The sequence below is a fragment of the Bidens hawaiensis genome, unplaced genomic scaffold (assembly GCF_021521415.1).
Source record: "Bidens hawaiensis isolate Kalapana, Puna unplaced genomic scaffold, B.hawaiensis_p1.1 tig00006534_1, whole genome shotgun sequence".
In the NCBI taxonomy this organism is placed as follows: Eukaryota; Viridiplantae; Streptophyta; class Magnoliopsida; order Asterales; family Asteraceae; genus Bidens; species Bidens hawaiensis.
In genome coordinates, this window is record NW_027491439.1 from 242,661 (window position 1) to 312,328 (window position 69,668).

The window sequence follows — 69,668 nt, forward strand, 5'->3', positions numbered from 1 at the left end:
CATTGTTTGAGGAATAAAGTTTTAAACTTTTTCTAACCTATCTTTGTTTGAATTTTAGATATGATGTCAAGTTGAACAATGCTATCCTTGCTGAAGAAAAGCATTTGCCTATGTAAGTGTTCTACCTCAATCCTTCACATTGACAACATTATCTATAACATTATAGAATTTATTGGTATTTTGGTGATCTTATTTTGGTTTGGCTTCTTTTAGGTATGATGAAATGGCTTCTAAATACACTGTAGAGTACATTGCTGGAGGTGCTACTCAGAACTCTATCCGAGTCGCCCAAGTAAGTAGCTGACTAACTGTTTGTTTGAACTTTATGAAAGTGAAAAATACTAATGTACCCCTTCGTTTGTTGTTCTTCAGTGGTTGCTTCAAATTCCTGGAGCAACAAGTTACATAGGCTGTGTTGGAAAGGACAAGTATGGGGAGGAGATGGCAAAGAACTCGCGCAAAGATGGTGTTAATGTACATATCTTCTTTTTTTCTTTCACTTGGATTTTAATTACTTGATAGTTGAAATTATTTTGCTGTTTTTAGGTCCACTATTATGAGGATGATACCGCACCAACTGGTACATGTGCTGTTTGTGTTGTTGGTGGTGAGAGGTTAGTAAATCTCATTTTTTGTGAATTTAATGAAAGGCGCACACAGATAAAGATTATTTATGAAACTAATATTTTCTTGCTTCTTGCCAGGTCACTTATTGCCAATCTTTCTGCTGCTAACTGCTACAAGTCAGAGCACTTGAAGCGTCCTGAGAACTGGGCACTCGGTACTGATTTTTCAGTTTTTAAAGATTATCGTTTGTTCATGCATTGTTCAACTTGCTAAGATTAACTGTTTTTTGACAGTTGAGAAGGCTAAGTACTTCTATATTGCTGGATTTTTCCTTACTGTGTCTCCGGATTCAATCCAGCTTGTAGCTGAGCATGCTGCTGCAACCAACAAGGTAGTTAGTTATAAATATATTAAACCCTCAAATGAATTCTATGTTTATGTTTTATAGTTATGTTGAATTCTAGGTTTCTTATAATCTTTTTGACTACAGGTTTTCACAATGAACCTATCTGCACCATTCATCTGTGAATTCTTCAAGGATGTTCAAGAGAAGGCCCTACCGTGAGTAAATTCTGTTACAGTTGCTTTACCAAGTTTTTTGTCGCCCCTTTGAAATTTGTTATTCATTTTGTATTAACTAATAATGCAGGTATGTGGATTATGTTTTTGGAAATGAAACCGAAGCAAGAACCTTCTCAAAGGTTCATGGTTGGGAGGTAAGAACAGTTTGTTTGAACATGATGTGTATTTAACTATATACAATTAAAGACATTTATATAAATACATTTTTTCGTTTTGCAGACTGATAATGTGGAGGAGATTGCAGTCAAGATCTCTCAATTGCCAAAGGCATCCGGGACCCACAAAAGAATCACCGTGATCACTCAAGGTGCTGACCCTGTTGTGGTTGCTCAGGACGGGAAGGTCACAACATATCCTGTCATCTACTTGCCAAAAGAGAAGCTCGTTGACACCAACGGAGCAGGTTTGTACAGGTTTTTAATATTCAATTATCATTGAACTTTTTCAATGAGAAAATAGAAGAAAATCAATATGCTGATTTTGTATATGTGCAATTTGTATTTCAGGTGATGCATTTGTTGGAGGGTTTTTGTCACAGTTGGTTCTTGAGAAGCCGATTGAGGAATGTGTGAGAGCCGGGTGCTATGCATCCAACGTGATCATCCAAAGACCAGGCTGCACCTACCCAGCGAAGCCAGAGTTTAAATAGATTTGATGATTTCAAAGTTTGAGAGTTTATGTTCCAGTTGAATGTGGTTGAACCAAATTTTCTTGTGCCACTTTCTCTACTGGTTCACTATCAATATTGTTGTGCTATTTTTGCATTGTTATTAGCCTCCCAAACCAAATTAGCTGGTGAAAGTTGAGGTTTACTATACATTTGTGTCAGTTTGATTTCAATTGCGTATGTTTTTGAGGTCTGAGTTATGTTGGTTTTAGTCTCCTTTACATTGATTAATAAATTTTGTGTTAACAAGATTACAATGTGACAAGTTTCTATCAAATCTTTTTGAATGCATCTGTTTTGTACACCATTGAGCTGCAGTAAACGATCAGGAGTCTGTAGCTACAGCCCTCGTAATTGCACCACCATGAGTCAATAACGATAACAAATGACCACCAATCCACCGTCAATAACGATAACACATGACCACCAATCCACCGTCGGTCAACATCTTTCCCACAACCTGTCTGCATAATTACCCTTTGCTACCTTGGTTGCAGTGCCAATAAGTAAACAGAGGCAAACCAATTTCTGGCAATGGCCTATCTCGCAGCAGCTTTAAACGAGTTGAACCTGAGTTTGCCAACCAAAATTACAATTAAATGTTCTATTTTTACCTATCACAACAGCTGTAAACTAGTCGAACCTGAGTTCGCCAACCGAAATCACGATTAAATGTTCTATGATTACCTTCACAAATTCAAAGTAGAAATCTTGTTTTAATACAAGAGAAGTATTATACAAGAGAAGTGTTTTAATAAGATAGAAATTTTGTTTCAATAGCCTTGGATGTTTATTATAAGGGATAATAAACATCCAAGACTATATTAGTCAACAAGTATTTTTTTTAATAATAAAATAATCAATATTTTCTCATTATATAAAAATATAGATATTACATCAACATAGCAGGTAGACGGACAACAAGCTGCGCCTAGACCAATAAAAATATTATATTTATATATCTACAACTTGATCAATGACACTCATAACATTTACTTTCATTATCAATGATAGAAACTTTCATTTATGTCGTTTCGAAACAGTTTAAAACATTATGAATAAGAATGAAATCGAGCAACTATTCATTAGCGCAATAAGTTTTGCCCATGGCAATGAAAGTAAAAGTTAGGAATATCATTATAATCGAACAATCAATCATAATTTGAATTAGTAAAACTACGTAACCCATAAAAAAAAATAAACAATTTTGTCTCAGTTTTGACAAAACAGTAATTAAAATTTTTTATTTTTAAAATAAATCAACTAAAAATAAGAGTTATTTTAAAAATAATATATAAAACAAATAAATAAAAAAACTGATTTACGCTGCTTTCTTTATCTTTTTGAGGAGATAACGAACACAATTGCAAAATGAACAAATCGGGAAACATTTGGCGCACCTTAAGATATATCGTCCCACATCATTCTAACATGCGCCAGATGTCCTGTGGCAGTTAACATAAATAAAGGAGGCATAGTACACGATAACCGACTTCTCTCTCATTCTCTCTCACCGGAGCTCCGGCGGTCAACGTCTTTACATCGGCAGTCAACGACTTCACATCCCACAGGTTCTAATCCTCATTAGTCTCTTCAATTTCATCATTTTTGCCCTAATTTTACAATAACCCCAAATTCTAGGGTTTCAATGCCAATTCACTATTCCTAACTAGTTATTGTATTCTCAATGCTTGTGAATTGTTGATTGTGATAATTAGTGGTTGTAATGAGGGACGTGGAAGTGCCTAGTTGGCTTAAGGAATTGCCATTAGCACCTGTGTATTACCCTACAGATACCGAGTTTGCCGATCCGATAGCTTATATATCCAAAATTGAAAAGGAAGCGAGTAAATTCGGTATATGTAAAGTTATCCCGCCCTTACCGAAACCGACGAAAAAGTATGTTGTTAGTAATTTAAACAAGTCGCTCTCGAAGAGTCCGGAGTTGGGGAGTGATGTGGATATGAATGACGTGAAACGGAATAGTGTGGTGAGTGATGGGGAGGTTCGGGCTGTTTTTACGACGAGGCATCAGGAGTTGGGGTTTAGTAAGGCGTCGGGTCAAGATGTTAATAAGCAAGTGTGGCAGAGTGGGGAGATTTACACGTTGGATCAGTTTGAATCGAAGTCGAAAACGTTTGCGAGGAACCAGTTGGGCGTGGTTAAGGAGGTGTCTCCGTTGGTTGCGGAGTCGATGTTTTGGAAGGCGGCGTGTGAGAAACCGATTTATATTGAGTATGCGAATGATGTTCCGGGGTCGGGGTTTGGTGAACCGGTGGGCCCGTGTAGGTTTTTGCGTAAGCATAGGAGGAGAAAGGGGTTTAGTAGGTACAATAAAGATTGTTCGGATAATAAAGAACAAGTAGATGATGAAAGGAATAAAACCGACAATTGTGATCGTCAGAAAGGTGAATCTGTAAGTTCTTCGGTAGATGTGTTAAAGAAAGATGGTGATAGTTTGTCAGAGAGTGTTGGTGATGTTGAAGGGACATCTGGATGGAAGCTTTCTAACTGTCCATGGAGTTTACAGGTGATTGCACGGTCACCTGGATCGCTTACACGTTTCATGCCAGATGATATTCCGGGTGTTACTTCTCCAATGGTGTATATTGGCATGTTGTTCAGTTGGTTTGCGTGGCATGTTGAAGATCATGAGCTTCACAGCTTAAATTTTCTTCACATGGGGTCTCCTAAAACTTGGTATTCGGTCCCTGGGGATTATGCGTTTACATTTGAGGAAGTGATTCGTTCAAAGGCTTATGGCGGTGGCATGGGTCGGTTAGGTATGGGATATTCTTACCTTCATATAATCATATGTATCTTAATACTTTATTATTACATTGGCAATAGTGAACCCTGCATTTGTCATTTAAACTATATTTTGTTAAACAGCTGCACTGACATTATTGGGAGAAAAGACTACTCTGTTATCGCCTGAAGTTGTTGTTTCATCTGGTATTCCATGTTGCAGGTATGTTATTATTCTTGGTTGAAAATCAATGCTATTATTTCTTGTACCTCATTTTTAGTTATGGACAAAGTTGTCACCTTATAAATGATAACTGTAATAATGTAAAAGGTATAGTGAATTTTTGTTCTTTTATATACAGGTTAGTACAGAACCCTGGTGAATTTGTAGTGACTTTTCCAAGGGCTTACCACATAGGATTTAGCCATGGTAGTATTTGCATCAGTTTCCACTTAAATACTTAATTATGTATATATTTTGGTCTAATATGTACTTTCATGTTTTAATAAGGTTTTAATTGTGGGGAAGCTGCTAATTTTGGGACTCCAAAATGGCTTTCGGTAGCTAAAGAAGCTGCAGTACGCAGAGCTGCCATGAAGTTTCTTCCTATGCTTTCACATCAACAATTGCTTTACCTGCTAACAATGTCATTTATTCCAAGGTAGACTACGTTAATTCATTTAACATGATTATTTTCTAATTAACTCATAGGGAATGATGTAACATTCTTTAAATGTTCAAATGGCAGAGTGCCAAGATCATTGCTCCCTGGGGTACGGAGTTCTCGTTTGAAAGATCGTCAAAAAGAAGAACGTGAGCTTTTGGTTAAGAAGGAATTCATAGATGATATTTTGAAGGAAAATAAACTATTAAGTAATATTCTTCAGAGAAACTCATCTTACCGTGCGGTCCTGTGGGATCTTGAAGCCCTGTCACCATCTGTTATTAAAGAATCAGATGGCACCGATATTGAAAATGCTCAAATTCAAAAAGAAGATTATTATTTGGATCCCGAGACACTTGCTCATATAGAAGATGATGACATGTCGAGTGATTTTCAAATTGATTCTGGGACGTTACCGTGCGTGGCTTGTGGCGTTCTTGGTTACCCGTTTATGTCTGTTATACAACCGTTAGCAAAAGCGGTTGATGATAATACAACGGTCTCGGATAAAGGATGGAATATGTCTAAAGGCTATTCAAGACCCCGGATATTTTGTTTAGAGCATGCTAGTAAAATTGAAAAGCTGTTGGACTATACTGGTGGAGTAAAACTGTTGATAATATGCCATTCAGGTGATTGTTTGATTTCAGGTTTTACTCTTTCTTCAATGATTGGACTTATTGACCTGAGCTTGACTTTTGACTATGTTTTTGTAGATTTTCAGAAAATCAAGGTACAGATTTCAACCATTGCAGAGCAAATTGGTAGCTCGTTCAGTTATAACGAGGTTCAATTAGACGATGCAACACGGGCTGATTTGGACCTGGTAAATCTTGCAATTGACAATGAGCAACAAGAAGATGAAGCTGTAGAAGATTGGACAATCAAATTGAACGTTAATTTTCGCCATTCTGTTAAACTCAGTCCTAAATTATCAACCGACAAGATACATCATGCTTTGTCTTTGACTATAGATGCATTGTTTGCTGACACAACCCCTGTCTCAAATGTTGGTCCGTGTGCAAGGATTTTCAAGTGGCTACCTACAAAATCCCGCTCAAAAAGAAAGTCAAAACATTCAGTCAAGAAATTGGCAAAGCCCATTTCTGTGGAAAAAGATGTGGAGGTCAAAGAGACGTTATCTGAACCTCAAATGCCTAAAAAGGACAGGTGTTTAATTCAGTATTCAAGAAAAATCTTCAAGTCAAAACCGCAAGACCCGGTAACCCATTTCAGCAATAACCCAAATGAGGTTGGGCTTTTGGTTTCTGGTGATTCATCAACTCTTGTAAAACCTAGTACAGATGCTAACATACACACTTCCATGGAAAATGATGGAACCGAAAACAATGATATAAACGAAGAAACCGGTGTGCAAAATGAAAATAGTCTTGTGGTAACTGAAATTGATAGTGTAGAGCAGGGTAGTGATGATGATGGTTCAATGCAAGAAGGGTCTGAATCGACCAAAACGGGTGGGTCCTCTACTGATGAACATGTTACTGATTCAAATGATACAGTAACAAAAAGTGACAACAATACCCTTGTTACAAGCTCAACAACTGGGAGTAAAAGGAAGCGAGAACTGGACTCGCTGCCAAAAGATGAAAAATCCACTTTTGATGGTTTTATAAAAAGCCCGTGTGAAGGATTGAGACCTAGAGGCCGTAAAGAGCTATTTACCAGCACAAAAACGGTCTCAGAAAAACCCGCAAAGAAATCAAAAGTTCCCAATGTCACTGCAAAGCAACCAAAGCGTTCCAATGTTAGAAACCCTGAAAAAAACGCACACAAGTGTGACCTTGAAGGTTGCAAAATGAGTTTTAAGACGGGAAGGGAGCTAAGCTTGCGTAGAAAGAACAAGTGTCCCCATGACGGGTGTGGAAAGAAGTTCAGTTCACACAGATATGCGGTGCTCCATTTACGGGTCCATGAGGATAGCAGGCCCTTAAAATGCACTTGGAAAGGCTGCAAGATGTCATTTAAGTGGGCCTGGGCCCGGACCGAGCATTTACGGGTACACACCGGAGAGAGACCGTATGAATGCAAAGTTGAAGGGTGTGGGCGTACCTTCAGGTTTGTTTCTGACTTTAGCAGGCACAGAAGGAAAACCGGGCATATAAAGTTGTGAAATTGCTTGTTCTAATCGGGGGTAGTTTCGTAAATCCGCAATTGCAAAATATGGTGGCGGGTGTATTGAGAAGGAAGCAGGATTGAAGAATTATGTGTTAGTGTAACCTTTTGTTGGAATTTTATTTCTAAGGTTAGGCGTAAAATGGTAAATTAGGATTCAGTTAAGCTGATGCATTTAGTAGTTGAAGATTCAGATTCTTTTGTTTTGTGTTGTTTTACTGAATTGGTTGTGTACAGTATCATATGCTGCTGATAATTCATCTTGAAAATGATAAGGCTCAGTCTTTGTATCAGTGATGTTTAACCGTCAAAACACAACTCATTTAACATTACAATATTCTCTAAAAATGTTATTGAAGCAATCACAACATTATCAGGCTCCTTGCAAACTAGTATAAAATAAAGAATGTTGTGTTGAAACTCAAAGTCAAAACTGCCCTTTCAGGGTCCACAAAAATTTCTTCTCATCATCACATTACAGTCTCTGCAAAAGTTCTTTCCCATTTAAAAACACAGGTGTTTTCTAAATCTGTAAGAAAGTGTGAAAGTGATGACTTCTCCCCAAGAACCTTCAAAACCACCACTAAAACCCGTTGGCATGCTTCAATCTCTACGGAACAACTCCTGGTTGAATGATCCTTCCATGGCTCCTCAAATGACCTGTTTCAAGAGAATTATTCGTTAAAATGTTTAAACTACGCGAAGCTAAATATTTACAATGGTGAGAATGGTACCATCTCCATAAATTATTATTAGCTTCAGTCGGGCAGTGTATTCTGGATAGCAAAGATGTCAACCTACTTCCTTCAACAGGCAACGCGTCTGATCCAACACGAAAAAAGTTTGAAACTTTTTAAAACATAAGTAACAAAAATGATAATAAATAGTAACAGTCATAAGATAAGCATACCTATGTGTGAGGAATCAGGAAAGAGTAACAAACAAAGTGAACTAACAACAGATGTAAGCACTTGACATTTCTTCCCAAGACACTGGTAAAGATAATAAATAACAGAAGCTAATAATTCTTCTGACCCAAATGGCACCCGCTTTACCGATCATTCTGCTTCTAGAAAAGACTGCAATGTTTCGTTTTCAAGACTATGTTTGAGTCCCATGACCACAGAAGCAGTCAACCACCTTAAAAGCTTTGATACCAATGACTCATTCATTAGTTCATCATCTCCTTTAGCTTTAAGTGCAACTGAGACCATCCAAAGCACAAACTTTTTAAGCTTTTCTTGGTCCTGTAAAACCACACACGAATTCAACATAATTCAAAAAAATAATATTATTAATCTAGAAATAATATGACAAATTACCATGGCGAGTAATGCTGGTTGGGGAGTGCTCATTAGTACAACTTTAAGCCCTACTTCTGCATTACAATTTCCTTCAATGGCTTGTGACAATTCAAATAGACCTTCAACCGAAAAGGTGAAATGTGGTTGAACCACTCTCGTTTTTGTGATATTTCTAATGTCGAAGAAATTAACTCCAAAACTGAATTAACCAAGTGACATTCTTTCACAAGCTCTAAATTTTCGACTAATAGCACATATAAATGACATGAGATTTGTGTCAGTTGCTCCACAGAACGCGCTTCTAACCACTGACTTGTGTTCCTTGACGCGACAACATCGTTTATCATTATACAACACTAGAAATGAAATAATAATAATAATAATAATAATAATAATAATAATAAAGTTGTTACCTCTAGAATTACTGCAAGTTGGTATTTACATCCACTAAAAGTTGCAATAAGAGACGACAGCCATGATATTACACCACATTGTTCGATCAAATATGTAGACGTCTTATCAAATTTCATAGACTTCTTCACAATCTGCGGCACAGAGTGACATCGCAGTATTAGATTTATAAAATAAAATGACGCAGAAAACTGTAATTAATATGATACCTGAAGGATTAACTCCCTTGAGTCATTATCCGAGAGAGGACTACTATAAAAACTAAGTAGTTTTTCTAAAATGGAGCTCCTGACATAAACCAGAGCATCGTCTTCTAAATTTAAACCAGAATACATTAGGCGAAGAATCCATATCCTGTCTGATTTAAAACTAGCTGAATTACTCCAAAAGAATTCATCAAAGAACGATATCGTCTGCAAGAAAATTGAAAAGATATAAAAGTTAGAATATGAGAATTAATTTAAATAAGATAAAAGAAAGTAACAATTGAAAGTATCAACCTTGGTTTTCATAGGTGAGTGCAAAAGAATTTTAGTTATGGATTTGTAATTATCATTTGATGGATCCAATAATGATACTGAAGCCTCAGCAGCAAATAAAGCATGTGCAGAATGGATTCTCTGCCATATCTCTGATATACCGTTTTGCACGTGTGTCAACAATGGCCGAAGTCGGTTGACGTCTTTTCTCTTTTTACTTTTCTGACAAGATAATAACAACAAATCACTTTAACAAAACTATTAAGTAGCGAACAGATATTTGAGACAATTGAACTTGACTAAAATTACTAAACTCATCATCATCATCGTACTCAGTATATCCCACCAATAGCAAAGCTATGGTAGGGTCTGAGGAGGGTAAGATGTAGACAGCCTTACCTCTACCCCATAGGGATAGAGAGGCTGCTTCCGGTGAGACCCCCGGCTCGATAGTAGTTTTGCATCAAGCCTTGGACATAAGACACATAACACTCAACCATCGGGACACCGACCGATTGGTGCATGTACCCTTGTCTTTCGGCTATCAACGCCACCACATGATGCCTGATTAACCTTCCGCCACTTTTAACGTTATTTTCACGAGATTAGTAAAATAACGTCAAAATTAGTGCAATTTCACTTTTGCCCACCCGAGGGTTCACACATATATACATTATATACATTATAGGTTAGTATATTACTAAGCTAACCTCTTCTAATGCCCCCTTCAATACTTCCACCACCTTGTATCCTAACTTTCTGATGTCAACATCAGGTGAGGATAAACTAACAAATGCAACAGCAAGCAGACCTAAATTTGCATACTCAACAGGTTCTATGTATTTCTTTGACAAACCGTGTAATGACATCCGCAAGATGAAAACCGGATCATATACCTGTCAATTGCAACAATGATGTTATAGAGAAGTATCGATGAACACAAGAAGCATATAAAGAACTATCACACACATTTCCTGCATTATCGTCTGAAAGCTTGTTAGACGATAAAGCTTCTGAATTCATATGCCTGTGATAGGGAAAATGAAGAACTGTAGCTGCACATTTTCTCGGGCCAATTGGAAGGTTTTCTCTAAATTGACTTCTGCGGTTTTCATATTTATCCACGTCATCAGAAGAAAAATCTTGTTCCGTCTCGCGTACTTTTCTAACTCTTGTAGCAGCAGTTTCCCACAGAAAATCCATGTCAGCAATATAACTAGAATCCGGCCCATCAATACTGTCAAGTTCTTGTATGATCTTATAAATCTCTAAGTCTTTTTCACTTACAGTAGCCTCATAAGAAGATAGAAGTAAGAACAGCAATTCTTTAACGTTTATCCCAAAATCTTCTTCAAAACCGACACTACCCGACTGAGCCCTGAAATGGCATAGCATTCCAAGCAATTTAATTATTTCCAATTGCTTATCGTATAACTCAGACGCGTGTGATTTGTCCACTTTAACCAAAGTAAGTGATCTTAGAATACTGGACACAGGTCTAAAAATGATCCCAAATTGTAAAGAGCTTGAAGAATTATAGGCAGATTGAACGGTGGGTTCAAATTGAGAATGAGATAACAGCAGCTGAAGAATTTGAATATGCAATGATTTATCTTGTTCTTCAAAAGTTAAAACAATTCTAAGCATGTTGAGTGTTGCAGGATCCTCAAATCTGTGAAGAAGACAAGATTTTGCAAGTTGTTCTAGGTTAATTACCGAATCTGATTTTGTTTCAGAGTTGTTATGCATCTCTGTTATAACTTCAACAATAATCTTCGAAATAAAGCTTTCAAAAAGCCTGAACAATGCACTTTTTGTGCCTTCGACTTCCGGTTGACAATTGACTTTATAGGGAACTTTTTGACAATTAACCGCCATGTGGACACTAATGAATTTATGAATGTTACACTTGTTGAGTATTCTTTGTCAGATACTACTTCCGAAGATGAAAATAGCAACATCTTGCAAACAAGTACCTTTGTGACGGGCTTCATAATAAGGTTCAAAGATTCATCAATGGAGTAATGATCAATCTTAGAAGCCTTACATTCCAAAAGATTATCAGTCCCGGATGGAATAACAGAATCAACTAGCTTCAACCGTTTGCTTTGTTTCACAGCGGGCCCGTTTGACACAAGATGACGCTTCATGACATCAAGTGACTTTCCAAGAAGACTGTTGTTGAAAAAATCAAAAAGCTCTTCAGGAACGGATTTTTGTCAACTTTTATTTGAAATATATCTCTAGAAACAAAAGTCTTCCAATTAGAGAACCCTTCAAATAATATTTTCCAATACAAAGAAGATACGGTTCTAACATGCGTGTCACACTTCTCTCCATATCTTATAAAGATTAAATTCAAGAATGATAAAGCAGTTGGCAAAAGCAAAACCATTAAATCGTCATCAGATTTGCCAACATTCACGATGTCCATAAACGGGTCCGCAAAGAAAGATAAATGGAGGAGATTTGATTCGGTTAAATGAAACAAAATTTGAGCCCTAGTCACGTTCACTCTTTGAAAGTAAACTCATAGGTGTGGTTGCTAATACACGTGACACAGCCATATGATTTAGAAGAGTTTGACTTTGACCACTTGCAATCTTAACAGCTTTCAACAAGCAAAGATCTGCAACAACTATATCATAACGAGAGGCGATTTCAACTACGTGAAAGTACACTTTCTCAAACAGAGAAACATCAACTTCTTGATTGCCAGACAACAAGAAATGTCATTAGGTTAATGAAAAAGTTAAAAAAAAAAAAGGATTTTGGCTTAATCACAATAGCGGATTAGGAGATAATGTCATTATAATTCGTCTTTTCCAATGGCGAATTACTTGCGCCGATGTGAATAGCGGATTAGGAGAAACCAAACGAACAAACTAACCTAACTAACATCAACTAACCTAACTTTGTTTGCTACCACCTTAGTACATATTATACCTATGCGGCGGCTATGCCAAAGTGATAATGCATGCAAAGATCCAGAGCAATGTTGTTGTCCTTCACATGGCAAAGTGATAATGCATGCCAAATTGATAATATGTGTCATACAAAAAGGCTGATAGATTCCTTCACATGCAACTAACAGGGCTGGTCATAAGGTGTGGCCGGGTGGCCGACGGCCATAGGCCCGACACCACGTAGGCCCGAATTTTTTTTAAATTACATTTATTTTTATTAAAACAATTTGTAAAGTTAGTGTATGAACTCAATTACATAACAATTAGTTTGGTCAGTGGCAAAGAGGTATTACTCCTGACCTAAAGGTTGTGAGTTCTACTCTCATTCGAGGCATGTTTAATCATATTTTTTACAAAAGTTTTTTACACAACCCAATTATAACCAAATAAACTCGTATAAAAATTAAATTGTTTAAACCCAACAAAATACTTCTTTTACTTGAGGTCCAAAAAAATTTTCGCTTTCGACCCAAAATTATTTTAGCTTTCTCGGAGCCGGCCCTGACAACTAATATGATAAAGCTTCCTTCATTGTTCACATTCAATGCAAAGCTAATTGTTTGGCCACACAGAAGTTTGTTCACATGCTAATATGAAAGGTTGATGAATGATGTCCACACATTATCTCTCATGCATGCAAAGCTAATAGATTCTTTCACATGCAATGTTGCTGTCCACACAATTCAAATTATTAAAGCTTCCTTCATTGTTCAAAGCCGCAGTTCTTAGTTGTTCCTTCAAGACCTGTGAGCTGTGAGTTGTAAACTAGGTTACGGACATAGAAGATGAACATAAAAAATGTATTTTTCCTAATCCGCTATTGAGAATGGCGAATTAGGTTTTTCAAAAGAAAAAAATTCTCCTAATCCGCTATTAACATGGCATATAAGGTTTTTTCATTAATAAACACCATTTCAAAAAAAAAATTCTAGCGGAAACACGGTAGCTGAATGCTAATTGATTATTTTCAACTAAAACCTAAACTAGTTTTTGCCCGGGCTCCAGTGTATTGACGTGGGTTCGGTTGTTATGGGTTAAATTAATTACAATATCAACACTAATTAAAAAAAGTAATCCGTTGTAGAAAACAGTATGATACTCATATAGTTTATAATAACAAAAAATAACATTTAAAAAACATGAATAAGATAAATTGGTAATGGCAACAATTTTTTTTATTCACAATATTTTAAAGAAGTGTACGGTACGGTATGAAACACAAAAAGTTCATTAGTAAACGTTCAAATCATATCAAATAAGTATTAGTAGTGATATACAATAAAAATATTAGTGGAACTCGTATAGCTTATGATAAAAAAAATTAACATATCTAATAATACAAAAATAAAAAAGATGCATGTTTAGAACAAAGTTTATACTGTCGGTAAAACTCGGGCATTACGACAACAAGTCGATGCGAATTCATTCGGTTACATTCATTACGGTTCATAACTGAATCCAAGAAATGTATAGCTTATGATGCAATGATATATTTAAAACAACGTTTATTTGGTCAGTAAAACTCAAGCGTAGTTGCGGCGAGTCAACACGAATTTGACGGGTCAGTAAGCAGCTCTTAATTGTTTTTATTCTAACAGAGAATAAATAATATAGTTTTACACAAATAAAGTTTATAACAATTGCCTCCCTTGCAACTAAACAAAACGAATGATATTTAAAATTAATTTTACATGTAATGTAGCTGAGGTCCCATAACCGGATAATATAATATAAATTAATATATAACTATGCTATCTTGTTACAACATTCATACCTCTAACTATACCATGAACATGACTCATCTTTTATGAACAATGAGCATGCCAAAGAAAGCTGAAATTCGGCTAGCTACACCGATCATGATGAGTACAAATATACAAAGACCCCAATCATGTACATTGTATCCGAATTTTAAAAGTGCACCACATCGTGTGATCAACCACGCTCCTGAGTACCTGCAATTTGATTAAAGAATATAGCGTCAACATTGGTGGATTCAAATTTGCATATTATTGACTTATATGTTATCAAATGGTTGTACCTGTTTGCATTTGCAATAACAAATGCTTCTAGTGCCCACTTAGGGTAGCACAACTTGGAAACATTCTTCAAAAACTCACTGTCTCCTGTTTGTGTTGAGACGAGAGTCAAAACTACCGGAAGAAGCACTGCAAACTGCATTAAATTTCAATCACATGTGTACAAATGCAAAATACTAGAAGTGACAATTTGACCAATTTTGTTACTCACCAGCTGTGATGGACCAGGATCAAGATATATGGCTAACATGTAGGCTATGCCCGTTACACAGTACACAAGGGAAACCAAAACCGTGTAATTTTCTGCAAAAGATGATCTAGGGTAACTGAAGAAATAGAACATGGACAAATACACAGCTGGCTTTATAGCTGTATTGAAATGGTCAATTGTGTCTTTGGCTAGAAAATTAGCTAAGCTGCTGATGCCAGACGCACGTTCTCTCCAATATTGTAATTTGTCTAAAGAAAATGTTCTCAATGCCGAAATTTTGCATAATAAAGCTGAAAAAGTAAATGCATATTGCATGTTATTGTCCATTATCATCATATATTTAATAGCTCAAAAAGCAGTGGGTTAATGGTTAGTTTGTTAGTTAGTTAGTTACTTACACACTGCAATAATGGAGTAAGTGTAACCAGGTGCCCCAAATGTCTCTTCGTTTGATTTAATAATGGCTCCCAAACACGCCCCGGCAAGTAATAATATGAGATAGTCTACTAATTGTAGCCTAGATTCTCTTAACCTCTGCTTAGCAATCCTGATAAAGTACCAACATCAAAACTATACGACTCATTTTGACCTTTTCACTTTTGACCCGACCCGTATTAATAAGACACGTACCTTCCAAGGAAATATCTATACTGCAAGAGAATTCCAGGTGTCGTACGGTTGGACAAATCTTTAGTTCTTAAGAAATTATGGCGAATCATATCTCTTCTTACTTCAACATTTGACCTTACATCTTGCCAAATTTCACCAGCAAATGAATATTCCTCTGTTGCCCCTTCACCTGCACCCTCATTGTCGTTGACTTCATTACCTGAAAGTTGACCTTCCGGATACATTCTACGCATATCAGGGGGTACAGGATAACCCTTATGAAGCATCCATCTAACAGGAAGTTGTTCATAAGTTACACCCGAACTCGTGTTTGGTTTAATCATACCTTCCAAAACATCTATAAAATAATCTGGTGGGTTAACACGATCCGGAACGTTAATCCCAAGCCCAGAAAAGTATTCTTCAACTTTCCTTACTGGTCCGTGATAAACCGTAAGACCTCCTTTTGCTAAAAGTATTAAATCGTCAAACGTCTGAAACAACGAGTAACTGCAAACAAATGTAAAAAAGATATATAACAATGATCAATATGAATTTACATGAAAACTATATAAATCATATAATTAACTACCTTGGTTGGTGAACAACCATACTAATATTAACTCCTTCAAGTGTTTCCCGCCTAAGTGCTCGAAGAAGTAACTGAGAAGATGAACTATCTAAACCAGATGTAGGTTCGTCTAAGATTAATAATGAAGGTTCCATGACCATTTCCAAACCAACATTGACCCGTTTCCTTTGACCACCAGAGATTCCACGTTTTTCAACGGTTCCAACTAATGAACTTCTAACGGCTTGTAAACCCAAAGACTCTATAACTCTCTCAACAACTAGAACACGGTCTTGTTTAAGCATGCTTGCAGGTAACCTACAAATATTTTTATAAAAATGTCAACAAACTTGTCAGAACTGTTACTTATTGTGTAGTGTATTATTTACATACCTGCATTTTGCACTGAACCAGAGATTCTCCTCAACGGTTAAATTTCCATGAACAATATCATCTTGTGGCACAAAACCGATTATCTTTTTATACGAATGGATCGAGTCGGGTTTCCCGTTTATAAGAACCGAACCGGTTATTCTACACCCGTGTGCTTTTCCCGCCAATGCAGAAAGAAAGGTTGTCTTACCAGCCCCAGATGGGCCCATGACAGCTGTTATACGACCTGGCATTATTTTCCCAGTAACACGTCTTAAAAGATGTTTGTCTTTTCCTTTTAAAGTAAGCGTTAGATCTCGAAAAGAAATCTCGATTTTGGGTCGTTTTCTGGTTTCAGTATTAACAGCCATTGAGATTACTCCTGAGAAAGTAAGGTTTTGATTTTCTTGCATAGCTTTCTCCTTCTCGATTTGACCGTACGCGTAACTAAAGATTTGGCTATGAGTATGGATTTGTTTTTCTTTTTGTATTTTCTTTTTACTATTTGTATCTTTGTTTTCCACAATTTGATCATAACTATAAAGGTCTCCATCTTTGTTTTTAAATGTTTGACTTCTTAGCTCCAATCTGTTTTCTCCAGATGATGAAGTAACCGAACCATCAAAATCCACATCCTCACTACTTTGTAAGATTGAGAGTTCCTCAGTTTGCGGGGCCGCCTTTTTACGGGAAAATGTGCGAGATATTTGAGCGGCGTGTTTCTTAGCAGCGTCTCGTGCCATTTTCCACCTTTCGTGAGCTTTTACTTTCTCTTTTGCACGCCGTGCAGCTGCTTCCCTTGATTTAGCATGCCTTCTTTCGCGAGTTGTAATTATTTGATCAGAGCAGTTGTAGATGATGAGCAGAATAGTAAATATCGCAGCCTAAATACAAAATTAACAGAACGTTATATATTGATAAGACTTTCGAGGATCAAAATGGGAAATACATGTATTATTAGGGTCAAAATAGTTTATGAGGAAAGCTTACTATAAGCATTGCCCCGTATGCATGGATATTTTGAGTTGAACTTCCACGTTCACATGAAGTCAACTTGAAGCATGCTGCAAGTAAAGAGAATACGGTTAGATACTAATTGCGCCATTATATATGCGTTAGAAATACAATATTTTATTTTTAACTGTGACACCACGCAACTCACTTACATTTCTCAGATGTAGATCCCCTTTGACAGTAATTCCCCTTGCTGCAATTTAACTGCTGGATACTTGTTGGACAATATGACCCTGATGAACAAAACATCTCCCCACTGGTTTTTATATCTGCCCATATGTTTGCTCCACCACAAGTATGATTAGGCATTCCAGGTGGCAGTTGGTAAGAATATCTGTATATAAACTTTTAATAAGTTAATTACTCATAATATGTAAAACAGAGAAGAAAAAACAACTCAAACTTACGGTTTACACATGCCACTAGCTCTATCAAGGGTTGCAGTCGGACAGTATGCACCCAATGGGCATGCTATAACAACAATAATATACATAAAAATGTTAAACATACTGTCTTTGATGACTGACATCTAAAGAAGTTGTGAACACTTACGTATCATGCAAGTAAGACCGCTCGGGCAGAAGAAACCCTCACAACAAGGCTGACAGTCCTCAGTTCGGGCAGGTATATTCTTGGAATCTTGCATGTCAATATTCTCATCAGGTGACGTGGCACATGCCCATCCTGGCTCACAACCAGAAACCCTAGATGATGATATATTACAGTTTCTGTTAGGCTTTATGTAATTGCTGCCTGAAAAGAAACCTCCAAAGTAGAACTTTAACTCCGCTGAATTACACACTCGCCGTGTAACATCTCCTGAAAAATTGACATTAACAATATATTACCTAGGCATTAAAATAAGGAGTAATACAAATTATGTCAAATTATTTACAAGAAACTGGAGCTCATACCATTGGTTTTCAGGATGCAAGAGGTCAAGAAGTCCAGATTTGAAGAAAAATTGAAAGCTCGGTCCCACTCGTCTTCCCTAAACAGCATAATCCAATCAAAACTCATCCCAAAATGCAAACCGCAATATACAAATATTCATCTCCTATATTCCAATTAGGGGTGCAAATGAGCTGAGCCACTTGATCTCAGATCGATAAAAAACTGGAAATGAGCTGAGTTTTCTTTTTTTATCTCGAACCTCAAAATAAAGCTTGTTTAGTTATCAAACCCGAGCTCGAGCCTTGTATGGAAAGCTCGTTTAGGCTCGTTGAGCCTTAACGAGCCTTGTGCATATTTAAGGTTGACCTCTTTTGTTTATGTATTAATTTCACACTGCACAACCAAGATCAATCTGAGCTTTGGCTAGTTTAAGGTACTACACGAGCTTCAGCCGAGCTTAGGCTAGTTTAAGGTTCTATCAAAAATATATATAAATAATAAACAAGCCGATCTGAGCTTGAACAACCAACTAACGAGCCGAGCTCCAGCTTTAGAAAAAGAGATCAAAACAAGTCTAGCTAATTTAACCTAACTTCAAATTAGGTACTTCTTCCTAATGCAACACACTATAGCAAATCTAACAACATCTTATTGTTTACTGATTTCATATAATAATCATAATACACAACTTATTAAGTCCATATCAATCGCCTAATAACAATGAATGCATACCGATTTTTAACGCAGAAGGAAGCTCGATTACCGACATCACTATTAAGAATGGTGGAAGTAAGACTGGAGAGATTATTATACACTCGTTGAGTAATGAACGGAAGAAACGCAGTATCGTTGATCTGACCGGCGAATTCGTCGCCGACTACCTGACAGTTTACACACTCCGGCGAATATATAAGCAGCTGCAATACAACGGCAGTAGCTACGGCGGCGAATAGTTTCCGTTTGGTCATAGCAGAGAGCATGAGAGAACGTGCATAAAGTTGATGTATTAATTAGATTATTATTATTATTAGTTTATGTTATGAAGGGTTTGGTCCACTTGCCGGCATTGACACAACTCTCTGTTTGTTTACCGGATTTGGACGTGCTAGAGACTGGTAGTTACGAGATCACCACTTGTTCTCATTTGATTTGTTTTGTTTTGTTTTGTTTCGCTCTGGCGTGGGCTTTGTTTATTGGCTATTGACATAGTCTGTTTGAATATTATATATTTTTCACAAGTCGTCTTTGGAGATTCAATCGTTTACATAGATGGGCAATAACCGAATCGAAAATGGACAAAATCTAGTTAAAGTTTCCTTTGGTTTTTGGTTACCCTTGCTTAACCCAACCGAACCGAATGAAATCGAACTATTCATATTTTGCATATATTTGTAGCTTTATAACTCCACTTCATCATGCATATATACCTCTATTTCATATATTTATAAGCAAAAACTTAAAAATTAACCGAATAAATCAAACCAATTAACCAAAAACTGATTGGTTAATGAAATAGATTTACCGATGACTTAGGTTTCGGTTTTGGTTGAGGCTACTAACCGAACTGAAACATGCACACTTCTAAATTGTTGAGTATAAAATAAATAAAATTAAATTGACAATATAATCAATCCCGTCTCTTAGTTTTCAGTTTTTATTGACACTAGTAGAACAGATAGGTAACTTTAGATACCCTTAAATTTCATCATGGTGTTTTAAACAATTGGCTACATTCTGATTTTTGATTTTGAGAAATAAAAAAGTATATTATTCAATAAGGGCAAACAGAATACGGAGTTACTTTACGCTAGAGTGGATTATCTTTGGTAACAAAAGTGAAATTTATTATATTAAAGCATTCATATCCTATCCACTATAATTTTATAACGTAGAAAATGGTTTAGGGTGTTAAAAGTAGAGGAGAAAGGAAATGTAATGATTTTTCTGCATATATGAAAAGATATTGTTCACCCTTTATAATATTTTAATACTTTTTTTAAAGTGGTTGTGTGTGAATGAGAGATAAAAATTAATAACAAAGATAAAAAAATATGATTTAATTGAAATTGTTAGAAAATATAGTGATTTTTAGTGTAATATTGGATTTGAATGTAATGGAAGGGATGAGAATGCTCTTATGATGGATCGTAGCTTTAAATTATTAAAATCTAAATAGCTAATAAAGTATATTTTTCCAATAATAGTTTTTAAAACATTTTTAGTTTAATAATTAACTATCCAAATATACATTTTATTAAAATATGACGAATTCAATCAAAAAGACACTTGCTGAAAATATAAAAATAAGCAGCTTAAAATTGACTTCTTCATGGCAATTTTGTTTTAGGTGTTGTGTTTTATTGATAATAATAAAAACTTATTTTAATTCTCATTCACATGTTATTCAAGTTTTCAACATTGTATCCAAGCCGGTTGTAACTTGTAAAAATTTTACACAGATAAAATAAAATAAAAAATAGTCAAGATGACAATCAAGCTAGTAAACTTTAATTAATATTTAATATGCCATATTTATAGAACGACAAACAAAATATAATTTTATAAAAAGAATGCTTGAGGAGAGGGCTTCACGTACATGGAGAGTTTGAAATAAAAAATATACTAACAAATTGTTGTAGATAATATTTAATTTATTAATGTTTGAATACAATTAACCAATTATGGTTATTAAATATATAAACTATTTATTTATCAGTGCTCCACTATTTCCTTTTTAATCTATTTATTACTCACCTCATCCGTATTTAACATTACCACAACACATCTAGGTGAAATGTTAAACACCCCTCCACACGACACCTTTGTGACATCACCTTTTATTTTCATATTTCACCTCACCACAACACATAGCCATAGACTATGCAGTGCACACACCGCTCATTGTTGCCACTCGTCGCAGCATCGGCCTAGATGCCACTATCCCCTGCTGCTTCCACGTCAGTCCATGGCTAGCTCACATGTCACTGCCTTCACCGCAACGTGTCTTGTATTATCATAAGCTTGAGCTTGAGTTGAGAATGGTTTGACCCAACTCGGTCATTCAGAAACAAGTTCATACCAAGCTTTTGATTGATTCAACATTGAATCATTCGATTCTATTAAATATTCATAAAACTAAATGTTGTCATTTGTCAATATAACAATTGTACCTTACGCATAACAATTGTCCCTTTCCAAGTTTATATGACACAGCTTGTGGAATAAAACTTGTATATTTCTGTATTTGCTAATTTGCTTGGTCCATTTGGCAACTAGTTTGACCAAAAAATCAAGTTCCACATATACAAATAAAATATATGACAAGCACTTCCATCCAAAATGATAATTCTAGCAAAATCAAATTTTATAAAATCAACAGAAATTATAATTGGCCTAATCATAACCTAGTCCCAATGCAAACAATCAAAGATTCAAAACAAGGCAATAAGAGAAAGATTAAAGAAACATGAAACACGAGTATAGCCATTAAGATCACAGGCGTTAGTAGTTGAATTTAGGTTTACACTCTTCTGCAAAATGGTATTCAACAGTCCTAACACACACCAAATTCAAAATATAACAAAATAAAGTCTGACAAGAATATAATGCTTCTCTAATACAAACCCTATTCGAATGCTCACGGCAAGATATTCAATGCAGATTATAGGCGTATTAACTTCCAGTAGAACATCTTCATAGAATTGGCAGATTTAAAACTATCCTGCCACAAAAGTCAAAAATGTCTCAAGTTAGCTACAAAATAATTAAATCGATAATAATAAAAGCATTATGGACAAATATTCACATTTTTACAAGTATCATGTCATTCAGATAAGAGTGAAAATGTGATTTTTTCATCAAATCAAAGACGTTTTTCAGTGACACGCATAACAGGTAAATATGTCTCTAATGGTGGTGTTTTGTATGTCAATTGCCATATTTAATGTGAGCCAATAACCAAATAAGATGTTAGCATAACTTTAAATGCATAATTGATGTTAGCGGGATTCAAGAAGCCATGTTACTTCTAAAAGTTACGTGGAGACACTGACTAGATTAAAAATCTAGCCCACAAGATGATTAAAAATATCATATTATAAAATTTTAAAATAGAGTAATTACAGACATCAAATGCTTGAATCATAGAGTTGAAAAAAAAATGAAAAAGAAACCTGAGAGACGCAACACAAAATTTTAAATAAAATCTGTAAAGTTAGTACTTTAATAGTCCCCATGGTTTGGCCATATTGCAACTTTTAGTCCTCAAGATAAAAAAAAATTCAACTTTAGACAAACTGATTTGCAAACGTAACAGCGCTGGTCTCTAAAATGAATGGAAGTTAGCTTGGTATTTTAGATTTTAATAAATGACCAATACCCCATATGCAATAATATAAAAATAAATTAACTATTAAATTCAAGGTAATTTGTCATTTATTAAAATATTACAGACCAACTTAACGACCATCCGTTTTAAAGACCAATGCTCTTCCGTTCATGCAAACAGTTGGTCTAAAGTTGTAAATTTTGAAACTTGGTGACTAAAGTTGCAATATGGTCAAACCACATAAACTATCCGAGTAATTAAATCTAATGTCTTTGAACATATGTAAACTTGCTGAATTGTGAAATCGAACTTACTCTTATTCTCTAAAGATCTTTTAACTACATTCATCTTTAAAACTTTTAGATTTTTTTATGGTAACTTACCAGAGGATGAAAGAAAAAATGACTTAAGAGTTTGCTGAGCTCTATACGAGTGCTAGTAATACTGTAATAGTACTAAAAAACTTAAAGTTTCTAATCATGAAAACCGGTTGCAAAATACTCTAAATCTGCTAACGCAAGCAAATGTAAACTCACTTAACCATTATCAGACCCTATGTCCCTATGAACAGTATGCAGCCTCGTAAACCCTAGCTTCTTGTTAGAAAAACCAGAAGACTGTTTTGCAGCCTAGAAAAGAGCATACATATAGATGTAATACATGAGGCATTCCGATGTGTGCCTCTTCGAAAAATAGCAAAAAGGTGCATGCATCGTGAACACCACTCAGATAACCTTGCCTGATGTGACCATGCATTCGGATAGACTATAGAGAGACAAACGTGCATATTATATATATTAAACTGATCTGATTGTATGAGAATACAGGTGTTCCCAAATAAACTTCAGCTAAATAACTCTTGAGTGCTGACCAACTTTAGAGCACCATAACCTTACTGTTGAAAGGATAAGTAAATAACTTGGGTTCAACAGTTTAACTCATTAAACTTGAACAGGTACAAAATGATTTTGGTTTCAACTTTAACATAGGATTATTTATAGCTTGTTATTGTGCTTTTTATGATGCTTAGATCACATGTATGTAAAAGCTATCGTTCCTTTCTAAATCTCCCATATAGTTATGCCTTAGCTTCTTAAACGGACTTGAACATTTACAACTTCATAAAATAACATTATGTGCCATATTATGTAAATTAAATGCTTAAACTAAGAATTAAACTAGTAATTGCTAAACTTAGGTTAAATCAAATATTATGTTAACATCCTTATGGCAATTTGGTACTCCCTTATTAGCTAAAAGATACACTAGAAGAAAACTGAAACTAATTTAAACTAAGGAGAAGGCGCGTTATGTGGAAACCGTGTTTGTCTTTCTCAAACATCATAAAGTGATTACGATAACATATACGCATAACATACTTAACCGCCTAATAAACTACCCACTACTAGAATAACTAGTCAAATGCTCTTTTAGCAACACTAAACAAGATTCATCATACACAAGATTAGTAACATAACAATTCTAAACCCACGGAACAGAATTATAAAACACCACACTCACCAGTCACTACTGCTGCTGTTACTGAGAATTCGGCGGAGGCGGCATCCCAGGGCGCGGAGGTCCAAAACCCGAAACCTGTCCACCAGGAGGTGGCAGACCAGGGAACCCAGGGCGAGGCGCTCCACCAGGCGGAGGCGGTCCCCTCATCATATGTGGAGGAGGAGCCATCGGCCTCTGCCCGTACTGCCCGGGCGGAGGCACCGGGTACTGCCCCGGAGGCCTTTGCGCAAACTGCGGCGGCGGAGGCATCTGCGGTGGCGGTCCACGCGCCATCTGACTCTGCCCAGGGTACAGCATCTGTCCAGGCCGAATCACGGGCGGGTAATTAACCGGTGGAGCGGACATGTTCGGAACCGGAGGGCGAGAAATCTGCGGTTGCATCATTCCGGGAGCCGGTCCACCAATTCCCCTAACCGGTCCAGCTAATCCAGGTTGAGCTTGAATTAAAGGTGCGGTCGGGATGCCACGGCCCGCAGCGCGTCCTAAACCGGTTCCAGCTAAGGCGGCAGCGCCAACGGCTTTGGCTCGGTTTTCGTCGGGAGGCGGAGGGCCTTCGACAGTCATGGAGATAACTTCTTCGCCTCTTAATAAGACGAGGCCGAGAGTGCGGCGGTCTTCGCGTTCTTCGTTCTTTTTGGAGCCTTTAGCGGGTGGGAGTTTACGGAACTCTTCGCAGTCGCCGATGACGAGGTTCATGTGGCGGTCGAAGGCCATGAACTTGCCGACGAACTGACGGCCGTCTTGGATGGTGACACGCATACGGTAGTTGATGAATTGGAGCATCTTGGAGCCTTTAGACATCGACATTGTTGCCGGGTTGAAGGTTTTGCAGTGAGGGTTAGGGTTTTACAAAGGGGGTAAACTGGGAAGTGAATTTGAAACTTCAACGAGTATATATTTGTTATTCGAGCTTAATATTTTATAACCTTGTCGTTTTAAGTCAATCCGACGCCACCCCCTCGGGCATAATTAGGGCTGTAAACGAGCCGAGTCGAGTCGAGTCGAGCTAGAGTATGCTCGAGCTCGAACTTAATCGAGCTGGCTCGAGCTCGGCTCGTTTTCTTTATCGAGCTGAAATACCGAGCTCGAGCTCGTATAAAGCTCGAGCCGAGCTCGAGCTCGTCGAGCTGGACTCCTTTAATTTTTTTATTTTTTATATATTATTTTTTTTTATTTTACAGTTTACAAATTTTAATATATAAAATACGAAAAATATAATTTTAACATGCATATTATATAAAATTTATAAACTGGAGAATTTATAAATTTATTTGTTTTATTTTCGTTATTCTTTTATAAGTTTTTAGGTATTGAGTGATATAATATATGTATATAGATATTAAAATTTAGTGTTTAATCTAAACGAGTCAACTAGCCGAGCTAACGAGTCGAGCCAAGACCGAGCCACGAGCCGAGCTGACCCTGGCTCGAGCTCGGCTCGTTTAGAAATCGAGTCGAGTCGAGCTCATTTAAAATCGAGCTTTTTCGAGCCGAGCTTTTTTCGAGCGAGCCACGAGCCGCGAGCTTTTTGAACACCCTTAGGCAGTATAGGGGCGTGGATGGGCATGAGCGTTTTTACAATAACGTCATATGTGATTCGAAGATGTAATTATTGAAGGAGCATTACAGGGCATTAACTATTAGTCTATTACTCATGCTTTGGCTAAAAGGGACATTAACTAGTACGTATGGTCTAGCTTAGGGATGTTTACGAGTCGAGCCGGGTGGTTTCGAGCTTGGACTCGAAATCAAACGGGGCAAATCAACTAAGGCTCTAGCTCGATTTTGAAGTTAAACGAGATTAAGATCGAGCCAACGAGCCGAGCCGAGGTCGATTTTGGCTCGGTTAGAAAAAAGAGTCAGCTCAGCTCAGGATGTTTCAGATCAAGTTCTTTTAGCTAGTTTTATTCGAGCTTTTATCAAGCGAGCCACAAGCCCCAAGCTTTTTGAACAGCCCACTCCAGCTTGATATTATTTGGCAAATCATATTCGTTCCAGTAACTTGATTGCGCAATAAACATCAATCTACAAATTTTAGACATGTATTACATATCTTAACCAGAAAAATAAATTTCATACATAGCTTACCATAACCTCCGAACGTATATTGTCTACAAACAAGACACACAATGAAATAAGAGTACACCCGTAACGTGTTACAAAATCATCATGACTAGTAGCACGAGATAAGTAGACAACTATACATGTATCGTAATGACATAACAAAAGTAATCCCTTGTATGAAAAGAGTCTGGCATTAAAGGCGACTGCCCTGTATCATCCTATGCACATGTTGGTGCTCGACAATAAAATATGTGTATCATTAACTATTATGTTAAAAACTTAAAATACACTAAACTATCATATTTACTCTTGGGAGTTGCGAGGAGACAACAATTTTATTTTTATTACGGATACAACTGATGGTGATCTATATCCGAGACCTAGGCTAGTAGCAACATGACTTAATAGATTTTTTATATGATATATAAAACAAAATTATAAACTTATAATCATGATTTTATTTCTAATTGTGATGGAATGAACTGTTTTAAGTTAAGCCTTTTTAATTCATATAATAAGACCGAGTTAGGCTTGCAACAATGGGCTGCAATCAACCGGGTAAGAATTGAACTTGTCCACAATCCACGTGTATCCAATATATAGTCAAAAAATATTGGTTCAAATTCAAACCGGTTATTGATCTGAAACCGATTTCTGGTCCAACCTGGTCTGATTTTGAAACCGGTTATAATTAGGTTCGACATCTCATTTGAAATCGGTTTGAAAATATGTCGGCTGAAATCGTTAAAACTAAGCTAATTTGGTTTCAAACCAGTTTGGATTTTTTTCGCTTATAAACTGGTTTCTAAACCTATCAAGTCGAGGCGAATGGTTTGACTTCAATTTAATTGATTTGAGCTTGTTTTTAACCCGATCTAATTTTACTCAAAAATCGATACCATGCACTCTATATATAAAATAATATATAAAAAAAAAAGGAAATGTAGTAGTAATCGATACCATGCACTCTATACACGTCATTCACTTTTTATTAAATTAATTGATAAATTGTTTTGGTGCGTTTATGCTCGAACCAGCTCATCACCAGTCTCGGCGCTAAAAAGTTTTAGAATATTAACACAAAATTTTGGTATTAAGTATAGCTAATCATCGTTTTAGAGTATAGCTCAGGTAATTGGAAAAACATGACTAATTTACATGTTACTATGCCAATTGCACAAAGTACTTAACATTGTGTCATTTTTTAGAGTTGGGATTATTTTTATCAGTTTAATTGTCTTGTCACAACGCACGGGTCAAATAGTTCACCCGAACCAACTTCTTAATTGAATCTGGAAACATTTAAATTGAGTGCCCCTCCCCTGCAACGCTAGGGTTAAAAATACTAGTTTGTAAAAAAGAGTATGCCACATCTCGTCATGACATAAGTAATAAAAAGTTTAATTCAGTGTATCAAGTATGCCAACTTGACTTCTTTTTAACTAAATACAAGAAATTATGATGAAGTTTCCAATAGTCAAATAGTGGCAAATGAAAATGAAAGAAATGCATAGAAGCAAACGTGGGTGCTCGTTTCAAACCAAGACATTGTCAACGTGACGTCTGTTACCTACTTAACAAGGTCAACAAGACTTATAATATAAGAAATAAAAACTATTTAAACTTGCCTATAGTCCACTAGTGTTTCTATAACTATTAACGTCATTTACTTTGTAACATAAAATGAGTTCATATTTGATACACATATATTTGTTTTGATAGAATATGTTAGGTTAGTAAACGAATAGAGAAGAATCGGGATTTGGTTGATGCGTGTATAGGACGGGGTTTCCTTAAAACATATGAAGCAGGACAAGAGAATTCAGTCTCCTGCTTTGTGAAAGAAAACAACACGTCAAGAGGTTTTTTTCATATCTCGCGATCTTTAGCTCATAAAGATAACCTTAAAGTGTTCATTTCTTTTTCAAGAAGTTCATCGTTCAAAAAAAAATATTCATTTTCAATCACATGAGAGAAAACCGGTATGCAATTAAATCTTGAGGTTTAATTGGAGTAAAACCTGGTTTTTACGACCCGATATTTGATTTTCAAGTCATTCTATCAAAAATTGCATCCTAGCGCGTAGTTGTGAGAGTAAAACCGGTGTTTTTCAGCAAAGGGCTTGTTGTTTAACAAGAAAATGTGTTTTAAAAGTGTTATTTCCTAGGTAGTTGATGCTTCTATTCTCATGGTGCACATTAGTGTAGATTTAGTAATATGTTTAGTGAGTGTGTTCTAAAAAAAATTATTAAAACACTAAAGGTTTTAGCCTAATTAATACTCTTTTATTATAATCATGCTCACATCATATTTGATAACTCTCACTTGTTTTCTATCTTAAAATTTGTTTCAAACATCATATTTTAGTTTATTATGAAACTTTTATGAAAATGCAATACAAAGTACAAACTCATTATAATGTGGTCTATCTTGGAAGGATTGGTGTAGTTTTCGGATTTTAATGGTTGTAATAGGGTGGGGTTGGTGCGGGTGGTTTGTTTTGGTGCTGTTTTCGGGTGGTGTTGTCTTTTGTTTTCAATTTGGTGGTTTGTATTGTTGTTTCTAGCGTCTTGCTAGTTTAATAAAAAAATTTGTTGGTTGTTAAAAAAAAAAGAAAAAAAAACTCATTATAATAAATAAAATTACATTTTCTTTGACAAGTATGACAATACATTAAAAACACAATAAACTAAACTCGCACGCAACCATTTAGTTGACCACGTTACATCTTTTGCTTTTCATATGTATTAAATAAAATAATTTTACAAAGCAATGAATACATCTTTAAAACTGTTTTCTCCCTTAGTTTATTTTAGTTTTCGATAACTTGAAACAGAAATCTACATATATCATGTATTGTGTTTTGGCTAGGTCTTTGTTACGATTTATTTGAGACAACCGCAAATATTCCAAAAACACAAGAAAAGAAGAGAAAATAGGCCCAAAATAATAATTCTTCTTATTCTTTTTTTTAAATGAGATTACAATATATAGGAAAACAAAGACATAAAAATAGAAAAAGATAAATAATAAGGAAACATAATTTGACTATAATAAGGAAACTAAATAAAAAATAAACATAATAATAATAATAATAATAATCTTATTAATATTATAAGATCGTATCAGTCTTAGACCATCTATAACGGAGGGACGACATATGTTTCACGTTTCAGGATTAAATACAATTCATTTTTAACATGAAAACAGTGAGAACCAATTTGCAATTTGCTGTTTTTAAAACTGTTTGTTGTTATATTTTGTTCGTATCTGCTGATCTCCGATTATGAGACGTTATAAGTATTTGTTGATTTACATTTTGTTTTAATTATTAGGTTTTTTTTTATGTTGCTATAACTGTCTGCTGTTATTATTTTGTTGCTAATTTTTATTCTTTTGTTGTTATTATTAAGGTTTTTTATTTGTTATTATAAAGCATTGTTTATGTAGATTGATATTGTAGTTGCTATTGTTTCTTTGTAGTTGAACTTCATGATAATAAGAATTAACAAATACAAGTATACAACTTATTTATGATCAAATCCAAATAAATAATATGGGCGGCAGGAGTGCATAATATATATGTGTTCATTCGTCATTGAACCTACACCGGTTACCAAGGAAGGTAGAAAAACCTTAGAAACCAAGTACTTAAAAAAACATTAATGTCACAATTCTCCCCGCATTTCCCTCCATATATCCACGTCATCATCATCATATCTCTTGTGTAGTTTTAAATGGGTGATAACAAGACATGTTTGGTAACTATATCCCAGCTGCCTATCCTTGTAATAACCTTAACAATTGTCTCTAAGGTTTCTTTAAATTTCTCAAGTTAAGAGTTTAGTTCTTAATTCTCTCATATATCCACCACAGATCACATAAAGGTAATTTTTTTATATTTTGTATTTTTTTCATTTGTTATCTTTAATCACATAATATGCTGTTCACGAGTTGCCTATTTTGTTTACTGATTGCATTGAAATTTGTTTTTGTCAAATTTCGGCTAAAGGTTATGACTTTAAGATATCAATTGGAATTTTCTTGGCTTCGCAATTGATTGTGTAGTCTTAGTAATATCTAGGATTGTGCACAGTTTGGTTTGGGCTAAAACCAAATAAAAATCCGAAACTTTAGATTTCGGTTTTGCCATTTAAGCTTAGAAATTTATGAGGAAAAAAATATTGTTCCAAAATAATGAAATTAGACCTAAATCATTTTGTTAATTGATATGATAACTAATTAATTCTTACGCATTTGAGCTAATATATTTGAGTTACATATTAATTAAATTCCTATAAATGATTTAAAATAAAAAAAATTCTATAAATTCGGTTCATTTTTTCAGGTTTTGTTACACGCAAACCCAAAACCGAACCGTAAACCAAACGTCGGTTTTGTGTTTCGGGTTCATGCAACCCTTTGAGGGGCTTTTTATTTTGCTCTTTTGACTAAAAATGGAAATTTTTGTTTTGGGAATTTCTCTGATATGCTATTAATATTGAAAAGAGTCAATAACAAAATAAGAGAAGTATTTGTATACAACTGTGTTGCTTGCCTTGACATGAAGATTACATTTGCTTGCATAATTTACAATCTTGATTTAATGTTCTACAATCATATATGAAGATGAGCCCCCACAAAATAGGGTAGGAAAATAGTCTATTTCAAAATTTCAAAATCAAAACCTACTTCTCTACATTCATTATTTACCATTTTTTTCGTGGGTCCAGACAATAACTAGAAAGCACACAAATGCATGATTCTTTTCTTGGTCCCATTTACTTGAATGAATAGTAGATCCATGACTGTCACCAATATCACCAACAAATTGGCCATCTTTTTTTTCCAAATTTTAGGAGAGTAGCTGAAGATTAAAACATTTATTGGTCTATTACACTATTAACTACATTTATTGGTTGTATGTCTTTATATAGTGAAACTAGAGTATGGTTGCAAAATCTTTCTAAACAACATGAAGGCTATGAATTGTTTCCACTTCTCTCAAGGTGATCAAAATGGAGAGCCTAAGACTGCAAAGTCAACTACGGTTCCGTCCTCCACGTCGATCGGTCAACAGGGGAGGAAATCGGGGTCTGACTTTACGTCAATGGATATGTCTGATACTAGTACCGCGTCGTCCACAAAAGTTTCATTCACAAGCTTGACTCAAAACCCGAGTGGCAAAAGTTACAATAACCTCAGGGAGTTTTCAATCACTGAGTTGAAAACTGCCACAAGGAATTTTAACCGGGCTTTAATGATAGGAGAAGGCGGTTTTGGAGGCGTGTATCGGGCTGTGCTTAGAAAGACAGACGGTTCGGGCCAGAAGATAGATGTTGCTATCAAACAACTTAGCAGAAGGGGACTGCAGGTTTACATTTTTAGTCTTTTTACTTATTTTCTTGAATATGGACACATGAATAACTTTTGTTAAAACTTTCATTTTGATTATTTTGTCAGGGTCATAAAGAATGGGTGACAGAGGTGAATGTTCTCGGATTTGTTGACCATCCAAACCTGGTCAAACTTGTGGGATATGGCTCTGAAGATGACGAAAGAGGGATTCAACGGCTTCTTGTGTACGAGTACATGCCAAATAGGAGTGTTCAAGATCACCTGTCTCGGTTTCAAACGCCTCTTCCATGGTCTACTAGACTCAAAATTGCACAAGATGCTGCTCGAGGCTTAGCATATCTCCATGAAGGAATGGAATTTCAGGTACCCGTTTGATCAGCGATGGGCCGGAACCATTCATTATAGATTATCTTGTTAACAAGACCATGCTATTGATTTATGTTATTGCAGATAAATCTTCCGAGATTTTAAATCTTCAAATATTCTGTTGGACAAGAATTGGAATGCTAAGCTATCTGATTTTGGGTTGGCCCGGCTCAGCCCCTCAGATGAGCTAGAGCATGTATCAACAGCAGTATGTTAAAAACTTAAAACTTAAAACCATTTCTCAACTATTTATGTATAGTAGGTTGAAGTTGAACAAATAAAGTAAAATGTTTGTATATAACAGGCAGTTGGAAGAGTTGGATATGCAGCACCAGAATACGTCCAAACAGGACGGTTAACGTACAAAAGTGATGTTTGGAGCTTTGGGATCTTCTTATATGAACTCATCACGGGTCGAAGACCGTTTGACCGTAACAAGCCAAAAAACGAGCAAAAGCTATTAGAATGGGTGAGACGACACGTTTCCAACGACCCACGAAAGTTCCAGAAAATTCTAGACCCTCGTCTGGAAGGGAACTACTCAATCAAGTCGGCTCAAAAGCTAGCAGCTGTGGCTAACCAGTGCTTGCGTAGACAACCAAAACTGAGGCCAAAAATGAGCCAAGTGCTAGAAATTTTGAACACCATTGTGAAAGAAGAGAGTGCTGAGAGCTTGGGGGAATTATCGCCGTGTTTTGAGGGCGCGTCGACCCCAAAAAATGGTGTTTTTGAGAGGTCACTAACAGACGGGTTAAAGAAAAGGCTTCTGGATCCAGTTGGAGAGAATAAGTGGTTGTTTTGTTTAAGTCCTAAAGTTATAAGCACCAGTCAGGGAAGCCTGAATTGGTGCATATGAAACTTGTATAGGAAGTCTTCAAATGATATTTTAACATGTGTATTTTCAAATGGTTTTAACTTTTAAAATGTATTATTTTAAAATATCATTTGAATGACAGGTTGATCAAGTTTGTAACATGTTGCTTCTGGTGATCTTTATTGTTTGGTTTGAATATAAATTAGGAGATTTAACAGACATTGTCAACATCTCATATGTTTATTATATTTCCTATGTTCTGCAAAATCTATCATAGTACTAATGTCTACAAACTAGCAAGTTAGAAAAAAACAAAAGTAACCGAAAGAATGGTAAACAACTGAAAAAGAATAATGAAATCTATACATACACTCATGTATAGCTTGTGCCCAAATGGCACTCAACTCCCAAGCATCCACCATTTCTTCTTCTTTTTGGACTCCATAATTGGCAGGTCTGTGTAAGAAAACACCGTAAAGATGAAATTCAATACAGCACCACAAATTCAAAAACTCAGGTAGCAAGGTAGACTAATAATCACATAGCTTACCTCCTTCCGGATAAATTGAGTTGTAGTGCACTTCAGCCCAAAAACTCAAGAAGATGACTGCAGATGATTCAGGCCACACGGTTTGACAAGTCAATAAAAACTCAAAACTTGCTAAATTTATCAGAAAAAATGCATGCATTCTCATGAATAACTTACTTCTCTTTGACTTTTGAGCACATGGAAGAATCTCAATGTAACACGTATCCTTAAATGAAGTTAAGACGAATATCTTGACTCCAAACTGCAATTACCAGAAACACGAGATCAGTTGCTGAAATAAAAGAACCAGTGCTTGTCTTTTGTGTGAATACTATGTAGAATAAGATTGTTAATACCGCATCAGCAGCAGCCTGCAAAGTGACATGATCACCCCATTCGCCATCCCTGTAATAATTTGGTTAAACATTGGAAATGAAAAGTAATACACTCTTTAAATAGCAAAAGATGTAACATACTTGCTGATTTTCTTCAAGTACTCATCGTAACCCATGGGAACATAAGCTGCATATAGTTCTGGATGAAAACTGAGCTGATCACACAAATGATTAGAGATCATTAATTCATATCCTGCAACAGAAAAAGGGATTGCAGACTAGATGACACCAATATTAATGTAACCTACCTGTTGAACAACTTGTTCTCTCACAAGCTTATGGTGTTCACTGGAGCGGTAGATTTGATCCGACAAAGAGCGGAACTAAACAAGAAAAGGGATGAAGAAAGATGAGAAGTGTTATAATATATTAGACTTAGGCCCATTAAGATTAGGGTCTTGCATTTTGTCAATTAATACTACTCGTAGATTGTAACAGATTATCTATCTCCTTAATAATATCTCTTTTACCTTCACAGAGAGCATAAGAAAAAAAAATACGAAGAACCGGCAGATGCATAAAATCTAACGTGCAGTGCTTTTTAATTAAAATCTCAATTATGGAAGCACTAATTAATGAACAATATATCAAAATATCATGATTTTGGTAAGACTGAAAAAGTTCGCATGCTACACACATTAAATAGTGAAAACATATTAGCGTTAAAAAACAGGTGAGTTCAAACCTGGCAGTTACCATCCCCTGAAACTTTAAGTTCAACCAGATCATAAATCTGCAATCTGGGGAAAAATCAAGCATTATTATTAGAAAGCACATACGACAAAGAATAACTGAATATTAAAGACAATATAATCATGCATAAACAGCTAAAAACCGTAGTGGTACAATAATAATACAATAACCAAACCTGTCCATTAGCCTCTGATGATCCGATATTGCTTCATCGGCCGTGGGCATTTCTCCATTCACCTTAGGGACATGCTGCATTACAAAACATGTGTGTGAGTGTGTGTATTCATCACCAAACACGTGCCTTTAGATACATAATGCTTGAAAATAGTTTAAAGGTGTAATTTTTTCAAGACATAATCACCAAGCAAGTATATTTATCAGGAAAGCAACCAAGAATCTAAATAAACAATCAAAGAATACCTAATATAGATTATAAACATAACACAAGAAAACTTACACGGATGGGAACCATTTGATTTATCCTCTTTCCTACTTCACCATCAAGAACAGACTCATCTGCCATTTCAGGGGTACATGGTTGATCCTCATCATCACCAGAATCTTGTTCTTGATTGCTCTCAAACTCTAAATTGATAACCCATATATCAAAACACAGTTCCAGAAACAAAACAACGACTACACATACATCAACTTTCCTAACATACCATGCCGCTTGGACGGAGAAATCCAATCCTGAGCAAGCACCGATTCCTTCCGATGAACTTCACCTATCGACCCATGATCCTCCTCCACCGCAAGCCGCGACAACTCTTCTTGAAACGCACGCGCAATCATTTCATCATTCTCAACATTCGTATAACCAAACTCCTTATCCTTCTCAACGTTACCGACATTCAACATCTCAATATTCTCATCATTAACATCATTCGATTCACAAAAACCTTCACTCGCATACTCGACACTCGACAAATCCTTATCATAACGAGTAAAAACCGCAGGCGATCCACCGTTCGTCACCGAACAAACTTCCATGAGATGATGAAGCCCCCACCTAACTATATCCGGATCGTGTTCCTGTTCCAGCATCTTCATCTACAGACTCTTAACAATTTAATAACTTAATAAGAAGCTCCTGGTACCTGATATTATTAATTTAAACAAAACTATCAAATTCAAAACCCTAGGCTTAATCAGAACGTTCCTACATAATAATCCAAAAGGTCCAATACAAATACAAGCGGAGTAAGTACACCTAACATATTCAACGGAATACGCTCTGACTTTTAAATTAACGATTGTATATTTGTATCTATCTATCTATCTATCTATCTATCTATCTATCTCTCTCTCTCTATATATATACAAATTCAAATATGAACAGGCGTATGAATATGATTAATCAGCAATTGAGAAATGAATATACCTTAAGACACAATAATCAGCGGTGAAATTCGGATCGGAATATGCGGCGGAGCAACGGTTGAGATTAATCGGCGGCAATATAATCCTGGAATCAGTTACGGTGGGGCCCGTTTTATGGTAATCGAGGAGGAGGATGAAGAGTGAACGGAACCGTTACCGTGGTTACGTGGCGGTAACTTTCACGTTACCAAAGGTTAGGTGGCAGTAACGGTGGTTTGGGTTGGTTCAAACGTCGGCAAAAAAAAATTTTTAAAGATAAAAATAATAGTCGGACCCGTTTGTGGATAATTGGCCCATATGTAAACCGGTAGCTAGCCCGAATACAAGTTGGCTTGTAACAAGGGCTTTGGTAGAGGTGCATCGGGGGAGGCTCGGAGGGTGTGCGAGCTGCATCATCGACCGAGGCACATAAGTTTTGAGGGCACAAACTTTTTATTTATACATATTACATATATATACTTTTTGTGTTAAAAATAAGGTTATTTGCAATGGTTTATAAGATAATTACATGCTCAGAATGGTTTCTGCTTATAATAAATCGGTCGATACAAGTTTTATCCATATACGTTAGCGAATAAAATTTATTTGTTATGGCCTGCGGGCCTTTTTTATTTTGCCTCGACCGAGGTATTTTAATTCTTGGAGACGACCTTGAGGTGCACAAAGCCACAAATCGGGTTTGGGTATGACCGAGTATTGGAAAATTGAGTATTGACAATGCCCGGACCGGATTTGGATATTGTCATTAAAAATCATACTTAATGCACCGGGTTCAGGTCAATAATATTCTAAAATCAGGTATTTGAATAGTTTATTTTCGGGTATTGAAAAAACCTTATTTTCGAGGTTTTTTCGAGTATAGATTGAGTTTTTAGGGGCTACACTTTTTTGGGGTATTTTTTGGGTATTTTTCAGTTATTTTTGGATAATTTTGGGTATAGATCGAACTTTTGGTATTGGAAAAACCAGGTTCTAGGTATGGAACCGGCTACAGTTTTCGGGTATTAACGAATGCAAATCAGGTCTGGTTCTGGGTATGAGTTTTGGTATTGAAATGCTTACCCTGTTCGTACCATATGGATATGGTCAGGTAGTAAAAATCCGGTTCCAACGGGTTTTTTGTGCACTTCTGGGCTTTGGTTTTTAACTTTTTATTTTTTTCTTTATAAAAGATAATAATATTTTCTTAACAACCTACGAAAATTTTAAAATTTATTAACGAAACCGGTTACTGAGACTAACAAGGAGCTAGCCCTAAAAGCTAATGAGAGTTACAGTCATAACCACTTGTTACAACAAATTATGATTAAAATGACATCAATACTTCCAAGTCAACCCAACTGCTTCGTCCTATTTCACACCTATAAAAAGCTTAAGGTTTTTATTTCTCACACCATGTTCATCAAACAGGCCCGCTTTGAATCATAAATACAATTTTTAAGTTCGACGTTTATCAAACGGGGATTGTATCTATCTATAAATTCAATTTCTAGGTTCATATTGTACACATTTCTCTTCAAATTATACACATTTTTTAATAATAAAGTTTCTTTGAGATTTTAAATGCTTTGAATTGTATAAAGCTTATACTAATAATCTATGTTTATTCATATTGTGTCTGTCTTAGGTAAAGATAAATACATATGTAGTTACATACATGTACAGTTTTTTCCACCCAACTTCCACAACAATTTTATTGTGAATTCGTTACTTTGAGAATTGATATTTCGTTCACCTATACTTAATTTTAGATACTTAGCTCATTACGAAACCTTTAGCAAAAAGAAAAACAAATCCAGTAATGGTAGTTGTATACTATTTGTGGAAAAAGTTAATAATGAAAATATTTTTAATTAGCTTTTCTAACAATGGAAACATAAATATGCATTTTTTAGTGATTCAACATCACAAACGACGGAAACAAGTATATAACAACAAGCCGGCTTACTCACGTATTATTTTTTACATTCGGATATTGACAGAATATTTGGATGTGGCCATGTGGGCAAGTTTTATGTCGTTAAGAGTAGATGATTTAACTCTTTTAATAATTTTCAAAATTAAGTTTAAATAAATGGTGTCGGATATTTGCTTTGTTTCCATGATTAGTAACAGTATATACCTTTTTGTTTTGGAAAATATATAAGTATAAAGGATTAGTGTTAGTAAATATGATTAGATATGATTTTAGGTTATTATGTTAAACTTGTAGTTGGTGAAGTTGCTTGGATGTGTTTTCTTAAGGACGAGATTGGTACCGTGTTGAAAAACATTGTTATAAAAAATGAATGAAAGTATAAACTGAATACAATACCGATTTTGTTCCTTCAGTACCGGTATCACTAAATATACAGACACCAAAGGGTACCGAAATTGAAAATATGAAAAAACGAATACACCGAAAAAAGTGACTACCCATAATTGTCGGAGTTACAAGTATTGCGTAAATTGTAGGTGCAGCCAGAGTTAAGTGAAATGAGGTGAAAAATATAAACATGTAAAAGAAAAATAATAGGTAAACTTAAAATAAGTATTACTTTGACACACTTTATTGTTTTAGGAGTACTTTGATTTTTTGCAGACCACACCATTTCCATGAATATTTGATTTTGTTTTTTTAACTTTTTTATATTTCATCTTCTTGTTTTCCTATTAATTTATTTTAGTTCATTTTTGTTTCTATTTTACTTCTTATTAAACGACGGCCAATCTGTAAACGAGTTAAGCCAGTGTGAGTTCAAGCTCGACCTCAAAATTAAACGAGGCAGCTCGGCTCAGCTCTAGCATAAGCTTGAAGTTAACCAAACCTACAATCGAGCCAACAATCCGAGGTGACTTTGGCTCAGTTACAAAAATGAGCCAGCTCAACTTAGGTCGTTTGAAATCAACTTTTTAGCTAAATTTATTCGATCTTTTATCGACCGAGCTATGCCTACAAGTCAAGCTATGAGCTACAAGCTTTTTGAACATGTCTTAGTAGTCCTACATTTAGCCTGTTTATTTATACATAAGAGTTATTAAACTGAACTGAAATTTAGCCTGAACTTACAAGTGGTAATTTGTAAATATTCCGTCTTAACAAACTATTGTTATTTGTCCCATTTCCAGCTGTACATTTTATTCACTAGTGAGAAAACCAAACCCCTGTATATATAATAATAGTTGTAATTATTAATCTCCCTCTACTCTTCATATTAACTTTAATCCCCACCAACGACTTTACTACCAAAATGTCTCCGTCGTCAACGGACCCCAAATTCACCACCGCCAAAACCATCATCTCCACCATCGGCTCCGTTGCAGCAGCCGCCATGGTCGTCCGCAGCGTCTCACGCGACTACTTACCCCACGAACTCCGTAACTACATCTCTCACACCGTCCGCGACTTGTTAAAAAAATTCTCCACAGAATTAACACTCATCTTTTATGAATATGAAGGCTTTACCGACAACCAAATCTACACCGCCGCTAATACCTACCTGTCCGCCCGCATCACGTCCGACGTCCGCCGTATAAAAGTCACCAAAACCGACAAAGAAAGTTTACAACTCGCTATGGAGATTAAAGAAGAGTATGTTGACGTGTATAATGGTGTTAAGTTTACATGGTCGTTAGTCTCCAAAAGAAATCCAAGCGTTGAGTATCACGTGCATGGCGAACACGGTCGGACGACTAAGTCGGACAAAAGATCGTTTAACATTTCACAAGAGTTATAGAGAACTAGCTTTCAACTCTTATATCCCGTATATTATAACTAAATCTAACGAAATGAAACTGAGTGACAAAACGGTTAAGCTTTATACTGTTGAAAGGAAGACGAGTTACACCCGATACCCTACGCAATGGACGTGTGTGAATCTCGACCATCCGGCCACGTTTGAAACAGTGGCGATGGATGCGGGTGTTAAGGAGACTGTGATGAAGGATTTGGATCGGTTTTTGAGTAGGAGGGAGTATTATAGGAAAGTCGGGAAGGCGTGGAAGCGAGGGTACTTGTTGTATGGTCCGCCTGGGACTGGGAAGTCGAGTTTGATTGCCGCCATGGCGAATTACTTGAGTTTTGATGTTTATGATTTGGAGTTGACTAATATTCATTCCAATTCCGAGTTGAGGAGGTTGTTGGTGGCGACTGCGAATCGCTCGATACTGGTGGTTGAGGATATTGATTGCTCCCGGTTGAGTTGCATGATCGGGTGCAGGTGGAAAAGGCGCGGAGGAGTCAGTCGCGCGGGTATGTGGATGAACAGCCCAAGGTTAGTAAATTGTAAATAGTGATCAAGTTTCTATATTATTATTGTAGTAGTCAACAACAATCGTACGCGTTAAATCCTACAGTATTAGTCACTGAATAACAATAAAGATTCATAATTATTAGTCATTTAGGAAAAAAACTTATTATCAAAACTTTTAATGTATAATATTGAAATTAATTACTCTGTTATGATTTGAGTGACTTTAAAAGAAATTTTGTGATTTTGTACGGTTATAAAAAAACTTAAATGGCTTCAATTGAACAATATTTTATAACAAACATCTTGATGTTTCTGTATAAAGTTATGAGGAGAAATATGAATGTATAGGAATTAGCATTATGAATCTAACAACAATTGTTTTAAAAAGGTAACGTTATCGGGGTTTCTTAACTTCATTGACGGGTTATGGTCAAGTTGTGGTGACGAGAGGATCATAATATTCACGACAAACAGGAAGGACAAGCTTGATCCGGCACTTATTCGATCGGGACGTATGGATGTTCACATCCACATGTCGTACTACACACCGAGCGCGTTTAGAATGTTAACTTCCAACTACCTTGGTATTACTGAACACAGTCTTTTTGAAGAAATTGGTGGATTGATGTGCCAAGTGGATGTTACCCCTGCTGAAGTGGCGGAACAACTTCTCAAAGATGAGGACCCTGACGTTGCCCTTGGCGGGCTCATTGAGTTTTTGAGGTTAAGAGGAAGGAGATTGAAGAGGCCAAAAGGTTAAGAGAAGAAGAAGAGTTGGCAGCAAAAGAAAATGAAATGAAGCAACAAGAAGATGGAATAAACAATTAATTAGTTATGACTTATGATTATGAAGTTTAGGTATTTACCTCTTAAGAATTTAAGCATAATATATGTATTAATATATGACTTTGATATGAGTTTTATGACAACCTAATTGCTTAAAGTTTTATTTCTCATGTGGATAGAACAGTATGGTATATGCCTAAATTGGTTATTATCAAGATTCAAGAACCAATATGAAACAAACAATAAATTCAAATAATATATCTTTTGAAAACCAAGAAACCAGCATATATACATAAAAACCATGCTCCCCTGTTAACTTATCTATCAAAACCGATCATCGATCATTTACAGTTGTCTCTTTAGTCTTTACAAGTTCAAAGCTCACATTCACATATAGATCATACCATCAAAGTTTATGGTGATACCGTCTTATTAGTTTGTTTCATATCCAATGCGGGATACCTCAAGATCTAGAAGAAGTCGACGAGGCAGTATGCCTTTCTGCAAATACAAGTAATAAAGAATTTCATGAGATAATCATGATTTTATAGATTTTAATAATGTGTTTAGGAACATGTTTCTCACCTCCTGAAGTGATGAGCTTTTCAACACGAGAAACAATATGTTTACCGTACGTGTATCGTTTCAAAGTAGCCAAATGGACCTTTATGCGCGAGAGGATGAATTCACGGCTCTGGTCATCACATGTTTCTAGAACCTTCTGCACGACATAATTCCCAAAAGGGTCTTTCATCATTGCCTGTATTTGTCCAGAAAAAGAAAAACAGTTTACCAAACGATACAAAGGACAAAAGGGTAATTTGGGAAACGAGAAGAAATGTTTCTCACTTGTAACGGCTCATTATCATCAGTGGAACCAAGTATCTCCTTCACAAGAAGTTTGCGTTCCTCAATACTTCCATAAGTCAAACATTTCTCAACAACATTAGAAGCAAATTTCTGAAGACTCATTATTACTATTTGTCCTGAAAGCTTGCTGATAATAGCAGATCGCTCGTGCGGTTTACCATGTTGCAGTACATGCTAACCAAACAAAAAAGTCAAAACTCGTGAAGGGTATTTTAGTCATTTAACTATCAAACAATGGCGTTAAACTATGTGCATACGCAGAAGTTTTAATCTAGTTTGTACCTGAATAACATAATTACCATATTGGTCTTGTGCTAGAGTACAAACCGAGTTCATGATTTCATCCATTACAACTTGTGTATTTGGATCATCACAATGCTCCAAAACCCTCTGTTGATATCAAGTATGATTAGTATTTTACAAGACAGTTGCTACTTGCTAATGTATATAAAATATTGAATAGATTTTTTTTACCTGTATGACCCGACAACAGTAAGGATGCGATGAAAGAGCAACAACTTGCCCAAAGAAAGATGAAACTATAAATTGGATCCGATCTTGAGGCACGCATTCAATGCATTTTTGAATAACATGATTACCATTCTGATCACGAACGCATTTCATCACTGAACCGTTAAGTTCACTAACTATACTGTTCTGCAGATCAACATCAACTACCTCCAATGCCTGATCAGAGATTATGTTGGCATGGATTATTAAAAAAATTACCAAAAAGAACCCAAATTAAGGATCTTTATTAATAGCTAATCAAGTGTAAACATTAAACAACCAAAATCCAAAAAGACATTATCAAGATTTAATCTTTACAAAAGAATCGGTTCTTTTTGGTAAAACAATCACCTTCTGGATGACTCTGCAACCGTACATTTGAAGACTAAGAGGCAAAACATGACCGATAAGTTGACCCGCTAACTCCTTTCTTTGACTTTCAGTTCCATGCTCAAAAAACTGCACATTTGTGTATTAACATATTAAGTTAAAATGTTACTAAAACAGCTTGATTAAGTAGATTATAAATACTAAATATGCCTTCTGCATGACATATTATCTTAAAATGCTACAAAAGCGGATTAAATATTTATATATACTAAAATATACCTTCTGTATGACATAATTACCAAAGACATCAGTCATCAAACTACGAGCACGAGGAATGATCTCGGGGAATATCAAATTCTTTTCATCAACCGTAGCCGTTTCAAGCTTCTGCTGAATAAACCGGCTTCCATATTGATCCGTACTACAATATAAAGAGACAGAAAACAGAAGCAATAATAAACCTGTACAAAAAGATAAAGCAAACAACTTGGCATACCTAAACTCAATGACATGATCAACAACATCAGAAAGCTCAAAAGATTTGGTTTTATTGTTCTTGAGCTCATCTAACAACGATGAAACGTATCTTCTATCAAAGTTCATTTCACCCGCTGAATTTCTTAAAGCAGGAGCAAAATGCATGGTTCGTTCTGGCTGCGACAACAGTCTAGATTTTTCCATTAAGTTTCCTTGATATGGCATGACATGACTGTATGAAGGACCCTCATGTATATGATTTAAACTGCCCGATCTACCAAAATGCGATGACCCGTACTGTTGGTTATGTTGAGCAAGCAGTGCTTCAACATACATCTTATGAAGAGCTTGCATATCTTCATGTGAAACAATATAATTAGTTCTTCCCTGAGGAAGGTTATCCATGACAGGTGGCGGGTAGTTATATTGTCTCGAAAATTGTCCCTTTCCCGCATTGTTTATATTTAAAGCTGAAAATATTCAAAATACTGATCAAAAAACACTTTAAACCACATAACTAGTGTAAATTTGCAAAAAAAAAAAAAAAAAAAAAAAAAAGGTTTACCTGAAGCAAGGTGATTAATATTGTTTGCTGCAGAATATCTAGTAGGCATCCGACCAGATAAATCCATCCCAGTGAAATTATTGACCTGATTACGTGGCACTTCTAAGTTCGAAAAGTCAAACATGTTCTGGTTAGAATTTAGATCTACCGAAGAAGCAGCTCTCCTATGAAAATTCACCGGTCCAATATTATCTTTTCTCGAGTTATCAACAAACCGATGCTGAAAACTTAACCTCTGATCATTTATACCATCAAGACTGCCACATTGTGAATAGTTATCTCCCTCAGAAAGATGACTTTTTGACAGATTTAAGCTAGATAACGAAGACGCCACGTCAGCAGGCCGCGCAATGCTACTCACAGGAGGAAGGCCTGGACTTGCAGCTCTCCTTGTTACAGATGAACCCACAACTGGTGTAAAGTTATCATTAACCAAACTTGATGAATTAGAGTTAGAAATAATCGCATTCTGACTTGCAGGCCGAGAAATTCGGTTACTTGAAGACCCTGCAGGGTGTTCAAGCCCTTCCTGCACAAACATTAAAATGTTATATTATTCATCAACAAATGCTATAATAATATATCTAATTACCTGCAGAATATCTGCAAAGCTTTTTCTTCTGCAACCCATACCAGAAGCCGATAAACCAATCAACCCATCGGGCTTACTGACCCATTCAGCCGAACTTTTCCGGCCTTCCTCATTTCAATCAAATCAGATTCTGCATTCTTGTGTATACCTACTCCAGGCTGCATCGAAAACAACGAAGAACTATTACCACTATCACTATCACCACACACATTCTTCTTCCACCAATCTCTCGTCCCTTCAGACGACGACCCGCCATGAAACCGTTGAGCAACCCGCCAATCCTCTTTCGACAACAAAGGCGGTGGCAGCCTCGGATTAAAGTTCCCATGAGCATAATAATAAGATAAATACAAAGGGTGAGATCTAAGTTCTTCTTCTGTTAACATCTCATTGGTACCATTAATACTATTATTCCTATTATCAGTCTGATCAAGATTAGGGTTTCTATACAAACTCCCAACCGCACTTAACGAACCCTCGACGGTCGGTGGAGCACTACCACTTCTATGCGTGTTTTGATCCCGATCTTGATCACCATACACCCTACTTTCCCTTTGACTAAGAATCAATTCAAGCTCATTTTCTAAACCATCATCTGAATTAATATTATTTCCTGTTAACCCTTTCATCATATATATATACCCTCTTTGTTGATTGATCAAAAACCCTAAATATTATCAAAGAAAAAGAAATAAAATTAAAACAGAAATGCATGCATGCATATACATGCATGGGTATATATAATAAATTTAGGATCAAAGACACTTACAGTTGTGTTAATAATATTGTTAGAGTGGAGAGAGGAATCAGCCTGTGTTGATTTGAATAATAATAATAATATTGATCATAAATCTAGGAAGGAGTTTTAATGAGAGAAATAATCAAAGTAAAAGTGAGAATAATAATATGAAAATGGCGAAGGAGGTGGAGATTAACATGCAACATTTGGAGAATATTTATATATTATTGAAGAATGAATTCAAGGGATTTTTGAAATTATTAGGGTGGATGATCATAGGGTTAATTATACGTGCATGGGAGCTATATGATTTATAGGATTATAAGATCTACATTTTTTTATTATAATTTTAGAGACATAAAATATGATGAAAATGTATAAAAACTCTATATGTCAGTTTGTTTTATGGCCTGACCCAATATTAAAGGGCTTTAGACTCCATATTGTATATATATATGTGTGTGTGTGAGGTGTATTAAAACTGATTGATGATAAAGGTTTAAAAGGAAAATAATATTAAACTTATTTCAAGAGTTAAATTTTAAAGATGGATTTTATGTAAAAAAATTAAATCTTTTTCCCAAATGCATAGATTTCAGATTAAAATTGATAAAAGTCGCTATAGATAACCGAGTAGTTTTTATAACGGTTAAATTAGATCACTAGCGGGCTATTGGCCCACCCGTTCATCTCCATTCCCAAGTACCGTAGGCTACACTCAGGAGGTTAACCGAGTATGTATTTTATCAAATTGAAAAAAAATATTATACACGAAATATAATTAACACAAATTTCCAATAACAAAAATATTCAAATTCAAATGTTGAATCAGAACGGACTGATTCATTTAATTTAATGAGTACACACTAAAAGAAATGAGACAAGCAACACCTCTATGAAGATATCATAAGAGAGGCAAGACAAAATTCCAACAAAAATTGCAAAATGTATCAAAATTGTCTAATCTATTATAAAAATCACACCAACACTAATAAAGACATGCAAAATAAAGGGACTGGAACATGATCATGACAGTTGTTTAACGATGTCGGCTAACGATGTATAGGTTCCAATAAGTAAGGAGACAATCCCAACCGCGATGATCAATACGCACATTGATACCTACCAATCAAATCAAAACAGGACCATGAATTAATAAATGAGCAAATAACATGACATTTTATGCAACATTTGAATATATATGTTAATGTTTATACCTGTAACCGCGATATCTTTCCCTTTAAGATGCTCAAAAAGCAAACACAAGGAAGTATCAATGTCTGTAACAATGATGATCACACATATGTTATAAGTCTTGAAAAAAATATGAAATTAAGTATTTAAAATTGTGAACTAGAATATACCACTAGCATGGTCAATAAAGATCCAATGAGTGACATCACAAGACCTGCAAACACAAGTTTTATAAAATTCATAGTTTATACATAAAATTGAAAAAACTATATAACTTTTGGGAATGGATGGCAGATTATAAGCTTACCAAAGAAGGGGATGCAAAGGGCTACAAGCAAAGTAGAGAACACTAAACCCGTTCTAATGACGATGGAATAGATATGCGACTTCATGTGATTTGGTTGTATTAACTCCTCGAGACTCATTGCGACCGGAGACATTGTCAAAGCATACGTGATTCTTGTTAAGGAAATACAGTTAACTAACCGTTTTAGTTCATAATAAATAAAAAAAGGAAATGCCAATATTTTTAAATAATGTTCTTAATAAATGAATAAAGGATATTTGGTAAATGGATTAACTACCTGCAAAAGAAGAAATGGATGACATGAGTACACAAAATATTTGTAAACAAGCTGTATAATAATATTTTACCATAATCTGTAGTTAACTTACTGTAGTCCACACAGCAATTTTGGAGGCGACCAAATTTGTCGGCAGGTTGAGAGTAAACTGTGATTCTGTTGACTCCCCGAACATCAGGTATCCCATTACAGCAACTGCAGCATACAGAACACCACATATACAGAAGCTGCATAGCAATTAGATCCAAGTAAGTAACACAAAATCATTCAACAATCAATATATTAGTAGTGTAGTACTCTACCTAGCTAACAGAACCATAGGATATTGACTCCTTTTTGCCATTGATGTATAGATATTAGGAAAGACCGCGTGTCCTGAATAACAGTAGCCATAAAGTCCTATGGCCACAGGGAAACTAGACAGATTCAAGGCCTTTGTGGTTTCAATTTGATAACCAACATTATCCACCAAGCCAACCCAAAACAAGCAAATGGCTACTAGAATGGAAGCAATAACGCCACCGGCTGGATAAACAGAAATGACAAAACATTAAAACATATTAAAAAAAAACAAAAAAGTTTTATTTATGCATAGTTCATATTACTTACCGGAGATGTAACTAAGAACACTCATGTCACGCAGCCAGACTGTAGGAAGCACGGCGAGAGCGATCATAATAGCAAATAAATAATGCGCACTAAGTATAAACCCTCCGAAACTTAAATGCGCATTTGGAAACAGAGATGAAAGATTATCACTCTCCAAGATTATATATTCCACACAACACGCCTGCAGCAAATTAACAGATTTATATTTATGCAGTCCGGTGCTTGTAAAGATTGTCACATTAGTAGATAATGATTAAACTTATGATTTTCAACCAATATAAACTTAAAAAATATTAATGAGCCAGAAATACTTACATATAACTCCACATACAAAATTATCTGCATCACAAAACAGAAACAAGAAATGTGTTTTTAGAAATGTTATAATTCATGCGTACGTACGAACACGTATATTAAGTAAACTTACAGAAATAATTAAACGTCCGGTGGTGCCAAAGGCAGCCTGGCCAATATCCGGATAAGTCTCGAGTCCAGGCTGACTATCCAAACAGTGTCGAAGAAGGATACCCGTGTAGAACGAGAGGACACCGAAGAGAAACAGTAAGAACAATCCAACCCATCCTCCTTCTTTGACTGCATAAGGAGTCGAAAGAATCCCGACTCCACAAAGCACATTTATGCCTACACAAAACCAACATGAAAAAGATTTATGATATATACACAATCACATATTTAACACTTTAACACACGAAATTTGTTCGTGTTGTCATGCTGCATACCGTTGATCACAGATTGACCATATGAACTCTGCGTTGAAAGAGGAAGTTCATGTGAAACTTTAGACGGTTTCTGATAATGTGGCAACTTTTTGGCAGATGATCCGCGTGGAGGCAGAAGGGAATGAGAACTACGCCGTTCTTGGGGCTGCTGGTTGTCGGTTTCGGGTGGTAAAAATGGTTTGCTCAAAGTGGGGAGTATTTCAGGGGTGTGTCTTCTTGTCAGTGATGATGAAAGGAACGAACTGCCTAATCGGGACAACGTAGGCGTCCCCAAAAAATTCAGGCTTGGTGATGGTACACTGCTGTACAGATCAATGGATTGCCTGCAACATCATATAAAAGGAGTTTGTAACAAATCAAATTCAGATTAATTATCAATATATGGGACGAAAAAATTTAATAATTTACAAAAATCTTAAAATATAACCAACAACAAAAAATTCCCAATAATCCAACATCTCCAAAACCTTTGATTCAAGTGTAAAGTATAGCATAATAAGGTGACAATCAAAACAGCAACAAAATAAAATAAAGGTAATAAAAAAATAGCATCAAACTACCAATGCACAAAATGGTGAGAAAACAAGCTTCAGTATTCAGTTTTTCTATCAACTGTTACCCTCAAAAGCAACTTAAAGAGAACCCATAAAATGATAAGACAAGATTCAATAGAAAACTCAAAAGAGAATCCATAAAGTTATAATCTTTGATTAGACATAAATCTTGAATATTAAGTGAAAAATCAAGATTCAATAGAAAACTTAAAAGAGCATCCATAAAGTTATCATCTTTGAATAAACACAAATCTTGAATATTAAGTGAAAATCCAAAATTCAATAGAAAACTTAAAAGAGCATCCATAAAGTTATAATCTTTGTATACACATAAATCTTGAATATTAAGTGAAAAAATCAAAATTCAATAGAAAACTTATTTGAGCATCATCCATAAAGTTATAATCTTTAAGTAAACACAAATCTTGAATAGTAAGGCCCCGTTTGTTTTTTTTACAGATTTAAGTCTGAATCTGAATACCACATCTGAATGTTAAGAGGTTGTTCAAATGTCTGAAATCTGAATCATTAAGAGGTGGAGGCTAGAGACGAACCTCTAGTCGTCGGAGATGGAGCCTAGTCTCCGGGTTATAAGTTAATGGAGGCCGGAGACAAACGTATGTTTTTTTTGGGTTAAGAGGTTTTCAGACCCACTAAAAGCTCTAACTGGTTCAGATGCTATTAAGACGCTGAACCTCTTAACGCCAGAAAAAAAAACAAACAGCCCCATGTCTGATTACGTCTACCGAATCAGACGTTTTCCTCTATTCAGAGAAAAGAGGCAAAAACAAACAGGGCCTAAGTGAAAAATCAAGATTCAATATAAAACTTAAAAAACAATCCATAAAGTTATAATCTTTAAATAAACACAAAAGTGAAAATTCAAGATTCAATAGAAAACTTAAAAAACAATCCATAAAGCTATAATCTTTGAATCAAACTTACCTGTAACTTTGAGGCCATGATGGATTCAAGGAACTTGGCTTCCCCTGGTGTTGATGATTATCATCTGAATAATTTGAAACATCTGTTTCATTCCCATCATCTTCACCTTTTATTGAATCCTTTTCATCATCTTCATCACTCTCAATGAAAAAAGCTTGATCTGATTCTGAATTCTTCATATTCTCTCAACCTTCAAAAAATAAAAATAAAAAAGTTAAATTGTGTGTGACTGGATCAAGAAGATTGGAGTTAACAAAAGTAATGTTATTGTCAAAAAGATAACAAAACTAAACTGACCTGATATATGAATATAGAGATCAAGAACAGGCTACAGAGTGTTCTGTTTCTTCTGGTTATTGTTCTGTCTATAATATCTTCTTATCTGCCTGCCATTTATAGTGTCACAGAATTATATGGCCAATGGTGAGGACTTAGAGCTCACGGTGAAGATGACAAGATGTGTACTTTCATGTGATTGGTGAGTGTTTTTTGTTTTGAGTATATATTTTGACTCTAAAAAGAGTGGCCATGTTACAAGTTTATAGCTTTATTCTTATTTTTAGAAAATATAATAATGGAATAACACTGACTGCTGCCTGCCTAGTGCTAATTCCGATTATTAATATTATAAACATGATTTATTATAATCTCGATTTCGAGAAACTTGTAGTTGTAATAATTGTTTTTAGAAAAATAAACAGCTCATGATTTGGTTAGTTTGATATCTTTACTAACTTTATTGTAATTAATTATCTCACTATGTTTAAGTTTATTGCTCTAAAATCACTAATCCCTAAAAACTATTAGGGCCGTCTCGGAGGAGAGGCGAGGTGGTCAGCCACCGAGAACCCGCGCCGCTCTCCCGCGAAGGGGGGGTTGATTATTACATATATAATTATATATAATTCATATATAAATTTTTTTAAATCAAAGCTTACAAAAATGACTTTTTGGTGTAATGAAAATAGTGTTAATCAATGAAAATGAAAATAGTGTTAATCAATGAAAATAAATCCTAGGAGTAGGGACTCATTTTTTTTAACTGTCCCAGACCCCGAAATTTTAGAGGTTCTCATGGACAACCCTAAAATCATAACGGTTTTTAAATTCATGTCGTATTATGTCGTTTAAACACCTAATCCATATATAGATAGTTATGTGTCAAAACGGATCACGGTCACCGGTTACAAGTTCAATTTTAAAAAGGTATGTTTATTGAGAGATTTAAAATTAATTCCTTGTGTATATTTAAGTTTCAATGACAGCTAGCAATAAATATAACACAAATCAACTTGTTTTCATGAATATTAAATATACTTAATTTATCTCCTTTAAAATTTACTCACAAACTAAATTAAGTATTCATATGATGACACCAATAGTGTATGGTGTATGTTCTTATGCACGTGTCTAACACAGGCACATGCAAATAGATATGAGAAGGTCACACACTCACACCACATGCACGTTCATGCTATGATCATAACAATGCATATGAAAACGTTTTATTAGTAAATAAAATGGTGTAATGTGGCCATTCTTTTTGAGTAAAACATTATAATTGTGGTGAATTCAACTTTTCTTTTTGTTAACATTGAATGATGGAAATAATCGGAACATATAAAATCAGTTACCATAAATCAGACCAAAGTACACACGATTTATTTAGAATTAGAAACCTAGAGTGTATGTTTATTGTACCGGCTAAAAATTGCCGGTCAGCTATAATAAGTTAATTAATAACCAATAACAAATTCAAACTCCTTTTACTAGTGCCATGACTGTCTTCGTGGAAATGGACACCAACCATTGATGTGTGACATGATAATTCAAATATCCAATGGTCACTTAATTCTTAATTTTTTTTGTGAGTAGATCGAAAATATAATGGAGAAAGAAACAAACGAAAGTAATAGTGAGTGATGCAGAGAATGTGATATGTATCACAATCTTGAAATCGTTATTGCAAAGATTTGATAAGCAGAGTCGATTCTCCACTTCACATGCCAGCCTATCATTTTCTACATTAACATTGATCATACCAGCTAATTAAAAAAACATTTTAGGAAAGCATTTAATTATAACTTAGTTTCCTTATTAAATGATATTTTCCCTCTTTTTTTATTTTTTAACTAATAATTTTTTTATTCTTGAAATGAAACCTTATATCTACGTGTCGGTGTTCAAAACCGAATTCAAACGTTTTAATATGATTTTTTTATATCAAAACCGAGCTGTATAAATTACATAACCATCATTGTAACACACGGTTATCTAGCTACTCTTATCATAACTTAAATATAAAATTAATTATTATTGTGTAAATGTATATAAAGTACATTAAATACCAATTATATAACTTACAAGCTTCTTTAGAACTTTAGGCCCGTGAGCCTACTTGATAGCGATAAATGAAGCTTGAGCCTACTTGATCTCAATAAATAAAACAATAAGAATTAAAATTAAAAAGGCCATATAATAACTATTAATATTAATGAACTGAATCAATAAGAAATCTGAATTATTAAAAAGTAACATCTGAATCTTTCCCTATGTTTATTAAACTTAACAATTAAGAGGAGGCTCTATGATCCATTATAAGGTGTAACCAAAAATACTAAGGGGGTGTTTGGGATTCCTTATTTTGCCTCCGATAACTTTTCATTAAGTTAATAAGTTGCAAATTTGCAACTTATGAAACTTTTCCTCTTACAATATAAGCAATCTTAAACACCTTTTTACTTTTCAAAAAGTTTATAAGTTATAAGTTGGTAAATATAAGCAATCCCAAACACCCCCTAAACATCTGACTGATTCAGAGATAGCCTTTTTATGAAATCATTAAGAAGTAACCAAACAAACAATCTTTGTTAGTGAACTCTAACGTCATGCATTACTTTGTTTATTAGACATATTTTACTCGCACGTTTTACTTTGTATAATTGTATGTAAATTAAAATATAAACGACTCATTACGTCACAATATCCATTATTATCAAGTTATCAACCGATAATATATTCCTTTATATCAACCAATCTACCATTTTACCGATTATTATATAAGTAAAACATGACATTTTTAAAGTGGTGTATGTCGTCACACAACACATTCGATGCATGATTTTGAAGTTTGCACACTTAAAGTTAAATATTAGCTACAGGATAGTAATATTAATAATAATCAATGATGTACAACTTTCAATCCTAACCATTAGTGAAAATAACAACAAAAGGTCCAAAAAACTCGTGGGATCTGATTAATATTATCAAGAAAGTAATAATATTAGTTTGATTTGAGAGATGGATATATAACTATAAAAAATACAAATAGTAAACAGAAAAAAAATACATCAAGACAAGCATTGTGTAAGCTTACTCAATAAACTTCCAAAAACAAAAAAAGTTAAAACACAAGTGGTGGAGAATAAGGCCACAAAATTGTGGTTTTAATAACTTTGGATATACATATACGATCAATATTTTATGGAATGTAGATTCATGGATCTAAAATGGCTTCCAACCATTGAACTCGAATATGTGTATATTCTATATCATGCTGGCATGAATATATAGTATAAAAATGTATCAGAATACAAAGAATCGATCAAGATCAATAAAATAACGCACATGCTGGATGTACCTTAAAATAACCCAATTAGCAAAACTCAATGAGAAAATCGTCAAGGTATCTAATCGTTATAAAATGAAGAATTATTGGATTTTATAATCTCAACGTTGAACTACTGGTCAGGATTAATCTCAACTAAATAAATGTTTTTTGACACTCTCAACTTTCAACATATTTTCCTTCAGCAGCCTTATACGTATTTTTCATGTCATAAAAAAGCTAACGAGGTTACTTTTCAGTTATAATAAGTTTGCTAGAGGAAAATAAGTTAAAATTTGAGATTGTCAGAAAAGATTTATTCAGCTAGAATATTAAAATCCAGTGACCCAAAAATGAAAATAGTTAAACAAGCTATTTGTTTAAATCAAAGACAAGTTAATAAGGTGAGATGTAAACCAACAATTTAGAGAAACCTAGTTGTGTGAGATTTAATGTTCACATAAATAAGCCAATCTTAACACGAGGTTGTTCAGCTTTTCATAAACTATTCAATATTTATTTATTTTTATGTTATAAAATCCCCAACAATATGCGGCTGCAATCCTAGCCTCCTAGGGATCGATAATAATATAAGAAAATGGTGCCGGTCATGATCCAGTTGTCACCATTGTTGTTTTATTATGCAGTTGCATATATTCTAAAATTCTGCGCATCAGAATTGGAAATATTAATTTACTAACTTAAGAGGTGAGATATATAGTCACGACTATGATTTTGAAATATCAATATTCTATTTTGTAACTTTGTCTGTTACAGGAATATTTAAAAAATATATATATAATAAAGTAATACTATATTAAATACGTTTTCCGGTTTCGTTAATGATAAAATTACTCTAGATATTACTTACTATGGCTCATAAGAAGTTGGTCCAGTGGTAAGAGGTGTGCTTTTCTTTAGTGAACACATGTTTGATTCTTACTTAGACTAGTTCAACGGATATCTAGGTGAAGGAACGAATAAGGGCTTTAATGCTGGTTCGAACCGTCAGGGGGCGGGGGTTTACGGATTTCATCCGGTTCCTGCATCAAGGTGGGTACGGTCTCACGGTGGTCGAGGAGTCGACCTTGAACATAGCCCGAAAGGATAGGTTTACACGTGAGATTATTTGATGTTAAAAAAATTACCATGGCTCATTGGCTTGTTGCGGTGGTTGTTTCGGTTGGTCCACGTGTTTACATTAAAATTCGTTCAGTTAACAACAAGCAATATAGCACCAGTGCACCACCTCTTTACTATTATGGTAACTTAGTAACATTTGTGTACAATGGACGCATGAGTCCGGTAAGGTTCAATAATGTTATAACTTAAAATCTTGAAGGAGAAGCAAGGCAAGTAATATACTATCTACTTGTTATTAAAACTTTTCCAACATATAAAACAATATTTGTACAAAAAATAAATAAATGCTAATTTTACTTACAGTTGAGTTTTTAAGTATTTATTTTCATAACAAAATCCTTGCACTTGGTTATACAAATTAAAATTATAGCCTAACCATCGGTTTCTTGATTATATATGCTGTCATGATTAGATTTGTAAACTATTCCGGTTTGGATTTCCACTTTGAAGTATCATTAAATTTTTTGGTGTTTAGATGTACACAATACACACCACCGTACAAAAGGGGTTAGGGAGGACGGAATGATCATAGAGGGAGGCGGGACAGGATGACAGACAAGCAGATCCGACTATGCAAGGAAGGTTGAGCAGAAAAAAACATTCCGACTAGAGAAAGCAATAAAGAGGAAGCGAGGGGATGCAAGAGCGCAGGAGGTGCAGATGTACCACCCAATATGTTAGGACAGAAGAATCGAGAGTGCTATATGAAATGTTGCACAAAACCCACATTGTGTCTAGGTTCACTATTGTTTTGTATATTTCTATTTTGTCAATTTAGCCTAATATATTTATCAGAGTTCTTTCATGTTTCATCATCATCGCACTCAGTATATCCCACCAATAGCAAAGCTATGGCAGGGTCTGAGGAGGGTAAGATGTAGACAGCCTTACCTCTACCCCGTGGGGATAGAGAGGCTGCTTCCGGTGAGACCCCCGGCTCAATAGTAGTTTTGCATCAAGCCTTGGACATAAGGCACATAGCACTCAATCATCGGGACGCTGGCTGATTGGTGCATGTACCCTTGCCTTTCGGCTATCAACGCCACCACATGATGCCTGATTAACCTTCCATCACTTTTAACGTTATTTTCACGAGATTAGTAAAATAACGTCAAAATTAGTACAATTTTACTTTTGCCCACCCGAGGGTTCACACATATATACATTATATGCGCGCACCGCAAGCAGGGCACAGTTCTTTCATGTTTGTATTATTCAAATTAATTGTATTCGATTGGATTTTGGTCTTGAAATATGGATGTAAACTATCTCAAGATCTGATTCAAACCAACCAAATTACCACGTTCCCCTGATACTTGAAATTTCTTGATAAATTGGTGACTGAGTTTTATAATTACTGAATTAATTAATTAATAATATAAATTGCAAGACACAAATAGAGACATGTGCCTAATGCATTAATAGCATGTGGGATATGTAAGTGATATGATTGTCGATCACATGGAACGATTTGGAATTTTGTTACAATTTCGTCAGTCGTAACTATGTAGTTAAGAAAAATTTTCTTGTGTTTGATTACATTATCTATATTTTAACTAATAAAATAATCAACATTTTTGGTGAAATATAAAATGGGTTTCTCAATACTATATGTGCATGAAATCAAGTTCCTGATCGATAGACTAAATGATAGGAAATCAATAGGTAACGGATAGAAAGTTGATTCGAATATACAATGAAGTTAGGAAATATTTGAAAGTAGAATCATGAACATAAGCGGAAGCTAAAATATTCAATATTGAGTGTTTGATATTTATTTGTCATCAATTCGAACGCGAACACCAAAATCTTGACCCGTGCTAGACTAAAATTTTAAATCAATAGTGGAAATTTGATCGAGTTAAAATAAGTTAATTATTCGTACGATAGACAACATTATTTTTTCGTTAGGTTACCCACCGGACGTAATTTACACCTTTGGTTGGTAGAAATGCTTCACCATTTGACGTAAAACGCGTCTATACTCCGTCGCGTGTTAGTTTCTCTATCTTTTAACGACGAGAATCATGTTAAAAGAACATCACTAGTAAGAGACTAAAGATGACAAAACACGACCCATTACAAAAGAATCAATCTCCTATTAATCAAGTAGTAGGTGTACTTATGGTTGATAATCTTCTTCATTAACATGTCCATTCTCATGATTTTTCATTAAATTGATAAAAGAGCGATTCAAATTGTAGGTTAGAAAATTGAGTTATATATTAGTAATATTGTAATTACTCCATGAAAACGTGAACTTGTAGAGAAGATATTTATTCCACCTCACAATGTGCCCATCCGCTCAACGTCACAAGAAGGTGACACAGGATGGTGGGCCCACGATCTTACGTGTATTTTACTGTTAATAATAATATTTAATATTATTAGTAATTGACCATCATGTAACCTTGGGGCCCAGGAATATACGTTCTTATCCCCAACTCGGAATCATATAATATTTTAAAAAATTACCTCATTCTTAATTTCTAAATTTCTTATAAAAATGGCCAACCTTTAACGTGATTTGAACTGTTATTAATGCGATCTGTAACACTCATAAGTTTACCTTTAAATATTAAGAACAATATCAGTCTAATGTAAAAGTAATCACGCAACTTCACAAGGGCGGCCCTACAATGTAAGCGAGTAAAGTTAGGGCTTTAGTCCTTTACATTTTTTAGGCTTCATTTAAAAAAAAGAAAACGAAAATTATATACATTTAGTATATTACTTAAAGTTTAATTTATTTTACATATTTTCTTGTTGCCTTGTAGAGGTAAGAGTGCTTGGCTGAAACATTAATGTCCAGGCTTGAAACCTAGAAGCATCGTTTTTTTTTTGTTTTTCTTTTTTTGTATTAATTGGCAGATTATAATGGTTGGTTATCTTTTATTTTTTTACCCATGTCATATGCATTTTTTTCCTTTTGTTTTTGTGTTATGTGTAGTTTTCTTTCTAGCATTTGCATTGTAATGAGATATTTTTTTGTTACTTACATAACCGTCTACAAATTATTAAATTAAGATAACTTTATATCAAAGTTATGGAACAAAACAAGCTGGAACTCTTACCAACAAATTACTTATATTTTGTAGTTTGACGTGAGAATTAAAATTTGGATTGTGTTGAAGAGCTAAGGATCAAATTTGTTAATTGATCATATAAATTGAATAATTTTAAAACTACTAATCAAAAAAAGACAATGCAAAAGACCTCTAACTTTTACTTCGTTTTAGGCCACCTAAATGGTTAGGCCGTCACTACATGTCCATACCTTTCATTTATTTTATTTCAAACAGTTTGTAACATTCTGATTACAATATCAATTAGTCAATTGTTCATTATAGACAAACTAAGTTATTTTTATGATAGAGTAAGGTTGTTCTTTACAACGATAGCCAAAACTATGTTATTGATTAATAGTATAAATTATTGTCGACATATAAGTTATAATTGGGATGATTTGAATCCAATCCGCACTATATATTATATTATTTAATTTTGTGACCAACTAAATTGAAGCAATAAACCATCATAATTCAATAATTTATTGTTTTCTTTTTTCTTTCTTTCAAAATTTGTATGATTTCACATGTTATTGCATGACATGTGTGCGTCACAAATTCATCTCATGTTCATAAAGTAAAGCATATAGGAATAAATCAACATCATGTTTATAAAAACATTAATTCATGGTGTTGAAATCTATTTTAAATTTTGCGCCGACAAGAGTTGTTTTTTTTTTAATAAACTTCAAATTGAAAGTTGAAACCAAACAACTTGCTTAAATTTGTATATGTCGTTTGAGCAATAATTGGATGAAGTAGGAAATCGTATTTTATACATGTAAATGTAATTAGTGTTAGTAAAAGAGTGTATAAGTGGTTATATAATTGTCTTATTGAACGTCAGATTTTTCTAACATGTATTCACACGTTAAAAATGTTTGCCTTTGATGTTCATTCATAGTTAAGAATAAGAAAAAATAACAAACGACATATTTACTTCTTTTTCTTTTTGTATTCATGTATGTTACGCGTAACATTCGGATCTCTCTATATGTGTCATTAGCATCTCTTTTATCACTACAAACTCTTATATATGAACAATATCATGTACACATGGTCTGGTTCATGCAACCATTTGCATTTGAAAATAAAACTTAATTTGAACCCTGATAAACCGGTCATTCGGTTTTCAGTTACTTCAGTTTTATGTTTTCTCAGAGTCCAATATTTTGGTCTTTTAAATCTCCTAATATAGAAAGTAATTAAAATGAATACATTTTGGAAAAACAAAAACTTGTAAAGAACAGACTTCAAACTTCGAACTTGAGGAGTGTTGTGTTAAATCTTGAAAATCAAATTAAATTCCATTTTCAGAGTATTTGCTTGATAAGTCATCAAAGTGTCAAACTGAGTAAATCGTTATGAATCCAATACTATAATTGGGCCACTAAAAGCCCATAATTTAATATGCTATTCAGAATGCAACTTGCATTGTTTTGGGTCATTTGGATTATAATCAAACAACCCGGTCGGCCCCGTTAGACACTCTTTTTTAGCTGACCATTTCTATCGTATCAAACAGTTCTCTCGACATTTGACTACCGGTCACAAACAAGTGTACGGTTTTACTGTTTTCTATATACGGTTGCCGATTGATGATTTTCCCTTTTGTGTGGCCGACTCGGTGTCCTCTTAGTCAGTAATCCCTACAAATCTAAACGTCTCTAGGCGTTTTATATTTTTTGCTCTTAACTTTATTTCATCACCATGTAGTCATACTCATTTTGCCGCCAGGAAGCACGTATGACGCATCGCTCTTGTTTCACTAGAAAAACAATGTCTTTTCCTTCGGTTGAAGCGTCCCATATTTTCCCTTTATAGGAAAGTATTAGATAAAAATAGACACCTAGGGTTTAATATACTTGACTTAATCTGATTGTAGACTTATTGTTGAAGGATGCTAATTGTAAGTTATAAGCATAGAGCAAAAACGAACGCTGCGTTTTAATGTTTATCACTTATGTGTTTGGATTTGTTGATGTTGCTCTACCATTTATTGTAGGTTTTCATTGCTATCACGAAACCACCGCCAACAAAAGATAAAAAGTCTGGCTGGCAGGAATCTCATCTTTAACATTCAACAACAGAATACCATGGAATATTCAATTCCCTTCAAAAGCCTAGGCGGGAATCTCAAAAGGAATCTTATCTTCAGTATTATGAACGGATTACTAAGGAACAACGTGTCAGAAATCTTCCACCTTGACAACCAATGTTGTGTTCATCGGTGTCAATAGTTGTCAGTAATCCGTCAATCACTTTCGTAGGTTTGGTTATCAGTTGATGAACCATCGCTGATTTTCGAGAATAACAGACGACTACTTGAATTTTCCATATCTTTATTCTTTATTATATAGATTTTATTTAATATTTATATATATTACACTTGTAATACATGTAACAACCGGTTTGTATATACCCAAAGCCATGGGTACCTAGTACATATATATAGAGAACTGAGAAGTGAGGACCGATGCCATTATTGCTGTGGCCCTGAAGAACGAGTACATATGCATATCAGAAAAGCCACTCAGCATTTGGTTTCTTTTGACAAAGATCATGAAAATCTTGGGTAGGGCATCATTTATAAATTACTATAACACAATAAATAAAATATTTATTATATATACATCTGTCACAAACGATACCAAGTATGATAAAACTTATGTACGATTGGATCTTTCCTAAATATCTTGAATAATTGGTCAGTAATTTACATATTTTTTTCTCACTGATCAGTTAACTAAATAGTTAGGTACACGATGCGTTTTCATGCCATGCAGGCATGTTAACGTCTGAAACACTACAGCGCGCTCCGAACAAAGGCAACGATAAATTGTGGGTTAGTTAGCACATTAATGCCTTAAATGCAAAATCTAGTGTTTTTGGTTTCTTTTATTTAATCTCTAGTTAACAGATAATTATGCGTTTTTTAGTTAGCCAACGATGTCACACCCCGACCAAAGGCGGCGGAACATGCCGGGGTGCAACGTAATTGGACAAATACACAAGACACTATATAAAATGACAATATTTATTTAACTCATTTTATTTCAACAAATCAAATAATCAACACGTCTCGTCCACACAAACAAGTTGAATACAAGTATCAATTATATTGTTCGTTTTACTAATATCCTAATGGTCTTGGTAACGTTTTCGTCAAGTCCTCGAGTCAACAAAAGTCAAACCTTTAACATTTCATAAAATAAAGTTTGTTAACACAAAGGTTGGTGAGCAATTCATAAGTTTGAGCATATAAATATATAGTAATAAAAAACCACAAAACTTGTATACAAAACAATAAATAAAAGCAACAACTTGGATAAATTGACAATCGCTAATAGAATTACATTAGCGCCACCTAGTTACAAAGGGTTGCCAAGTAGTCTAGTAGATTATCGTTAATTGCATTACGTTAACGACACCGTGTTATAAGAGAATACCAGATAGATCACGGATTTATAGACTTCCTCATGACTGAAAGCGATAAACACATAGGCACATAGCATGTAAGCATAGAACACCAAATCAAGCAATTATTCAAGTAAAGTATACAATCACGTTTGTGGGTTTAAAGATTCAAGTAATTAAAGCATTTAGTTTGATAAGTATGAAATGTCACCCCAAAACGAAAGATAGAAAAAGAGGTATGAAAGTCCTCACCTCGACTGATGAACTGAGAAATAAATAGATAAATAAATGAAGCTCGAACGGTAAACGAACAGATCCGACTTGAAACGATAAACACCTTAGCTAAAATAAATAATGTAATATATATTAATGAACTTGAAACCATAATGAAACTATATTGGAAACATTGGACGAGAAGGTTCGGTTGTAAATCGGATTACCAGTTAATTTGTTAATGATTAAGGACTCGTACTTAATTGATAATTTAAAATAAAATATTATTATTTTATTGAACTTTTAAATAACTAAACCAATATCAAAATAGAAACAAAACGGGTTTTAAATCAAAGATTCGGTTTTATATGAATGAACTGATAATAAAGTTTATAAAAATATTATTAATGTTTAAGATAAAAATGGTAATAATGATTTTAAAATATGTTTTCATCTATATATATATATATATATAGATATATAAGTTAATGATAATAACAATAACTATTCCTAGTAACACTAATATCGTATAATAATTATAACAATGATTATTATTAATAATACTAATAATAATAGTTAAAGATAGAAATGGTATTAATGATTTTAAAATATGTTTTATATATATTTATATATATAGATAGATATATAAGATAATGTTGATGATATATAAATATACTACAACTAAGGGATTGTTGTTAAAACTAATAATAGTAATAATAATAACAAATACCATAGTAATTACTTTTGTTGTTGATTACATTATTAATATATTTGAATTTTACTAATAATAATTATTATTATTGTAATTATATATGTCATTTTAATGATAATAACTTACTTAGGGGGTGTTTGGTAGAGAGATTTGAGGGTGGAGAATTAGGTTTCTCTTGTTTGGGAGAATTAGGCGGAGAATTGGGCGGAGAATTGGGCTTCTCTGAGAATTGGGTGTAGGCAAAAAGTAGAGAAATCCAATTCTCTCCATTTGGAAGAGAAATGGAATTCTCTCTGCTTCTAAATCGCGTCTCTGCTCTACTCCGTTCGCGTATGATGATGATGATGATGCTCCGACCGGCGATGGTGATGATGATGCCGACGTCCGGCACGGCGGCCGACGCCGCAGCCACGTCCGTTCGCGTCTCTGAGCCAAAACGAAACCCTAAATCGCGAGGCGGTGTTGCGAGGCGGAACCCTAAATCGCGGTGTTGATGTTGCGCGGCGATGATGATGATGCTCTACTCCGTTCGCGGTGTTGCGACGCGTCTCTGAGCCACCATTTCTCCACCATGATGATGCCGAGGCGGAACCCTAATCACGTCTCTGCTCCCGTTTCTCCACCCATTTCTCTATTGTACCAAACAAAGGAAATGATTGTCAATTCTCCACCCATTTCTATTTCTCTCCAATTCCATTTCTCTCCCATTTCTATTTCCATTTCTTCCCATTCTTTTTCTCTGTACCAAACACCCCCTTATAACCTTTAATAATAATAGTATTAGTGATAAGAATATAACTCAAGTGACGACGACGTTAAATGTAACTTGGCCCGACATGGGTTTCGGTTCGATAAAACAAATGAATAGTATTAACAATATCAAATTTTAATAATATTCCTTTATAATAATAATAATAATATTAATAATAATAAATATTATCTTAATGATAATAATAATAATAATGATAATAATCGTTATAAATCATGAGTTTTATATATTTAAATAGTTCTATACTAAATATACGATTTTTAACAACGATAACACAAGATCGGCCTAGGATGAGACTCGAACCCGGTTGTTCATCTTCTCCCCAAACCAAACCAATATCCATACTCATCCAACTCGTTTCAAAGAATGTAATCCGATAACTAAAACCGGTTACTAACAATCTAAATCTGAAAATCAATATATGAAAACTAATAATACCAAAATCTCGAATTAATTTACCTATTAATTGTTCCCGAGTCGGAGACGAAGCAACAGCAGCCGCCAGAAAACGAAGGCCGAGAGAGAGAGATAACACGGAGAGAGAGAGAGAGACAGAGAGATAGAGAGAGAACGGGACAGAGTGAGAGTGAGAGAGAGATACGAGAAGGAGGGAGAGAGAGCTGCGGGAGAGGCGGAGCTGCTCGCCGGAGACGCGGGGCTCACCGGAAAAGCGAGGGGTGGTGGTGTGAGGGTGGCCGGATGTCGCGGAGAAGGTGTTACGGGCTGCGGTGGAGGTGGTGGTTCAGTGGTGGTGGTGCGTTGGAAAACAAGGTGGCCGGAGGTGAGTGTTCGCCGGAGGTTCGGGTTCGCCGTCGCCGGAAAACGGCGCCGGACAAGAAAGAAAGAGATGGAGAGGGTGCGGCTGATGTGTTTGTGATGTAGGGTTTGTTTGTGTGTTTAAATTTGTAATATATATTTTCAAAATACCCCCCTCAAGTTTCAACAAAGTTTAAAACGAGTTTAAAGGTTCGTAAAACCTTATAACGACTTTACGAATAAATCGTTTTGAACTTCTTATGTCTTTCTTAGCGTCACTCTAGTATGACAACATCGGTTTATTAAAGATCGATGTCTATTATAATATTATATAATAAATAAATAAATAAGGTTCTAAAATGTTGAGTTGGGTTTACGTATTAAAAGTTTACAAAAACGAATATAATTCGAGATCTGAATTTGACGAATGTCACAAACGACATTTAGCCTTATGTTATTGTAGATAGAATAGTAAGTATTTGACATCGAATCCGTGAAAATCTGCCGGTATAGATAATGAGACTTAGAAAGGCCGTGGTTATTACCAACTTATTTCCAAGGGATTTGTCTATTGTTTGCTCTAAATTGGTATTTGTACGTCTTTGCTATACATTACATTAATATGTAAGGTTTTATGTAGAAGCAGGTTGTTTAAATTTCGACATCACCTATCAAATTGGTTATCAACAACCATGTATGTGTTATTTTATCAGTGTGTTACACACACACATATATATCTTATGTCATAACATGTCCTTTTTTATTGTGACATATCTACAGACTATTATGATAAATTAACACTAATACACCCACATGTGTAAATATATAAATAGTTTTATGAAGCCAAAACAGATATTTTCAAATATTACATACTACATTAAATTTTTAAATGTGATCACAAAAAAATATGACAAGTCTTACAAATTAGTATGTATATAATAGGAAAAATAAGTTATATATATTGTATTTTAGAGTTTAGACTAGTAATCTTTCATGATTAATAACTACAAAAGATGTTAAAAGAACAATTAAGCAATTATAACAAACAACAAATTAAGGTCATAATTTGTTCTAGTGGTATATTAAATTTACGAATGCTAAAGATTAAATTAAGCCAATACAGCTGCCCAATTATTTAACCTGGCTTAGTTATACCATGTTAATGTTACATATTTAAAAACCAGTCATAGAAAAACTTTTAAGACTTGTGTTTCTATTAAGGGGGTGTTTGGCCTAGCTTTTTTATCAAAAGCTTATACTCCGTAGCTTTTTTAGTTTTTTTTTTTACAATATAAGTTTAACTTGTTGTTTGACTTAGCTTTTTATGTTTATTAGTTTATATAAGCTAATTTGAAGAAGCCTATTTGAAGATGGTTTTTTAGCTTATTTGTTTAAGGGTGTAAATTACTCATTTGTCCTCAAATGGTGGTGAATTAGTAATTATTAAAGCAACTTATTACTCTAACAAATTAAAGAATGGTGAATTTAACAACTTATTAACAGTTTAAGACACATAATTAACTTGTAAAATATAAAATAATCGAAACACTTAAAATAAGTTTAATTATGAAAATAATAAAAAACAAGCTATAAACTAAACACTGACATAAAAATAAAAGCTATGCCAAAGACCCCCTAAAACTAAGGTTCAAAACTTCAGATGATGTATCTTGTTTGCACAACTGCATCATCAATTACCTTATATATATACGTACACTTTTCATTTTTATTTAAATCAAAATTAATAAAAACATACTGAAAGTTTATGATCTGTGAAACTATTGGAGTTTAAAACAAACATGCTATCACCATCATTTTGTACGACTGCTCAATAATTCGGATGTAAAGAACACCACAACCACATGTTCTTCCTTCCAATGAAATTCAGTTTACTTGCCTGCAACTTCATCACAAGATTACATTTCTTGTGAATTTTCTCTCTCAGTTCACATAACAAAAGTTAATTAAAGACAACTAGTTGCAGAAAATGTGTTTTTCCATTGTTTCTTGATCAGTAAAAGGAAAATATTAAGGGTCTGCTTGTTTAGGGGCAATGGAATGGAAGAAGAAATAGAAGAATGAAATGAATGGACAAGAGCATGAAATGTTTGATTATCATTCATTTGTTTTAGTTTGATGAACCTACAAGAATGAAATGAATTATTACCTTATATCGTTTGCTATCTAAAAAATAACATATACTTGAAACAAAAAATGATAAAAATACTCCTATCTAAATATAAAAAATACCAGAAAAAACAAAATAAAATTGCCACGACGACATTCGTGCTGGAGTTGGCGATTGTGGTGTGATCAGACACTGATAGTGGTGATGGTTAGGGGACCGAGGTGGTGGTCAAGCGTTGGTGGTAGCGGTCAGGTACGTGGTGGTGGTGGTGGTGATGGTTGTGGCGATGGTAGCGTTGGTGGTCAGGTGGTGATGGACTGATGGCGACGATGGTTAGGCGGCGGTGGTGATGGTCGTTAGGCGGCAACGGTGATCAAATGATGGTTTTGTTGTCAGGGATGTTGTTGAGAATGTATGGTGAAAAATGAATGAAATAATAAAAAATAAGTGGATGAAAATGAATGGTTTTAATGAAATGAGATTAATTGTGTATTCATTGATTTTATTACATCAACCAATCAAAGACAATTTTTTTTTTTACTTTCCACACAATAAATCATTTTACCACATTGTCATTTCTCCATATGAAACGCTACCTAAGATTAATCTTAGGTCCTACACTCTAATCCATATTGTTTCTTGTTTTTATAAGAAAATTGTTCATGTAAAATAAGCTAAGCAGTGACATCTTCAGAAAATTTTTATAATGAGGCGAAATAGGGCTTAACACTAACTATAAGAAAACAAATTAGAAATTTAACATACAAATAACACTAAAAATAATAAGCTAGGCGGCCGCCTCCTCTAGGGTGTGGTAAATTCACCCCCCGAGCTTAAGTATGCCACTTAGTGATCCATACATATGAAAATGAAGTTAATGGTTCAACACTATTAAACAATAGAGTATGGACTATACCAACGCCTTGCTCCAGAAAGTAATTGCTGACCGAAATCAACCGGTTAAACAATTACCGATGGGTTCTTAGGGTAAGAAAGTCTTTGAGATCTTACCTTCCTCGACCTCACTCAAGTTATGCAATTTACTTAAGTATACAATGTAATTATTATATTCTATAATATTGCTACTAACGTTTGCAGGTTTCAATATTGAATAACTTATAATCACCAACAAATCACCGAATTAAATCAAAGTAACCTGTCAATACATGGTCTATAGCCGTGATCCCTTGATGATTATTCCATCAACGATTTTTTTAAAATAACAAACTGTCAGTAATTTACCCATGCGCGCTCATATTTTCGACAGCCAGTCACCAACAAATTGTAGCAACACCAACGCTTCAAGTTTGTGAAACGATAATCAAAACTTAGTTGGTATTGGTATATATCACCAACTATACTAACTATCATGAAGCAAATTAGATAAAAAAAAAGACAAAACAAGATTCGATCAATGACTCAACTATTTAACATGTGTTTCAACCAAAAGATTGGTAGGTTCACTGTAAATCCTATCTACATGTGTGCCTTCAGATGTATTTCTTGTAGACCGAACTGTTTAATTTACTTTATTCCGTACAAAAGACATGTATCTGATCATTTTCATTTAACTGTTTTTTTAATAATAAAATAACCATTGTTACAAAAGTAGGTCTCTAGAAAGTCTAGTACTCGGCCGAGTAACCGCTATAAGGTATGGTGTTAATGCGATTTTCTTTAACTCTGACTATTTGCTTGGAATCAATTGAAGGAGTTCAACCTGTCAGAATTAGATCTAGTTAGCCAACTTGAGCCGACTTTGACCAAAAAAATAAACAAAATTTCAATTTCTATAATTTTAAATAATGAATATTATTTTTTAATTAAAAATTTCTCAAGTTATAAAATACTTTAGTATTTAAAGATGCATTTTTTTATTTACATTTAAATTACATATTTTGTTATAGATATTTAACATATAATTTCTTGAAAATCAATTCCTTTTAATTTACCATAGAGTACTCCTAGAGCAGTGGCGGATCCAGGAATTTTTTTTAGGTGGTTCCCTCTTAATTTATAAGGTGGTTCATACGCGTCTTCTATATATCCGTACACTATTATTTCGAAACTCGGGTGGTTCCGGGGAACCACCCGTTTGTATGCTGGATCCGCCCCTGTCCTAGAGTACTCTCAGTGTAAACCGGCTAGTCACACCTCCTCAGTCGACTGACATGAGATCGCAACTACGATGCAAAGTAATAATTATGAATGCAGACTTATTTGAGTGACATTCAACATGAATACAAAACAAAGTGTTAATGTAAAATTAACCACGACTTTTAAATAATCAAAACTCCATCGGATGACTTGAAATTGATGTCTTCACTCTTCACTTCTGAAAACAAAATATTAATCATCTGGACTATATATAAAACAGTATGTATATGTGCTTTTAATCAAGTTTTTTTTTTGAAGCCTTACACAAAACTGTATAACCTAATATTTAAGATCCTTACTATCTTAAAAACAAAGTTGTTCAAACAAACATTAAAAACAAAAGACGTTTAACAAACATAAGATTACCTTGTTTGTGTAGATCCATCATAATCAAGAAAGATGCATCGGATTTGAATGTAGTCAATGGATTACCGATGCAGCATCATCAAGATTCTCATTAGCCAGTAACTGTAGATCTGGCGGCATGTGAATCTTGATGGTGCCGCACCAGTAAGCATTGACATTAGATCGAAGTTAAGAAATTAACAAATGATTTGTTTCAAGATTGAAATATATGGGGAAACCCTATTTTTGTGAGAGTGAGAAAAGTAGGTTTTTTTTTTGGATGAGGAAAGGGTTACATTGGGCACAAATTATATAGTGGAAAAGTGTTTGGACAGTGGGCCCACGTGAACCTTTTGCTTAATTTTATGCATATTATATAGGAACTTTATATAAAAATTCATTTACTTTAGTTACCTGTCAAATTAATATAATAGTTTATATATATATTTTAAACAACACAAACAATCATATATTACTCCATTGCTTGGTCGGACTGGCAAACACGTGCTTTCATGTTTAGTTGTTTAAGAGGTTAGAAACGACGCGATTAATACAACTACCACAAGAGGCTCGTTTAGCTACTTTATATATCAAGATGGAGAAATAATGGAGTCTAACCTACTAATTGTAATCATTTTAAAAAAGTATAAAATTTGTGTACTTTTTATAAAAATAGGTTTTATCGTGTCTTATATAGGTGTGGCTTTGCCATCCATGCATATCTTATATTTGAACAAAAGACCTCATACATATGAGGCATGTGTCTATATCAAGTGGGCTAGCTTCATATTAATTATAATAATATAAAATTCAATCACATATGTTGTGATGATGTGATAATGTGTACGGGTATTTTTTAGAATTTTTTATTGAATGAGTTTTTCGTGTTTTTAAAAGCTGATGTTTTTATAATGTGACATTTAACTAGAAATGTTTTTTTAGTGTTCTTGTGTATTCTTACTATGGATACTCTGACTCAACCAACCAAACAAAGAATATGAAGAAGCCAGTGTGATATCGGTTTCTGTTCATACCAAATTCTGTTTACTTTTATTGATACCAGTTTATGAAGTGCAAATGTTATTAGATAAAAGCCCATATCATTTTATACGGCACTTATTTATCACTATTTAACTTTGTTTCAAGCTATAACATAATTATTAAGTTATTAAATCATATATAGACAACTAAATGGTCTAGCCAAAAATGCGATTAAGATAATAACAAAATTACTGAAAAGATAATTAAGGAGATGATTTGATTAAACTAGGAGGTCTCCCCAATCCCCATACGACGTAGCAGCAAACCTGTCGTGTTTACAAAAGGTGCCATTCATATTTACACGTAAAAACATACATACGTGGAAATAAAAATTCGCGATCTGCCAAAGTATCGCTAAACATTAACCATGGAAATAGGGATGAGATTATGAATACCGGTACCAAAAATAAGTAAAAACACAAACCCAATAGTACTAGTACCGTTTATGTTGATTCATACCAAATTAATCAAAGCCCATAAAAATGATCGAACTCGGTCCCAACGTTGTTCAGTTGGTATCAATTGGATACGGTGCCAAAAATACCAAAATCGAAAAAGAGTAAAATCACAAACTGAATATATATCATACTAGTTATGGCAGCACGGTACCGGTTTGAAACTGACACTGTTAAATACCATAAAGGAAACATATTGGCATCGCTATTTGTTTGGTAATCGGGGTATCAATTCAGTACGATAATGATTCTCGATAAAGAAAAAGTGTTCATACCTAAACTGAAACCCTGATTACGCACCACTAGTCTTTACTAAAACATTTTTTTTATTTTTTTTAAACAACAATAAAACTAACAGTTTTAAAGCAATTATGTATCGTCGTCGGATAATCCAAAATACTTAATTATATTCTACGTACCGAAGTTAGTGTTGCAGGCATATTCAAAA

General features: G+C 34.6%; 7 protein-coding genes, 1 long non-coding RNA gene and 3 pseudogenes across 14 annotated transcripts in view; 4 read left to right on the plus strand and 7 right to left on the minus strand.

Moving 5' to 3' along the window:
- Window positions 1-2,065, plus strand: part of LOC143632826 (adenosine kinase 2) — a 3,213-nt gene extending 1,148 nt beyond the window's left edge. The window contains exons 2-11 of the mRNA XM_077101246.1: window positions 59-112; window positions 214-292; window positions 373-474; window positions 547-614; window positions 705-781; window positions 861-958; window positions 1,058-1,128; window positions 1,217-1,283; window positions 1,369-1,552; window positions 1,656-2,065. Of these exons, the coding sequence (XP_076957361.1) occupies window positions 59-112; window positions 214-292; window positions 373-474; window positions 547-614; window positions 705-781; window positions 861-958; window positions 1,058-1,128; window positions 1,217-1,283; window positions 1,369-1,552; window positions 1,656-1,798 (943 nt within the window). The 3' untranslated portion in view covers window positions 1,799-2,065. The remainder of the gene's footprint in view (window positions 1-58; window positions 113-213; window positions 293-372; window positions 475-546; window positions 615-704; window positions 782-860; window positions 959-1,057; window positions 1,129-1,216; window positions 1,284-1,368; window positions 1,553-1,655) is intronic.
- Window positions 2,066-3,195: 1,130 nt separating this feature from the next.
- Window positions 3,196-7,650, plus strand: LOC143632827 (lysine-specific demethylase ELF6-like). Of its 2 annotated transcripts, XM_077101248.1 has the most exons (7): window positions 3,196-3,387; window positions 3,535-4,599; window positions 4,709-4,787; window positions 4,927-4,994; window positions 5,076-5,226; window positions 5,314-5,861; window positions 5,946-7,650. In XM_077101248.1, the coding sequence occupies exons 2-7, from the start codon at window positions 3,543-3,545 to the stop codon at window positions 7,358-7,360; spliced, it is 3,318 nt and encodes a 1,105-aa protein (XP_076957363.1). In that variant the 5' UTR covers window positions 3,196-3,387; window positions 3,535-3,542; the 3' UTR covers window positions 7,361-7,650. The 2 variants fall into 2 exon arrangements, with proteins under 2 accessions (XP_076957363.1, XP_076957362.1); XM_077101247.1 differs by having other exon boundaries at window positions 3,196-4,599.
- Window positions 7,651-7,677: 27 nt separating this feature from the next.
- LOC143632828 (uncharacterized) lies at window positions 7,678-9,006 on the minus strand. Its single transcript, XR_013153579.1, has 4 exons — window positions 8,685-9,006; window positions 8,273-8,609; window positions 8,097-8,184; window positions 7,678-8,022 (listed from the first exon to the last, which is right to left on the minus strand). It is a non-coding gene; the product is annotated as an uncharacterized LOC143632828 (long non-coding RNA).
- Window positions 9,007-9,022: 16 nt separating this feature from the next.
- On the minus strand, window positions 9,023-11,529 carry LOC143632793 (uncharacterized). The gene is made up of 5 exons (XM_077101217.1): window positions 10,526-11,529; window positions 10,267-10,452; window positions 9,578-9,778; window positions 9,287-9,490; window positions 9,023-9,211 (listed from the first exon to the last, which is right to left on the minus strand). Exons 1-5 carry the CDS (start codon window positions 11,432-11,434, stop codon window positions 9,023-9,025), a joined length of 1,689 nt encoding a protein of 562 aa, XP_076957332.1. The 5' UTR covers window positions 11,435-11,529.
- Window positions 11,530-14,180: 2,651 nt separating this feature from the next.
- On the minus strand, window positions 14,181-19,214 carry LOC143632829 (ABC transporter G family member 24-like). Its single transcript, XM_077101249.1, has 13 exons — window positions 18,965-19,214; window positions 18,253-18,329; window positions 17,891-18,157; window positions 17,746-17,809; window positions 17,491-17,672; window positions 17,315-17,388; window positions 16,346-17,208; window positions 15,974-16,270; window positions 15,403-15,891; window positions 15,171-15,319; window positions 14,773-15,062; window positions 14,564-14,697; window positions 14,181-14,477 (listed from the first exon to the last, which is right to left on the minus strand). Exons 1-13 carry the CDS (start codon window positions 19,210-19,212, stop codon window positions 14,321-14,323), a joined length of 3,291 nt encoding a protein of 1,096 aa, XP_076957364.1. The 5' UTR covers window positions 19,213-19,214; the 3' UTR covers window positions 14,181-14,320.
- Window positions 19,215-21,241: 2,027 nt separating this feature from the next.
- On the minus strand, window positions 21,242-24,944 carry LOC143632831 (uncharacterized; annotated as a pseudogene). 3 transcript variants are annotated; one of them, XR_013153582.1, is made up of 2 exons: window positions 24,081-24,944; window positions 21,242-21,948 (listed from the first exon to the last, which is right to left on the minus strand). The product of XR_013153582.1 is annotated as an uncharacterized LOC143632831, transcript variant X3 (transcript). The 3 variants fall into 3 exon arrangements; XR_013153580.1 differs by having other exon boundaries at window positions 21,243-21,953; XR_013153581.1 differs by having other exon boundaries at window positions 21,243-21,948; window positions 24,075-24,944.
- Window positions 24,945-31,060: 6,116 nt separating this feature from the next.
- On the plus strand, window positions 31,061-32,937 carry LOC143632832 (serine/threonine-protein kinase PCRK1-like). Its single transcript, XM_077101250.1, has 4 exons — window positions 31,061-31,518; window positions 31,608-31,867; window positions 31,956-32,076; window positions 32,173-32,937. Exons 1-4 carry the CDS (start codon window positions 31,120-31,122, stop codon window positions 32,722-32,724), a joined length of 1,332 nt encoding a protein of 443 aa, XP_076957365.1. The 5' UTR covers window positions 31,061-31,119; the 3' UTR covers window positions 32,725-32,937.
- A 126-nt stretch (window positions 32,938-33,063) lies between these two features.
- On the minus strand, window positions 33,064-35,979 carry LOC143632833 (OVARIAN TUMOR DOMAIN-containing deubiquitinating enzyme 12-like). The gene is made up of 11 exons (XM_077101252.1): window positions 35,684-35,979; window positions 34,965-35,359; window positions 34,757-34,884; window positions 34,475-34,548; window positions 34,292-34,346; window positions 33,855-33,929; window positions 33,688-33,761; window positions 33,568-33,616; window positions 33,389-33,473; window positions 33,233-33,289; window positions 33,064-33,138 (listed from the first exon to the last, which is right to left on the minus strand). Exons 2-11 carry the CDS (start codon window positions 35,350-35,352, stop codon window positions 33,083-33,085), a joined length of 1,041 nt encoding a protein of 346 aa, XP_076957367.1. The 5' UTR covers window positions 35,353-35,359; window positions 35,684-35,979; the 3' UTR covers window positions 33,064-33,082.
- A 2,910-nt stretch (window positions 35,980-38,889) lies between these two features.
- LOC143632748 (AAA-ATPase At3g50940-like) lies at window positions 38,890-40,779 on the plus strand (annotated as a pseudogene). Its single transcript, XR_013153570.1, has 2 exons — window positions 38,890-39,935; window positions 40,303-40,779. The product of XR_013153570.1 is annotated as an AAA-ATPase At3g50940-like (transcript).
- Window positions 40,780-40,987: 208 nt separating this feature from the next.
- LOC143632794 (pumilio homolog 4-like) lies at window positions 40,988-44,716 on the minus strand (annotated as a pseudogene). Its single transcript, XR_013153576.1, has 9 exons — window positions 44,045-44,716; window positions 43,406-43,981; window positions 42,907-43,364; window positions 42,690-42,831; window positions 42,432-42,539; window positions 42,045-42,257; window positions 41,853-41,960; window positions 41,550-41,744; window positions 40,988-41,460 (listed from the first exon to the last, which is right to left on the minus strand). The product of XR_013153576.1 is annotated as a pumilio homolog 4-like (transcript).
- An 845-nt stretch (window positions 44,717-45,561) lies between these two features.
- LOC143632834 (amino acid transporter AVT1C-like) lies at window positions 45,562-49,633 on the minus strand. Its single transcript, XM_077101253.1, has 12 exons — window positions 49,410-49,633; window positions 47,911-48,233; window positions 47,598-47,812; window positions 47,486-47,509; window positions 47,171-47,351; window positions 46,864-47,086; window positions 46,653-46,788; window positions 46,542-46,561; window positions 46,285-46,430; window positions 46,148-46,191; window positions 46,001-46,063; window positions 45,562-45,905 (listed from the first exon to the last, which is right to left on the minus strand). Exons 1-12 carry the CDS (start codon window positions 49,586-49,588, stop codon window positions 45,810-45,812), a joined length of 1,650 nt encoding a protein of 549 aa, XP_076957368.1. The 5' UTR covers window positions 49,589-49,633; the 3' UTR covers window positions 45,562-45,809.
- Between the last annotated feature and the right edge of the window lie 20,035 nt (window positions 49,634-69,668).

What these genes read in the sequence shown, in the direction of transcription:
- LOC143632829 (XM_077101249.1), bottom strand. Translation starts at nt 19,212, where the DNA reads ATGCTCTCTGCTATGACCAAACGGAAACTATTCGCCGCCGTAGCTACT. An exon ending in TCCTTCTGCGTTAAAAATCG is followed by an intron (nt 18,330 to 18,964) that starts GTATGCATTCAT and finishes TATGCTGTTTAG; the next exon opens with GGAAGACGAGTGGGACCGAG. An exon ending in TATAGATATTTCCTTGGAAG is followed by an intron (nt 15,320 to 15,402) that starts GTACGTGTCTTA and finishes GTACTTTATCAG; the next exon opens with GATTGCTAAGCAGAGGTTAA.
- LOC143632827 (XM_077101247.1), top strand. Translation starts at nt 3,543, where the DNA reads ATGAGGGACGTGGAAGTGCCTAGTTGGCTTAAGGAATTGCCATTAGCA. An exon ending in TCTGGTATTCCATGTTGCAG is followed by an intron (nt 4,788 to 4,926) that starts GTATGTTATTAT and finishes TTTTATATACAG; the next exon opens with GTTAGTACAGAACCCTGGTG. An exon ending in ACAATGTCATTTATTCCAAG is followed by an intron (nt 5,227 to 5,313) that starts GTAGACTACGTT and finishes TTCAAATGGCAG; the next exon opens with AGTGCCAAGATCATTGCTCC.
- LOC143632834 (XM_077101253.1), bottom strand. Translation starts at nt 49,588, where the DNA reads ATGAAGAATTCAGAATCAGATCAAGCTTTTTTCATTGAGAGTGATGAA. An exon ending in CCGGACGTTTAATTATTTCT is followed by an intron (nt 47,510 to 47,597) that starts GTAAGTTTACTT and finishes TTTGTGATGCAG; the next exon opens with ATAATTTTGTATGTGGAGTT. An exon ending in GAAAGATATCGCGGTTACAG is followed by an intron (nt 45,906 to 46,000) that starts GTATAAACATTA and finishes TTTGATTGGTAG; the next exon opens with GTATCAATGTGCGTATTGAT.
- LOC143632832 (XM_077101250.1), top strand. Translation starts at nt 31,120, where the DNA reads ATGAAGGCTATGAATTGTTTCCACTTCTCTCAAGGTGATCAAAATGGA. An exon ending in GAAGGAATGGAATTTCAGGT is followed by an intron (nt 31,868 to 31,955) that starts ACCCGTTTGATC and finishes TTATTGCAGATA; the next exon opens with AATCTTCCGAGATTTTAAAT. An exon ending in TAGAGCATGTATCAACAGCA is followed by an intron (nt 32,077 to 32,172) that starts GTATGTTAAAAA and finishes TGTATATAACAG; the next exon opens with GCAGTTGGAAGAGTTGGATA.
- LOC143632793 (XM_077101217.1), bottom strand. Translation starts at nt 11,434, where the DNA reads ATGGCGGTTAATTGTCAAAAAGTTCCCTATAAAGTCAATTGTCAACCG. An exon ending in ACTCACCTATGAAAACCAAG is followed by an intron (nt 9,491 to 9,577) that starts GTTGATACTTTC and finishes ATTTTCTTGCAG; the next exon opens with ACGATATCGTTCTTTGATGA. An exon ending in CAAGGGAGTTAATCCTTCAG is followed by an intron (nt 9,212 to 9,286) that starts GTATCATATTAA and finishes TCTGTGCCGCAG; the next exon opens with ATTGTGAAGAAGTCTATGAA.
- LOC143632833 (XM_077101252.1), bottom strand. Translation starts at nt 35,352, where the DNA reads ATGAAGATGCTGGAACAGGAACACGATCCGGATATAGTTAGGTGGGGG. An exon ending in ATCAAATGGTTCCCATCCGT is followed by an intron (nt 34,549 to 34,756) that starts GTAAGTTTTCTT and finishes TTTGTAATGCAG; the next exon opens with CATGTCCCTAAGGTGAATGG. An exon ending in CTCAATTTATCCGGAAGGAG is followed by an intron (nt 33,139 to 33,232) that starts GTAAGCTATGTG and finishes TTTCTTACACAG; the next exon opens with ACCTGCCAATTATGGAGTCC.